Raw genomic sequence first — 71,503 nt, 5'->3', positions numbered from 1 at the left:
CCAGGCTTCACAATGTGCCCAACATCGAGCTGTGCCAAGGGGGGGCGGAAGGAAGAAGCTTTCCGTTTAAGCCTTCAGAGCATCGCTCCATCACTACGTCAATTCACAGCCACCACAGCGTGCCGATGGACATCTTTCTGTGCCAAAAGAAACAAGTGCTTTGTCCTCTTGATATCAAAGGTAGCCACCTATAGTTACGGAACCATGCACAAGACCTTAACTCTGACCAGCAGGGAAACTTAGGACAACTGAGTGCAGATCCTGCCAATTTCTACCAGTTCCAACTGTGCTTTAAGTCTCATTGTAAAGCCTCAGTTAGAAAAAGGATCACCTCGGGGTATCCAACAAGAAGAAGAGTTGTTTTCTTTTTTTTTTTCATTTTTTTTTTTTTTTTTTAATATACCATAGGACTATGCAGTTCAATCATCAATCATCTTGGAAAGCTCAAGGAGGAGGTCATCCTCATCCTTCCCTGGGTCCAAGTCGAGCTCGGCTTCCAGTATGCCGTCTGAGAGTTCCCAAAGTAGCATCTCTAAATCCTCGTCTACAGATACGGGCGCGTTGCCTGTGGAACTCAGCCGGCGTGTCCTTGCTTCTTCTAGCTGGGAAGAAGCTGAAGTCGAGCTTGAGAACTCCATTGGCTCCATGGATTCTGCCTGGCTTCCAAGATGTGCTTCAGGTCTTGGCAGAGCAAGGAAGAGAACAATCAGTATATGCCATTTCTTAACGGGAAATCCCTTTTCTGCAAACCGGCTCTTAAAACCGTAGCCAACCCCTCCTGCACTTCAATCTTACCCAGGGATTGTTATTCAATTAACCCAGGGCTACATTTAGAGCCCAATATATTAGCAGGTACATTTTTCAGTTTGGGGGTTTCTCTGTGAAGCCAGAGCACCCGGAGTCTAGCAAAGATGGGAAACCAACATGGCCTCCCGGAAGCCCAGTGTCCGAGAACTACATCTCCCGGCATGCTCTGGGAAAACAATATGGACTCCCGGAAACCCGGTGGCCAAGAACTACATTTCCCAGCACTCCCCAGAAAATTGAGCCTCGCAGCGTGCCGTAGGACGCCATTTTTTGCTCTGTTCCATTACCGGTTTCGTGTTTATGGAGGGTTTTCCCGCCGTTTTGGGGGGTTTCCCCTCAATTTCGGGTTTTCAGCTCTCCATTTCAGAGTTCTTCCCCGCAATTTTGGGGTTCCTTCCCCTAATTTGGTGCTTCGCCCCCCCCCCACTTTTGGGGTTCCCCCTCCATTTTGGGGATTCCCCCCAGTTCCAAGCCCCCCACAATTTTGGAGGCCCCCACCATCCTTTCTTGGCCTGCCACCCTAATATTAAGGTTCTTTCCCCCAATGTTGGGGTTCTCACCACATGTTTGAGGTTCCTTCCCTTAATTTGGGGCTTAGCTCCCCGGGATCTGGGGCTTTAACCCCAATTTTGGGGGTCCCCCCCAAGTTTGGGGATTCCTCCCCAGGTCTGGGGGGGGTCCACATTCAATTCTGGAATTTCACACTTCCATTTAAGTCTTCTTCCCCCCAATTTGGGGGTTCGCCCACCCAATTTTGGGGGTTCCTCCCCTAATTTGGGGGGGACACAACCGATTGTAGAGTCCCCCACCCTCCTTTTTTGGGTTCCCCCCTAATATTAAAAGTTCTTCCGCCCAATTTTGGGGGACCCCACAATTTTGACGTTCCTTCCCCTAACTTGGGGCTTCAACCCTTCAATTTTGGGGGGGGCTCCCACCCTCTTATTTTGGCCTTCCGCCCTAATATTAGGCCTAACCCCTAAGAACCTTGACCCCTAACGCTATGGCAACCACGGATCTAACCCTAACCCCTACCCCAACAAACCCTAGAAACCCTAACCCTAAAAACCCTTACAGCCCTAACCCGATAAAATTTACCACACTAGACCCCTGAAGACTGTTCTGGGGGGTCCACATTCAATTCTGGAATTTCACACTTCCATTTAAGTGTTCTGCCCCCCCAATATGGGGGTTCGCCCACCCAATTTTGGGGGTTCCTCCCCTAATTGGGGGGGACACAACCAATTTTGGGGGGGACACAACCAATTTGGGGGGGGACACAACCAATTTGGGGGGTCCCCCCAATTTTAGAGTCCCCCACCCTCCTTTTTTGGGTTTCCCCCAATATTAAGAGCTCTTCCGCCCAATTTTGGGGGACCCCACAATTTTGACGTTTCTTCCCCTAAATTGGGGCTTCGACCCTTCAATTTTGGGGGGGGCTCCCCCCTTAGTTTGGCCTTCCACCCTAATATTGGGCCTTAGCCCTAAGAACCCTGACCCCTAACACTACGGCTCCCACGGATCTAACCCTAACCCCTACCCCAAAAAACCCTAGAAACCCTAACCCTAAAAACCCTTACAGTCCTAACCCGATAAAATTTACCACACTAGACCTACGCCTAAAAGCCCTAACCCTAAAAATTAAGACCCTCTAAACCCTAACGCAAAACGTAAAGATTCTCAAAGCCCTAACGCTGGAGACCCTAACCTTAAAAAAAAAAAAAAATAAGACCTTAAAACCCTAACCCTAAATACCTGACCATAACTAAAACCCTAAGACCCTAACCCTAAAAACCCTATCAACACTAAAACCACAAAATACTTTAAAACCTTAACACACTAACCCCCAAACCCTAACCCTTATAACTCCAACCCTAACAACCTTAAAATCCTAACCCTAAACCCTGGAAACCCTAACCCTGAAACCCAACCCTAGTGCCTTAGCCCTGAAACCTTAAAACCCTAACACCTTATTAGAAACACTCTGTAACCAATACCATAGGCTCAGGCAAGTATCTCAGTGAGGTAGCATTTTTATTCACGATTGCAATGGCAGGCGTCCCACAAGCCACCTACTAGTTCCATAACACAGTTTATATAATTTTTTTTTTCCTCTCGGTGACCAGGACCCTCCCCAGTTTCCCCATTGACTGGGTAATCCAGGTTCACAATCTATCCAGTGCTTCACAGAAAATACACAGCTGCTGGCCTGTTACTAGTCAATTTTATTTTTTTCTTGACTGTTTTCCTCTTTGAGGTGGTAATGTTTCTTACACCGTGATTTCCACCCAATTGCTCTAAGGATTCTGGTTGTCTGCATTTTACAAGGTTGTCTGTTAAGCTTTCTTATCACTGCAAGCATATATCAATACCACCTTCCTTCCCTCTAAACGATGTAACTCTGTGCAAAAACATTTTTATTCCCACAACCTTGATCCCCTTACCCTAAAATCCTTATTCTCTTTAACCCTAACAACTCTAACCACAACCCTAACCCTTCATATCAACCCCCCGACGCTAATGACACTGACTAATGATCCAAACCCCAAACCCCAGGCAACCAACAAAGAAACAGACACAAAGCTGAAAACTACAAAAAAAGCAAAACCCTGGATACAGACCCCAAATCACAAACACGCTAACAAAATGCTACAGAAAAGCCCCAGACGCAGGCCCCAAGCACTACAGCTAGGCCCCAGAAGCTCTAGACACATCCCAAAGCCAAAATGCAATCCCCAAACACTACAGAAAAGCCCCCAAACACCAGACACAGGCTGCAGAAGTCTACAAGCAGGCCCCAGCCACACCCGGATGCAGACCCCAACTGTCCACAAGCAGCTCCCAACCCACCCCCCCCATGAACTGGACCCCCCCCCACCACCACCCAGATGCATGCCCCAGGCCCCAGGCCTCAGCCCCAGCCCCCACACCCCAGACTCAGGCCCCAAAGGTGTACAACCAGCTCCCAACTGCCCCCCTCAAAGGGAGGCCCCAAAGCCTGCCAGAGGACCCTAGAGCGTACAAGCAGCTCCCAACCCCCCCGGCACAGGCCCCAACCCCCCCCAGACACAGGCCCCAAAGGTGTACAAGCAACTCCCCATCCTCCCCAGAGGCACGCCGCAAAGGTGTACAAACAGCCCCAACCCCCCAAGACCCAGACCCCTACAGCGTAGAAGCAGCTCCCAACCCCATGCCCCCAAGGCACATGCCCCAACCCCTCCCCCAAGGCAGGCCCTAACAGTATACAAGCAGCTCACAACCACCCCCCCAAAGGCAGGCCCCAACCCCCTCCAGATGCAAGCCCGAAAGGTTAAAACCAGCTCCAACCCCCCAACCCCCCCCCGCCCCGCGCAGACGCAGGCCCCAAAGGTGTACAAGCAGTTCCCAACCCCTCCAAGGCAGGCCCCAAAAGTGTACAGGCAGGCCCCTACAGTGTAGAAACGCTCCAACCCCCCCCCTTCCACCTCGAGGGAGGCCCTCCCCCCCCAGTATACACGAAGCTCCCAACCCCCTCTCAGAGGAATGCCTAAAAAAGTATACAAGCAGCTCCTAACACCCCCCCACCCCCCCCCAAAAGAGGCAGTCCCCAAAGGTGTACAAGCAGGCCCTCAAATCCCTTAGGTGTACAAGCAGGCCCTCAAATCCCTTAGGTGTACAAGCAGGCCCTTCAAATCCCTTAGCCCCTGCGCCAGCTTTATTGGCGAGCAGCGAGGCTGGGGGGGGAGGGGGGCAAGACAGCCTTAAATAAAATACAAATATAAAAAGTGTTATAAATGGCTGTTATAGATCCAAATAGGATTACAATCAAAGTTTACAATTTATTAAACGAATAGAGGCAAGCAAGCAGCGCTGGGTGCGCCGGGAGTCTCTGCTCCCCCAGGACGCACACCTGTTACGTAAGGCGGCTGGTTTTGATGCTCCCAGGCTAATACATATTCATTACTACTTCGAGAAGAGGCAGGGTTATTAGAATTGGTTTCCGGAATCCGAAACCCCTCCCAGGGGCGCCTGCGTACCAGTCTCTGGTGGTCTCTCGGGGCTTGCTCGGGCTGAATGCTGGTTGTCTTCCTCCCAGGCTTTTGTCCTTCAATTGTCCTTCAGCTCCCCCTTCCTCCTCGTTTGGGAGCCTCTGCGCCGGATTTCAGAAACTCTAGCAACATCCCCTGCAGTAGTCAGCACTTTTCCCTAAAAACCCCTTTGTTCTCTTATCACCTAGACCCGGGCCTCGATGTTAACCCTTCAAATCCCTTAGTGACACGAATTGCTGGACCATTCCTTACAAAAGGAAGGATAAAATATGTAGAGGAGCAATGGCACACGCGAAAGCCCAGCGCCGCGGGCAGAGGCAGCGAAGGTTGACGGCAGAACAGTGCTCGGTTTGAACACGGAGAGGGAAAGCGAGGGGAAGGTGGCCGAAGCCGGCCGCAGTCTCTGAGCTCTCCTCCTCCTGATTGTTTTCTCTCAAAGCCATTTCTGTGTGTGTGCGGGCACCCGGAGCCGGCAGAAGTCCCCGTGAAGTCCTTCGGCAGGACGGAGGGCTGCGTGGGCTCCAGTGAGAGAGGGAGTTAGGAGAATCTTATCAAGTAGAGATAGAGCGCTGACAGCGTTAAACTAGGATGCTACTTAGCGTCTTTGCTAACTATGGTGCATTGTGCCAATTAACTAAAGCAAGAAGCCTTGGGCCCCTTACCAAGGTCAGTCTCCTCATAAGAGAGTGAGCCTGTCTTAAGAAACTGGGAGAAACTGGTCCTGCAGATGGACAAGAGCCAAGGAGCAACTGAGTCTGTGCAAAGACAAGAGGTCAACTAGCGGTGACGAGGAAGAGTCATCAATCTTCATGCCCACGACCTCCCGTGCTGCCCAGCGCTGAATAAACATACCTACTTTACAATCTCACTGATTGTGGAGTCCCTTTTCCGCCAGTCACTAGCAGCGGTTTCTTCCGCAGAGGTTTTCCCAGAGCCGCTTCAAAGCTTCCCTCGCAGAGCTGGGGCGTCGCAGGGGGTCGTCAAAGCACGCACACACACACACACACACGCACACACACACACCCAGGCGTTGTTGTCCAAACAGAAAGTATTTACAACAAATTCGACACGCGGTTTTCCTCTGCCAGCAGCAAATGCCTGAGGGCCCCTACAGCTTCACAAATCATAGCACAAAGAGCCTAAAGTTCCTCTAAAATTTAGGGAAATGATTCAAAATAGATCTGCTAGGGGAAAACGATCACTGGCGGCAGGGTACACAATACACGCGAGTCTCAGCTCTCCTCCGCAGGGTCAGTGCCCACGCCCAAGTGCGACGCTGATGGCACCCGAACATTTGCTGTAGCAGGCAGCAGAGCCAGCAGCTCAGGGGAGCAATTTTAAAAACCAGGAGGCACTTAAACCAACCCTTAATTGACCCAGTTACTGCAGGAGAGTCCCGACTACTCGCCCTGGAGTCCTACTGTGACCAGCAAAAAGCACCAACCAAAGCTTGGGGGAACTTTGGTACAGCACAAGAGAAGGGAGTGGGGGTAGCGTAGCCGTATCGCAGAGCTGCTGCTTTTCACACCATTTTATCATCCCTGATAATTGAAAGTAAGGCCGGGTGGGCTGACCCCACCACCACCACTCCTGGCAGCATGTTTGGTCCACAACGCTAGAATAATTATTCTGCTCCCTCCCGCCCCTACAGCTTCATCATCTGAAAAGATTACAGTCAAAACAATGGCATACACAAATAAAAGTCAAGAGTTGACATAGTAACTCCGGGATTTGGGTATCAACTGTCCGAGAAATCAGAACACCCAGGCTTCACAATGTGCCCAACATCGAGCTGTGCCAAGGGGGGGGGGGAAGGAAGAAGCTTTCCGTTTAAGCCTTCAGAGCATCGCTCCATCACTATGTCAATTCACAGCCACCACAGCGTGCCGATGGACATCTTTCTGTGCCAAAAGAAACAAGTGCTTTGTCCTCTTGATATCAAAGGTAGCCACCTATAGTTACGGAACCATGCACAAGACCTTAACTCTGACCAGCAGGGAAACTTAGGACAACTGAGTGCAGATCCTGCCAATTTCTACCAGTTCCAACTGTGCTTTAAGTCTCATTGCAAAGCCTCAGTTAGAAAAAGGATCACCTCGGGGTATCCAACAAGAAGAAGAGTTGTTTTCTTTTTTTTTTTTTTTTTTTTAATATACCATAGGACTATGCAGTTCAATCATCAATCATCTTGGAAAGCTCAAGGAGGAGGTCATCCTCATCCTTCCCTGGGTCCAAGTCGAGCTCGGCTTCCAGTATGCCGTCTGAGAGTTCCCAAAGTAGCATCTCTAAATCCTCGTCTACAGATACGGGCGCGTTGCCTGTGGAACTCAGCCGGCGTGTCCTTGCTTCTTCTAGCTGGGAAGAAGCTGAAGTCGAGCTTGAGAACTCCATTGGCTCCATGGATTCTGCCTGGCTTCCAAGATGTGCTTCAGGTCTTGGCAGAGCAAGGAAGAGAACAATCAGTATATGCCATTTCTTAACGGGAAATCCCTTTTCTGCAAACCGGCTCTTAAAACCGTAGCCAACCCCTCCTGCACTTCAATCTTACCCAGGGATTGTTATTCAATTAACCCAGGGCTACATTTAGAGCCCAATATATTAGCAGGTACATTTTTCAGTTTGGGGGTTTCTCTGTGAAGCCAGAGCACCCGGAGTCTAGCAAAGATGGGAAACCAACATGGCCTCCCGGAAGCCCAGTGTCCGAGAACTACATCTCCCGGCATGCTCTGGGAAAACAATATGGACTCCCGGAAACCCGGTGGCCAAGAACTACATTTCCCAGCACTCCCCAGAAAATTGAGCCTCGCAGCGTGCCGTAGGACGCCATTTTTTGCTCTGTTACATTACCGGTTTCGTGTTTATGGAGGGTTTTCCCGCCGTTTTGGGGGGTTTCCCCTCAATTTCGGGTTTTCAGCTCTCCATTTCAGAGTTCTTCCCCGCAATTTTGGGGTTCCTTCCCCTAATTTGGTGCTTCGCCCCCCCCCCCCACTTTTGGGGTTCCCCCTCCATTTTGGGGATTCCCCCCAGTTCCAAGCCCCCCACAATTTTGGAGGCCCCCACCATCCTTTCTTGGCCTGCCACCCTAATATTAAGGTTCTTTCCCCCAATGTTGGGGTTCTCACCACATGTTTGAGGTTCCTTCCCTTAATTTGGGGCTTAGCTCCCCGGGATCTGGGGCTTTAACCCCAATTTTGGGGGTCCCCCCCAAGTTTGGGGATTCCTCCCCAGGTCTGGGGGGGGTCCACATTCAATTCTGGAATTTCACACTTCCATTTAAGTCTTCTTCCCCCCAATTTGGGGGTTCGCCCACCCAATTTTGGGGGTTCCTCCCCTAATTTGGGGGGGACACAACCGATTGTAGAGTCCCCCACCCTCCTTTTTTGGGTTCCCCCCTAATATTAAAAGTTCTTCCGCCCAATTTTGGGGGACCCCACAATTTTGACGTTCCTTCCCCTAACTTGGGGCTTCAACCCTTCAATTTTGGGGGGGGCTCCCACCCTCTTATTTTGGCCTTCCGCCCTAATATTAGGCCTAACCCCTAAGAACCTTGACCCCTAACGCTATGGCAACCACGGATCTAACCCTAACCCCTACCCCAACAAACCCTAGAAACCCTAACCCTAAAAACCCTTACAGCCCTAACCCGATAAAATTTACCACACTAAACCCCTGAAGACTGTTCTGGGGGGTCCACATTCAATTCTGGAATTTCACACTTCCATTTAAGTGTTCTGCCCCCCCAATATGGGGGTTCGCCCACCCAATTTTGGGGGTTCCTCCCCTAATTGGGGGGGACACAACCAATTTTGGGGGGGACACAACCAATTTGGGGGGGGACACAACCAATTTGGGGGGTCCCCCCAATTTTAGAGTCCCCCACCCTCCTTTTTTGGGTTTCCCCCAATATTAAGAGCTCTTCCGCCCAATTTTGGGGGACCCCACAATTTTGACGTTTCTTCCCCTAAATTGGGGCTTCGACCCTTCAATTTTGGGGGGGGCTCCCCCCTTAGTTTGGCCTTCCACCCTAATATTGGGCCTTAGCCCTAAGAACCCTGACCCCTAACACTACGGCTCCCACGGATCTAACCCTAACCCCTACCCCAAAAAACCCTAGAAACCCTAACCCTAAAAACCCTTACAGTCCTAACCCGATAAAATTTACCACACTAGACCTACGCCTAAAAGCCCTAACCCTAAAAATTAAGACCCTCTAAACCCTAACGCAAAACGTAAAGATTCTCAAAGCCCTAACGCTGGAGACCCTAACCTTAAAAAAAAAAAAAATAAGACCTTAAAACCCTAACCCTAAATACCTGACCATAACTAAAACCCTAAGACCCTAACCCTAAAAACCCTATCAACACTAAAACCACAAAATACTTTAAAACCTTAACACACTAACCCCCAAACCCTAACCCTTATAACTCCAACCCTAACAACCTTAAAATCCTAACCCTAAACCCTGGAAACCCTAACCCTGAAACCCAACCCTAGTGCCTTAGCCCTGAAACCTTAACACCCTAACACCTTATTAGAAACACTCTGTAACCAATACCATAGGCTCAGGCAAGTATCTCAGTGAGGTAGCATTTTTATTCACGATTGCAATGGCAGGCGTCCCACAAGCCACCTACTAGTTCCATAACACAGTTTATATAATTTTTTTTTTCCTCTCGGTGACCAGGACCCTCCCCAGTTTCCCCATTGACTGGGTAATCCATGTTCACAATCTATCCAGTGCTTCACAGAAAATACACAGCTGCTGGCCTGTTACTAGTCAATTTTATTTTTTTCTTGACTGTTTTCCTCTTTGAGGTGGTAATGTTTCTTACACCGTGATTTCCACCCAATTGCTCTAAGGATTCTGGTTGTCTGCATTTTACAAGGTTGTCTGTTAAGCTTTCTTATCACTGCAAGCATATATCAATACCACCTTCCTTCCCTCTAAACGATGTAACTCTGTGCAAAAACATTTTTATTCCCACAACCTTGATCCCCTTACCCTAAAATCCTTATTCTCTTTAACCCTAACAACTCTAACCACAACCCTAACCCTTCATATCAACCCCCCGACACTAATGACACTGACTAATGATCCAAACCCCAAACCCCAGGCAACCAACAAAGAAACAGACACAAAGCTGAAAACTACAAAAAAAGCAAAACCCTGGATACAGACCCCAAATCACAAACACGCTAACAAAATGCTACAGAAAAGCCCCAGACGCAGGCCCCAAGCACTACAGCTAGGCCCCAGAAGCTCTAGACACATCCCAAAGCCAAAATGCAATCCCCAAACACTACAGAAAAGCCCCCAAACACCAGACACAGGCTGCAGAAGTCTACAAGCAGGCCCCAGCCACACCCGGATGCAGACCCCAACTGTCCACAAGCAGCTCCCAACCCACCCCCCCCATGAACTGGACCCCCCCCCACCACCACCCAGATGCATGCCCCAGGCCCCAGGCCTCAGCCCCAGCCCCCACACCCCAGACTCAGGCCCCAAAGGTGTACAACCAGCTCCCAACTGCCCCCCTCAAAGGGAGGCCCCAAAGCCTGCCAGAGGACCCTAGAGCGTACAAGCAGCTCCCAACCCCCCCGGCACAGGCCCCAACCCCCCCCAGACACAGGCCCCAAAGGTGTACAAGCAACTCCCCATCCTCCCCAGAGGCACGCCGCAAAGGTGTACAAACAGCCCCAACCCCCCAAGACCCAGACCCCTACAGCGTAGAAGCAGCTCCCAACCCCATGCCCCCAAGGCACATGCCCCAACCCCTCCCCCAAGGCAGGCCCTAACAGTGTACAAGCAGCTCCCACCCCCCCCCAGACGCAGGCCCCAAAGGTGTACAAGCAGGCCCCTACAGTATACAAGCAGCTCACAACCACCCCCCCAAAGGCAGGCCCCAACCCCCTCCAGATGCAAGCCCGAAAGGTTAAAACCAGCTCCAACCCCCCAACCCCCCCAGCCCCGCGCAGACGCAGGCCCCAAAGGTGTACAAGCAGTTCCCAACCCCTATAAGGCAGGCCCCAAAAGTGTACAGGCAGGCCCCTACAGTGTAGAAACGCTCCAACCCCCCCCCCTTCCACCTCGAGGGAGGCCCTCCCCCCCCAGTATACACGAAGCTCCCAACCCCCTCTCAGAGGAATGCCTAAAAAAGTACACAAGCAGCTCCTAACACCCCCCCACCCCCCCCCAAAAGAGGCAGTCCCCAAAGGTGTACAAGCAGGCCCTCAAATCCCTTAGGTGTACAAGCAGGCCCTTCAAATCCCTTAGCCCCTGCGCCAGCTTTATTGGCGAGCAGCGAGGCTGGGGGGGGAGGGGGGCAAGACAGCCTTAAATAAAATACAAATATAAAAAGTGTTATAAATGGCTGTTATAAATCCAAATAGGATTACAATCAAAGTTTACAATTTATTAAACGAATAGAGGCAAGCAAGCAGCGCTGGGTGCGCCGGGAGTCTCTGCTCCCCCAGGACGCACACCTGTTACGTAAGGCGGCTGGTTTTGATGCTCCCAGGCTAATACATATTCATTACTACTTCGAGAAGAGGCAGGGTTATTAGAATTGGTTTCCGGAATCCGAAACCCCTCCCAGGGGCGCCTGCGTACCAGTCTCTGGTGGTCTCTCGGGGCTTGCTCGGGCTGAATGCTGGTTGTCTTCCTCCCAGGCTTTTGTCCTTCAATTGTCCTTCAGCTCCCCCTTCCTCCTCGTTTGGGAGCCTCTGCGCCGGATTTCAGAAACTCTAGCAACATCCCCTGCAGTAGTCAGCACTTTTCCCTAAAAACCCCTTTGTTCTCTTATCACCTAGACCCGGGCCTCGATGTTAACCCTTCAAATCCCTTAGTGACACGAATTGCTGGACCATTCCTTACAAAAGGAAGGATAAAATATGTAGAGGAGCAATGGCACACGCGAAAGCCCAGCGCCGCGGGCAGAGGCAGCGAAGGTTGACGGCAGAACAGTGCTCGGTTTGAACACGGAGAGGGAAAGCGAGGGGAAGGTGGCCGAAGCCGGCCGCAGTCTCTGAGCTCTCCTCCTCCTGATTGTTTTCTCTCAAAGCCATTTCTGTCTGTGTGCGGGCACCCGGAGCCGGCAGAAGTCCCCGTGAAGTCCTTCGGCAGGACGGAGGGCTGCGTGGGCTCCAGTGAGAGAGGGAGTTAGGAGAATCTTATCAAGTAGAGATAGAGCGCTGACAGCGTTAAACTAGGATGCTACTTAGCGTCTTTGCTAACTATGGTGCATTGTGCCAATTAACTAAAGCAAGAAGCCTTGGGCCCCTTACCAAGGTCAGTCTCCTCATAAGAGAGTGAGCCTGTCTTAAGAAACTGGGAGAAACTGGTCCTGCAGATGGACAAGAGCCAAGGAGCAACTGAGTCTGTGCAAAGACAAGAGGTCAACTAGCGGTGACGAGGAAGAGTCATCAATCTTCATGCCCACGACCTCCCGTGCTGCCCAGCGCTGAATAAACATACCTACTTTACAATCTCACTGATTGTGGAGTCCCTTTTCCGCAAGTCACTAGCAGCGGTTTCTTCCGCAGAGGTTTTCCCAGAGCCGCTTCAAAGCTTCCCTCGCAGAGCTGGGGCGTCGCAGGGGGTCGTCAAAGCACGCACACACACACACACACACGCACACACACACACCCAGGCGTTGTTGTCCAAACAGAAAGTATTTACAACAAATTCGACACGCGGTTTTCCTCTGCCAGCAGCAAATGCCTGAGGGCCCCTACAGCTTCACAAATCATAGCACAAAGAGCCTAAAGTTCCTCTAAAATTTAGGGAAATGATTCAAAATAGATCTGCTAGGGGAAAACGATCACTGGCGGCAGGGTACACAATACACGCGAGTCTCAGCTCTCCTCCGCAGGGTCAGTGCCCACGCCCAAGTGCGACGCTGATGGCACCCGAACATTTGCTGTAGCAGGCAGCAGAGCCAGCAGCTCAGGGGAGCAATTTTAAAAACCAGGAGGCACTTAAACCAACCCTTAATTGACCCAGTTACTGCAGGAGAGTCCCGACTACTCGCCCTGGAGTCCTACTGTCACCAGCAAAAAGCACCAACCAAAGCTTGGGGGAACTTTGGTACAGCACAAGAGAAGGGAGTGGGGGTAGCGTAGCCGTATCGCAGAGCTGCTGCTTTTCACACCATTTTATCATCCCTGATAATTGAAAGTAAGGCCGGGTGGGCTGACCCCACCACCACCACTCCTGGCAGCATGTTTGGTCCACAACGCTAGAATAATTATTCTGCTCCCTCCCGCCCCTACAGCTTCATCATCTGAAAAGATTACAGTCAAAACAATGGCATACACAAATAAAAGTCAAGAGTTGACATAGTAACTCCGGGATTTGGGTATCAACTGTCCGAGAAATCAGAACACCCAGGCTTCACAATGTGCCCAACATCGAGCTGTGCCAAGGGGGGGGGGGAAGGAAGAAGCTTTCCGTTTAAGCCTTCAGAGCATCGCTCCATCACTACGTCAATTCACAGCCACCACAGCGTGCCGATGGACATCTTTCTGTGCCAAAAGAAACAAGTGCTTTGTCCTCTTGATATCAAAGGTAGCCACCTATAGTTACGGAACCATGCACAAGACCTTAACTCTGACCAGCAGGGAAACTTAGGACAACTGAGTGCAGATCCTGCCAATTTCTACCAGTTCCAACTGTGCTTTAAGTCTCATTGCAAAGCCTCAGTTAGAAAAAGGATCACCTCGGGGTATCCAACAAGAAGAAGAGTTGTTTTCTTTTTTTTTTTTTTTTTTTTTTTTTTTTAATATACCATAGGACTATGCAGTTCAATCATCAATCATCTTGGAAAGCTCAAGGAGGAGGTCATCCTCATCCTTCCCTGGGTCCAAGTCGAGCTCGGCTTCCAGTATGCCGTCTGAGAGTTCCCAAAGTAGCATCTCTAAATCCTCGTCTACAGATACGGGCGCGTTGCCTGTGGAACTCAGCCGGCGTGTCCTTGCTTCTTCTAGCTGGGAAGAAGCTGAAGTCGAGCTTGAGAACTCCATTGGCTCCACGGATTCTGCCTGGCTTCCAAGATGTGCTTCAGGTCTTGGCAGAGCAAGGAAGAGAACAATCAGTATATGCCATTTCTTAACGGGAAATCCCTTTTCTGCAAACCGGCTCTTAAAACCGTAGCCAACCCCTCCTGCACTTCAATCTTACCCAGGGATTGTTATTCAATTAACCCAGGGCTACATTTAGAGCCCAATATATTAGCAGGTACATTTTTCAGTTTGGGGGTTTCTCTGTGAAGCCAGAGCACCCGGAGTCTAGCAAAGATGGGAAACCAACATGGCCTCCCGGAAGCCCAGTGTCCGAGAACTACATCTCCCGGCATGCTCTGGGAAAACAATATGGACTCCCGGAAACCCGGTGGCCAAGAACTACATTTCCCAGCACTCCCCAGAAAATTGAGCCTCGCAGCGTGCCGTAGGACGCCATTTTTTGCTCTGTTACATTACCGGTTTCGTGTTTATGGAGGGTTTTCCCGCCGTTTTGGGGGGTTTCCCCTCAATTTCGGGTTTTCAGCTCTCCATTTCAGAGTTCTTCCCCGCAATTTTGGGGTTCCTTCCCCTAATTTGGTGCTTCGCCCCCCCCCCCACTTTTGGGGTTCCCCCTCCATTTTGGGGATTCCCCCCAGTTCCAAGCCCCCCACAATTTTGGAGGCCCCCACCATCCTTTCTTGGCCTGCCACCCTAATATTAAGGTTCTTTCCCCCAATGTTGGGGTTCTCACCACATGTTTGAGGTTCCTTCCCTTAATTTGGGGCTTAGCTCCCCGGGATCTGGGGCTTTAACCCCAATTTTGGGGGTCCCCCCCAAGTTTGGGGATTCCTCCCCAGGTCTGGGGGGGGTCCACATTCAATTCTGGAATTTCACACTTCCATTTAAGTCTTCTTCCCCCCAATTTGGGGGTTCGCCCACCCAATTTTGGGGGTTCCTCCCCTAATTTGGGGGGGACACAACCGATTGTAGAGTCCCCCACCCTCCTTTTTTGGGTTCCCCCCTAATATTAAAAGTTCTTCCGCCCAATTTTGGGGGACCCCACAATTTTGACGTTCCTTCCCCTAACTTGGGGCTTCAACCCTTCAATTTTGGGGGGGGCTCCCACCCTCTTATTTTGGCCTTCCGCCCTAATATTAGGCCTAACCCCTAAGAACCTTGACCCCTAACGCTATGGCAACCACGGATCTAACCCTAACCCCTACCCCAACAAACCCTAGAAACCCTAACCCTAAAAACCCTTACAGCCCTAACCCGATAAAATTTACCACACTAAACCCCTGAAGACTGTTCTGGGGGGTCCACATTCAATTCTGGAATTTCACACTTCCATTTAAGTGTTCTGCCCCCCCAATATGGGGGTTCGCCCACCCAATTTTGGGGGTTCCTCCCCTAATTGGGGGGGACACAACCAATTTTGGGGGGGACACAACCAATTTGGGGGGGGACACAACCAATTTGGGGGGTCCCCCCAATTTTAGAGTCCCCCACCCTCCTTTTTTGGGTTTCCCCCAATATTAAGAGCTCTTCCGCCCAATTTTGGGGGACCCCACAATTTTGACGTTTCTTCCCCTAAATTGGGGCTTCGACCCTTCAATTTTGGGGGGGGCTCCCCCCTTAGTTTGGCCTTCCACCCTAATATTGGGCCTTAGCCCTAAGAACCCTGACCCCTAACACTACAGCTCCCACGGATCTAACCCTAACCCCTACCCCAAAAAACCCTAGAAACCCTAACCCTAAAAACCCTTACAGTCCTAACCCGATAAAATTTACCACACTAGACCTACGCCTAAAAGCCCTAACCCTAAAAATTAAGACCCTCTAAACCCTAACGCAAAACGTAAAGATTCTCAAAGCCCTAACGCTGGAGACCCTAACCTTAAAAAAAAAAAAAATAAGACCTTAAAACCCTAACCCTAAATACCTGACCATAACTAAAACCCTAAGACCCTAACCCTAAAAACCCTATCAACACTAAAACCACAAAATACTTTAAAACCTTAACACACTAACCCCCAAACCCTAACCCTTATAACTCCAACCCTAACAACCTTAAAATCCTAACCCTAAACCCTGGAAACCCTAACCCTGAAACCCAACCCTAGTGCCTTAGCCCTGAAACCTTAACACCCTAACACCTTATTAGAAACACTCTGTAACCAATACCATAGGCTCAGGCAAGTATCTCAGTGAGGTAGCATTTTTATTCACGATTGCAATGGCAGGCGTCCCACAAGCCACCTACTAGTTCCATAACACAGTTTATATAATTTTTTTTTTCCTCTCGGTGACCAGGACCCTCCCCAGTTTCCCCATTGACTGGGTAATCCATGTTCACAATCTATCCAGTGCTTCACAGAAAATACACAGCTGCTGGCCTGTTACTAGTCAATTTTATTTTTTTCTTGACTGTTTTCCTCTTTGAGGTGGTAATGTTTCTTACACCGTGATTTCCACCCAATTGCTCTAAGGATTCTGGTTGTCTGCATTTTACAAGGTTGTCTGTTAAGCTTTCTTATCACTGCAAGCATATATCAATACCACCTTCCTTCCCTCTAAACGATGTAACTCTGTGCAAAAACATTTTTATTCCCACAACCTTGATCCCCTTACCCTAAAATCCTTATTCTCTTTAACCCTAACAACTCTAACCACAACCCTAACCCTTCATATCAACCCCCCGACGCTAATGACACTGACTAATGATCCAAACCCCAAACCCCAGGCAACCAACAAAGAAACAGACACAAAGCTGAAAACTACAAAAAAAGCAAAACCCTGGATACAGACCCCAAATCACAAACACGCTAACAAAATGCTACAGAAAAGCCCCAGACGCAGGCCCCAAGCACTACAGCTAGGCCCCAGAAGCTCTAGACACATCCCAAAGCCAAAATGCAATCCCCAAACACTACAGAAAAGCCCCCAAACACCAGACACAGGCTGCAGAAGTCTACAAGCAGGCCCCAGCCACACCCGGATGCAGACCCCAACTGTCCACAAGCAGCTCCCAACCCACCCCCCCCATGAACTGGACCCCCCCCCACCACCACCCAGATGCATGCCCCAGGCCCCAGGCCTCAGCCCCAGCCCCCACACCCCAGACTCAGGCCCCAAAGGTGTACAACCAGCTCCCAACTGCCCCCCTCAAAGGGAGGCCCCAAAGCCTGCCAGAGGACCCTAGAGCGTACAAGCAGCTCCCAACCCCCCCGGCACAGGCCCCAACCCCCCCCAGACACAGGCCCCAAAGGTGTACAAGCAACTCCCCATCCTCCCCAGAGGCACGCCGCAAAGGTGTACAAACAGCCCCAACCCCCCAAGACCCAGACCCCTACAGCGTAGAAGCAGCTCCCAACCCCATGCCCCCAAGGCACATGCCCCAAGCCCTCCCCCAAGGCAGGCCCTAACAGTATACAAGCAGCTCACAACCACCCCCCCAAAGGCAGGCCCCAACCCCCTCCAGATGCAAGCCCGAAAGGTTAAAACCAGCTCCAACCCCCCAACCCCCCCAGCCCCGCGCAGACGCAGGCCCCAAAGGTGTACAAGCAGTTCCCAACCCCTATAAGGCAGGCCCCAAAAGTGTACAGGCAGGCCCCTACAGTGTAGAAACGCTCCAACCCCCCCCCCTTCCACCTCGAGGGAGGCCCTCCCCCCCCAGTATACACGAAGCTCCCAACCCCCTCTCAGAGGAATGCCTAAAAAAGTACACAAGCAGCTCCTAACACCCCCCCACCCCCCCCCAAAAGAGGCAGTCCCCAAAGGTGTACAAGCAGGCCCTCAAATCCCTTAGGTGTACAAGCAGGCCCTTCAAATCCCTTAGCCCCTGCGCCAGCTTTATTGGCGAGCAGCGAGGCTGGGGGGGGAGGGGGGCAAGACAGCCTTAAATAAAATACAAATATAAAAAGTGTTATAAATGGCTGTTATAAATCCAAATAGGATTACAATCAAAGTTTACAATTTATTAAACGAATAGAGGCAAGCAAGCAGCGCTGGGTGCGCCGGGAGTCTCTGCTCCCCCAGGACGCACACCTGTTACGTAAGGCGGCTGGTTTTGATGCTCCCAGGCTAATACATATTCATTACTACTTCGAGAAGAGGCAGGGTTATTAGAATTGGTTTCCGGAATCCGAAACCCCTCCCAGGGGCGCCTGCGTACCAGTCTCTGGTGGTCTCTCGGGGCTTGCTCGGGCTGAATGCTGGTTGTCTTCCTCCCAGGCTTTTGTCCTTCAATTGTCCTTCAGCTCCCCCTTCCTCCTCGTTTGGGAGCCTCTGCGCCGGATTTCAGAAACTCTAGCAACATCCCCTGCAGTAGTCAGCACTTTTCCCTAAAAACCCCTTTGTTCTCTTATCACCTAGACCCGGGCCTCGATGTTAACCCTTCAAATCCCTTAGTGACACGAATTGCTGGACCATTCCTTACAAAAGGAAGGATAAAATATGTAGAGGAGCAATGGCACACGCGAAAGCCCAGCGCCGCGGGCAGAGGCAGCGAAGGTTGACGGCAGAACAGTGCTCGGTTTGAACACGGAGAGGGAAAGCGAGGGGAAGGTGGCCGAAGCCGGCCGCAGTCTCTGAGCTCTCCTCCTCCTGATTGTTTTCTCTCAAAGCCATTTCTGTCTGTGTGCGGGCACCCGGAGCCGGCAGAAGTCCCCGTGAAGTCCTTCGGCAGGACGGAGGGCTGCGTGGGCTCCAGTGAGAGAGGGAGTTAGGAGAATCTTATCAAGTAGAGATAGAGCGCTGACAGCGTTAAACTAGGATGCTACTTAGCGTCTTTGCTAACTATGGTGCATTGTGCCAATTAACTAAAGCAAGAAGCCTTGGGCCCCTTACCAAGGTCAGTCTCCTCATAAGAGAGTGAGCCTGTCTTAAGAAACTGGGAGAAACTGGTCCTGCAGATGGACAAGAGCCAAGGAGCAACTGAGTCTGTGCAAAGACAAGAGGTCAACTAGCGGTGACGAGGAAGAGTCATCAATCTTCATGCCCACGACCTCCCGTGCTGCCCAGCGCTGAATAAACATACCTACTTTACAATCTCACTGATTGTGGAGTCCCTTTTCCGCAAGTCACTAGCAGCGGTTTCTTCCGCAGAGGTTTTCCCAGAGCCGCTTCAAAGCTTCCCTCGCGGAGCTGGGGCGTCGCAGGGGGTCGTCAAAGCACGCACACACACACACACACACACACACACACACACACACAGGCGTTGTTGTCCAAACAGAAAGTATTTACAACAAATTCGACACGCGGTTTTCCTCTGCCAGCAGCAAATGCCTGAGGGCCCCTACAGCTTCACAAATCATAGCACAAAGAGCCTAAAGTTCCTCTAAAATTTAGGGAAATGATTCAAAATAGATCTGCTAGGGGAAAACGATCACTGGCGGCAGGGTACACAATACACGCGAGTCTCAGCTCTCCTCCGCAGGGTCAGTGCCCACGCCCAAGTGCGACGCTGATGGCACCCGAACATTTGCTGTAGCAGGCAGCAGAGCCAGCAGCTCAGGGGAGCAATTTTAAAAACCAGGAGGCACTTAAACCAACCCTTAATTGACCCAGTTACTGCAGGAGAGTCCCGACTACTCGCCCTGGAGTCCTACTGTCACCAGCAAAAAGCACCAACCAAAGCTTGGGGGAACTTTGGTACAGCACAAGAGAAGGGAGTGGGGGTAGCGTAGCCGTATCGCAGAGCTGCTGCTTTTCACACCATTTTATCATCCCTGATAATTGAAAGTAAGGCCGGGTGGGCTGACCCCACCACCACCACTCCTGGCAGCATGTTTGGTCCACAACGCTAGAATAATTATTCTGCTCCCTCCCGCCCCTACAGCTTCATCATCTGAAAAGATTACAGTCAAAACAATGGCATACACAAATAAAAGTCAAGAGTTGACATAGTAACTCCGGGATTTGGGTATCAACTGTCCGAGAAATCAGAACACCCAGGCTTCACAATGTGCCCAACATCGAGCTGTGCCAAGGGGGGGGGGGAAGGAAGAAGCTTTCCGTTTAAGCCTTCAGAGCATCGCTCCATCACTATGTCAATTCACAGCCACCACAGCGTGCCGATGGACATCTTTCTGTGCCAAAAGAAACAAGTGCTTTGTCCTCTTGATATCAAAGGTAGCCACCTATAGTTACGGAACCATGCACAAGACCTTAACTCTGACCAGCAGGGAAACTTAGGACAACTGAGTGCAGATCCTGCCAATTTCTACCAGTTCCAACTGTGCTTTAAGTCTCATTGCAAAGCCTCAGTTAGAAAAAGGATCACCTCGGGGTATCCAACAAGAAGAAGAGTTGTTTTCTTTTTTTTTCTTTTTTTTTTTCATTTTTTTTTTTTTTTTTAATATACCATAGGACTATGCAGTTCAATCATCAATCATCTTGGAAAGCTCAAGGAGGAGGTCATCCTCATCCTTCCCTGGGTCCAAGTCGAGCTCGGCTTCCAGTATGCCGTCTGAGAGTTCCCAAAGTAGCATCTCTAAATCCTCGTCTACAGATACGGGCGCGTTGCCTGTGGAACTCAGCCGGCGTGTCCTTGCTTCTTCTAGCTGGGAAGAAGCTGAAGTCGAGCTTGAGAACTCCATTGGCTCCACGGATTCTGCCTGGCTTCCAAGATGTGCTTCAGGTCTTGGCAGAGCAAGGAAGAGAACAATCAGTATATGCCATTTCTTAACGGGAAATCCCTTTTCTGCAAACCGGCTCTTAAAACCGTAGCCAACCCCTCCTGCACTTCAATCTTACCCAGGGATTGTTATTCAATTAACCCAGGGCTACATTTAGAGCCCAATATATTAGCAGGTACATTTTTCAGTTTGGGGGTTTCTCTGTGAAGCCAGAGCACCCGGAGTCTAGCAAAGATGGGAAACCAACATGGCCTCCCGGAAGCCCAGTGTCCGAGAACTACATCTCCCGGCATGCTCTGGGAAAACAATATGGACTCCCGGAAACCCGGTGGCCAAGAACTACATTTCCCAGCACTCCCCAGAAAATTGAGCCTCGCAGCGTGCCGTAGGACGCCATTTTTTGCTCTGTTACATTACCGGTTTCGTGTTTATGGAGGGTTTTCCCGCCGTTTTGGGGGGTTTCCCCTCAATTTCGGGTTTTCAGTTCTCCATTTCAGAGTTCTTCCCCGCAATTTTGGGGTTCCTTCCCCTAATTTGGTGCTTCGCCCCCCGCCCCACTTTTGGGGTTCCCCCTCCATTTTGGGGATTCCCCCCAGTTCCAAGCCCCCCACAATTTTGGAGGCCCCCACCATCCTTTCTTGGCCTGCCACCCTAATATTAAGGTTCTTTCCCCCAATGTTGGGGTTCTCACCACATGTTTGAGGTTCCTTCCCTTAATTTGGGGCTTAGCTCCCCGGGATCTGGGGCTTTAACCCCAATTTTGGGGGTCCCCCCCAAGTTTGGGGATTCCTCCCCAGGTCTGGGGGGGGTCCACATTCAATTCTGGAATTTCACACTTCCATTTAAGTCTTCTTCCCCCCAATTTGGGGGTTCGCCCACCCAATTTTGGGGGTTCCTCCCCTAATTTGGGGGGGACACAACCGATTGTAGAGTCCCCCACCCTCCTTTTTTGGGTTCCCCCCTAATATTAAAAGTTCTTCCGCCCAATTTTGGGGGACCCCACAATTTTGACGTTCCTTCCCCTAACTTGGGGCTTCAACCCTTCAATTTTGGGGGGGGCTCCCACCCTCTTATTTTGGCCTTCCGCCCTAATATTAGGCCTAACCCCTAAGAACCTTGACCCCTAACGCTATGGCAACCACGGATCTAACCCTAACCCCTACCCCAACAAACCCTAGAAACCCTAACCCTAAAAACCCTTACAGCCCTAACCCGATAAAATTTACCACACTAAACCCCTGAAGACTGTTCTGGGGGGTCCACATTCAATTCTGGAATTTCACACTTCCATTTAAGTGTTCTGCCCCCCCAATATGGGGGTTCGCCCACCCAATTTTGGGGGTTCCTCCCCTAATTGGGGGGGACACAACCAATTTTGGGGGGGACACAACCAATTTGGGGGGGGACACAACCAATTTGGGGGGTCCCCCCAATTTTAGAGTCCCCCACCCTCCTTTTTTGGGTTTCCCCCAATATTAAGAGCTCTTCCGCTCAATTTTGGGGGACCCCACAATTTTGACGTTTCTTCCCCTAAATTGGGGCTTCGACCCTTCAATTTTGGGGGGGGCTCCCCCCTTAGTTTGGCCTTCCACCCTAATATTGGGCCTTAGCCCTAAGAACCCTGACCCCTAACACTACGGCTCCCACGGATCTAACCCTAACCCCTACCCCAAAAAACCCTAGAAACCCTAACCCTAAAAACCCTTACAGTCCTAACCCGATAAAATTTACCACACTAGACCTACGCCTAAAAGCCCTAACCCTAAAAATTAAGACCCTCTAAACCCTAACGCAAAACGTAAAGATTCTGAAAGCCCTAACGCTGGAGACCCTAACCTTAAAAAAAAAAAAAATAAGACCTTAAAACCCTAACCCTAAATACCTGACCATAACTAAAACCCTAAGACCCTAACCCTAAAAACCCTATCAACACTAAAACCACAAAATACTTTAAAACCTTAACACACTAACCCCCAAACCCTAACCCTTATAACTCCAACCCTAACAACCTTAAAATCCTAACCCTAAACCCTGGAAACCCTAACCCTGAAACCCAACCCTAGTGCCTTAGCCCTGAAACCTTAACACCCTAACACCTTATTAGAAACACTCTGTAACCAATACCATAGGCTCAGGCAAGTATCTCAGTGAGGTAGCATTTTTATTCACGATTGCAATGGCAGGCGTCCCACAAGCCACCTACTAGTTCCATAACACAGTTTATATAATTTTTTTTTTCCTCTCGGTGACCAGGACCCTCCCCAGTTTCCCCATTGACTGGGTAATCCATGTTCACAATCTATCCAGTGCTTCACAGAAAATACACAGCTGCTGGCCTGTTACTAGTCAATTTTATTTTTTTCTTGACTGTTTTCCTCTTTGAGGTGGTAATGTTTCTTACACCGTGATTTCCACCCAATTGCTCTAAGGATTCTGGTTGTCTGCATTTTACAAGGTTGTCTGTTAAGCTTTCTTATCACTGCAAGCATATATCAATACCACCTTCCTTCCCTCTAAACGATGTAACTCTGTGCAAAAACATTTTTATTCCCACAACCTTGATCCCCTTACCCTAAAATCCTTATTCTCTTTAACCCTAACAACTCTAACCACAACCCTAACCCTTCATATCAACCCCCCGACGCTAATGACACTGACTAATGATCCAAACCCCAAACCCCAGGCAACCAACAAAGAAACAGACACAAAGCTGAAAACTACAAAAAAAGCAAAACCCTGGATACAGACCCCAAATCACAAACACGCTAACAAAATGCTACAGAAAAGCCCCAGACGCAGGCCCCAAGCACTACAGCTAGGCCCCAGAAGCTCTAGACACATCCCAAAGCCAAAATGCAATCCCCAAACACTACAGAAAAGCCCCCAAACACCAGACACAGGCTGCAGAAGTCTACAAGCAGGCCCCAGCCACACCCGGATGCAGACCCCAACTGTCCACAAGCAGCTCCCAACCCACCCCCCCCATGAACTGGACCCCCCCCCACCACCACCCAGATGCATGCCCCAGGCCCCAGGCCTCAGCCCCAGCCCCCACACCCCAGACTCAGGCCCCAAAGGTGTACAACCAGCTCCCAACTGCCCCCCTCAAAGGGAGGCCCCAAAGCCTGCCAGAGGACCCTAGAGCGTACAAGCAGCTCCCAACCCCCCCGGCACAGGCCCCAACCCCCCCCAGACACAGGCCCCAAAGGTGTACAAGCAACTCCCCATCCTCCCCAGAGGCACGCCGCAAAGGTGTACAAACAGCCCCAACCCCCCAAGACCCAGACCCCTACAGCGTAGAAGCAGCTCCCAACCCCATGCCCCCAAGGCACATGCCCCAACCCCTCCCCCAAGGCAGGCCCTAACAGTATACAAGCAGCTCACAACCACCCCCCCAAAGGCAGGCCCCAACCCCCTCCAGATGCAAGCCCGAAAGGTTAAAACCAGCTCCAACCCCCCAACCCCCCCCGCCCCGCGCAGACGCAGGCCCCAAAGGTGTACAAGCAGTTCCCAACCCCTCCAAGGCAGGCCCCAAAAGTGTACAGGCAGGCCCCTACAGTGTAGAAACGCTCCAACCCCCCCCCCTTCCACCTCGAGGGAGGCCCTCCCCCCCCAGTATACACGAAGCTCCCAACCCCCTCTCAGAGGAATGCCTAAAAAAGTACACAAGCAGCTCCTAACACCCCCCCCCCCCCCCCCAAAAGAGGCAGTCCCCAAAGGTGTACAAGCAGGCCCTCAAATCCCTTAGGTGTACAAGCAGGCCCTTCAAATCCCTTAGCCCCTGCGCCAGCTTTATTGGCGAGCAGCGAGGCTGGGGGGGGAGGGGGGCAAGACAGCCTTAAATAAAATACAAATATAAAAAGTGTTATAAATGGCTGTTATAAATCCAAATAGGATTACAATCAAAGTTTACAATTTATTAAACGAATAGAGGCAAGCAAGCAGCGCTGGGTGCGCCGGGAGTCTCTGCTCCCCCAGGACGCACGCCTGTTACGTAAGGCGGCTGGTTTTGATGCTCCCAGGCTAATACATATTCATTACTACTTCGAGAAGAGGCAGGGTTATTAGAATTGGTTTCCGGAATCCGAAACCCCTCCCAGGGGCGCCTGCGTACCAGTCTCTGGTGGTCTCTCGGGGCTTGCTCGGGCTGAATGCTGGTTGTCTTCCTCCCAGGCTTTTGTCCTTCAATTGTCCTTCAGCTCCCCCTTCCTCCTCGTTTGGGAGCCTCTGCGCCGGATTTCAGAAACTCTAGCAACATCCCCTGCAGTAGTCAGCACTTTTCCCTAAAAACCCCTTTGTTCTCTTATCACCTAGACCCGGGCCTCGATGTTAACCCTTCAAATCCCTTAGTGACACGAATTGCTGGACCATTCCTTACAAAAGGAAGGATAAAATATGTAGAGGAGCAATGGCACACGCGAAAGCCCAGCGCCGCGGGCAGAGGCAGCGAAGGTTGACGGCAGAACAGTGCTCGGTTTGAACACGGAGAGGGAAAGCGAGGGGAAGGTGGCCGAAGCCGGCCGCAGTCTCTGAGCTCTCCTCCTCCTGATTGTTTTCTCTCAAAGCCATTTCTGTCTGTGTGCGGGCACCCGGAGCCGGCAGAAGTCCCCGTGAAGTCCTTCGGCAGGACGGAGGGCTGCGTGGGCTCCAGTGAGAGAGGGAGTTAGGAGAATCTTATCAAGTAGAGATAGAGCGCTGACGGCGTTAAACTAGGATGCTACTTAGCGTCTTTGCTAACTATGGTGCATTGTGCCAATTAACTAAAGCAAGAAGCCTTGGGCCCCTTACCAAGGTCAGTCTCCTCATAAGAGAGTGAGCCTGTCTTAAGAAACTGGGAGAAACTGGTCCTGCAGATGGACAAGAGCCAAGGAGCAACTGAGTCTGTGCAAAGACAAGAGGTCAACTAGCGGTGACGAGGAAGAGTCATCAATCTTCATGCCCACGACCTCCCGTGCTGCCCAGCGCTGAATAAACATACCTACTTTACAATCTCACTGATTGTGGAGTCCCTTTTCCGCAAGTCACTAGCAGCGGTTTCTTCCGCAGAGGTTTTCCCAGAGCCGCTTCAAAGCTTCCCTCGCGGAGCTGGGGCGTCGCAGGGGGTCGTCAAAGCACGCACACACACACACACACACACACACACACACACAGGCGTTGTTGTCCAAACAGAAAGTATTTACAACAAATTCGACACGCGGTTTTCCTCTGCCAGCAGCAAATGCCTGAGGGCCCCTACAGCTTCACAAATCATAGCACAAAGAGCCTAAAGTTCCTCTAAAATTTAGGGAAATGATTCAAAATAGATCTGCTAGGGGAAAACGATCACTGGCGGCAGGGTACACAATACACGCGAGTCTCAGCTCTCCTCCGCAGGGTCAGTGCCCACGCCCAAGTGCGACGCTGATGGCACCCGAACATTTGCTGTAGCAGGCAGCAGAGCCAGCAGCTCAGGGGAGCAATTTTAAAAACCAGGAGGCACTTAAACCAACCCTTAATTGACCCAGCTACTGCAGGAGAGTCCCGACTACTCGCCCTGGAGTCCTACTGTCACCAGCAAAAAGCACCAACCAAAGCTTGGGGGAACTTTGGTACAGCACAAGAGAAGGGAGTGGGGGTAGCGTAGCCGTATCGCAGAGCTGCTGCTTTTCACACCATTTTATCATCCCTGATAATTGAAAGTAAGGCCGGGTGGGCTGACCCCACCACCACCACTCCTGGCAGCATGTTTGGTCCACAACGCTAGAATAATTATTTTGCTCCCTCCCGCCCCTACAGCTTCATCATCTGAAAAGATTACAGTCAAAACAATGGCATACACAAATAAAAGTCAAGAGTTGACATAGTAACTCCGGGATTTGGGTATCAACTGTCCGAGAAATCAGAACACCCAGGCTTCACAATGTGCCCAACATCGAGCTGTGCCAAGGGGGGGCGGAAGGAAGAAGCTTTCCGTTTAAGCCTTCAGAGCATCGCTCCATCACTACGTCAATTCACAGCCACCACAGCGTGCTGATGGACATCTTTCTGTGCCAAAAGAAACAAGTGCTTTGTCCTCTTGATATCAAAGGTAGCCACCTATAGTTACGGAACCATGCACAAGACCTTAACTCTGACCAGCAGGGAAACTTAGGACAACTGAGTGCAGATCCTGCCAATTTCTACCAGTTCCAACTGTGCTTTAAGTCTCATTGCAAAGCCTCAGTTAGAAAAAGGATCACCTCGGGGTATCCAACAAGAAGAAGAGTTGTTTTCTTTTTTTTTTTTCTTTTTTTTTTTTTTTTTTTAATATACCATAGGACTATGCAGTTCAATCATCAATCATCTTGGAAAGCTCAAGGAGGAGGTCATCCTCATCCTTCCCTGGGTCCAAGTCGAGCTCGGCTTCCAGTATGCCGTCTGAGAGTTCCCAAAGTAGCATCTCTAAATCCTCGTCTACAGATACGGGCGCGTTGCCTGTGGAACTCAGCCGGCGTGTCCTTGCTTCTTCTAGCTGGGAAGAAGCTGAAGTCGAGCTTGAGAACTCCATTGGCTCCACGGATTCTGCCTGGCTTCCAAGATGTTCTTCAGGTCTTGGCAGAGCAAGGAAGAGAACAATCAGTATATGCCATTTCTTAACGGGAAATCCCTTTTCTGCAAACCGGCTCTTAAAACCGTAGCCAACCCCTCCTGCACTTCAATCTTACCCAGGGATTGTTATTCAATTAACCCAGGGCTACATTTAGAGCCCAATATATTAGCAGGTACATTTTTCAGTTTGGGGGTTTCTCTGTGAAGCCAGAGCACCCGGAGTCTAGCAAAGATGGGAAACCAACATGGCCTCCCGGAAGCCCAGTGTCCGAGAACTACATCTCCCGGCATGCTCTGGGAAAACAATATGGACTCCCGGAAACCCGGTGGCCAAGAACTACATTTCCCAGCACTCCCCAGAAAATTGAGCCTCGCACCGTGCCGTAGGACGCCATTTTTTGCTCTGTTACATTACCGGTTTCGTGTTTATGGAGGGTTTTCCCGCCGTTTTGGGGGGTTTCCCCTCAATTTCGGGTTTTCAGCTCTCCATTTCAGAGTTCTTCCCCGCAATTTTGGGGTTCCTTCCCCTAATTTGGTGCTTCGCCCCCCCCCCCACTTTTGGGGTTCCCCCTCCATTTTGGGGATTCCCCCCAGTTCCAAGCCCCCCACAATTTTGGAGGCCCCCACCATCCTTTCTTGGCCTGCCACCCTAATATTAAGGTTCTTTCCCCCAATGTTGGGGTTCTCACCACATGTTTGAGGTTCCTTCCCTTAATTTGGGGCTTAGCTCCCCGGGATCTGGGGCTTTAACCCCAATTTTGGGGGTCCCCCCCAAGTTTGGGGATTCCTCCCCAGGTCTGGGGGGGGTCCACATTCAATTCTGGAATTTCACACTTCCATTTAAGTCTTCTTCCCCCCAATTTGGGGGTTCGCCCACCCAATTTTGGGGGTTCCTCCCCTAATTTGGGGGGGACACAACCGATTGTAGAGTCCCCCACCCTCCTTTTTTGGGTTCCCCCCTAATATTAAAAGTTCTTCCGCCCAATTTTGGGGGACCCCACAATTTTGACGTTCCTTCCCCTAACTTGGGGCTTCAACCCTTCAATTTTGGGGGGGGCTCCCACCCTCTTATTTTGGCCTTCCGCCCTAATATTAGGCCTAACCCCTAAGAACCTTGACCCCTAACGCTATGGCAACCACGGATCTAACCCTAACCCCTACCCCAACAAACCCTAGAAACCCTAACCCTAAAAACCCTTACAGCCCTAACCCGATAAAATTTACCACACTAAACCCCTGAAGACTGTTCTGGGGGGTCCACATTCAATTCTGGAATTTCACACTTCCATTTAAGTGTTCTGCCCCCCCAATATGGGGGTTCGCCCACCCAATTTTGGGGGTTCCTCCCCTAACTGGGGGGGACACAACCAATTTTGGGGGGGACACAACCAATTTGGGGGGGGACACAACCAATTTGGGGGGTCCCCCCAATTTTAGAGTCCCCCACCCTCCTTTTTTGGGTTTCCCCCAATATTAAGAGCTCTTCCGCCCAATTTTGGGGGACCCCACAATTTTGACGTTTCTTCCCCTAAATTGGGGCTTCGACCCTTCAATTTTGGGGGGGGCTCCCCCCTTAGTTTGGCCTTCCACCCTAATATTGGGCCTTAGCCCTAAGAACCCTGACCCCTAACACTACGGCTCCCACGGATCTAACCCTAACCCCTACCCCAAAAAACCCTAGAAACCCTAACCCTAAAAACCCTTACAGTCCTAACCCGATAAAATTTACCACACTAGACCTACGCCTAAAAGCCCTAACCCTAAAAATTAAGACCCTCTAAACCCTAACGCAAAACGTAAAGATTCTCAAAGCCCTAACGCTGGAGACCCTAACCTTAAAAAAAAAAAAAATAAGACCTTAAAACCCTAACCCTAAATACCTGACCATAACTAAAACCCTAAGACCCTAACCCTAAAAACCCTATCAACACTAAAACCACAAAATACTTTAAAACCTTAACACACTAACCCCCAAACCCTAACCCTTATAACTCCAACCCTAACAACCTTAAAATCCTAACCCTAAACCCTGGAAACCCTAACCCTGAAACCCAACCCTAGTGCCTTAGCCCTGAAACCTTAACACCCTAACACCTTATTAGAAACACTCTGTAACCAATACCATAGGCTCAGGCAAGTATCTCAGTGAGGTAGCATTTTTATTCACGATTGCAATGGCAGGCGTCCCACAAGCCACCTACTAGTTCCATAACACAGTTTATATAATTTTTTTTTTCCTCTCGGTGACCAGGACCCTCCCCAGTTTCCCCATTGACTGGGTAATCCATGTTCACAATCTATCCAGTGCTTCACAGAAAATACACAGCTGCTGGCCTGTTACTAGTCAATTTTATTTTTTTCTTGACTGTTTTCCTCTTTGAGGTGGTAATGTTTCTTACACCGTGATTTCCACCCAATTGCTCTAAGGATTCTGGTTGTCTGCATTTTACAAGGTTGTCTGTTAAGCTTTCTTATCACTGCAAGCATATATCAATACCACCTTCCTTCCCTCTAAACGATGTAACTCTGTGCAAAAACATTTTTATTCCCACAACCTTGATCCCCTTACCCTAAAATCCTTATTCTCTTTAACCCTAACAACTCTAACCACAACCCTAACCCTTCATATCAACCCCCCGACGCTAATGACACTGACTAATGATCCAAACCCCAAACCCCAGGCAACCAACAAAGAAACAGACACAAAGCTGAAAACTACAAAAAAGGCAAAACCCTGGATACAGACCCCAAATCACAAACACGCTACCAAAATGCTACAGAAAAGCCCCAGACGCAGGCCCCAAGCACTACAGCTAGGCCCCAGAAGCTCTAGACACATCCCAAAGCCAAAATGCAATCCCCAAACACTACAGAAAAGCCCCCAAACACCAGACACAGGCTGCAGAAGTCTACAAGCAGGCCCCAGCCACACCCGGATGCAGACCCCAACTGTCCACAAGCAGCTCCCAACCCACCCCCCCCATGAACTGGACCCCCCCCCACCACCACCCAGATGCATGCCCCAGGCCCCAGGCCTCAGCCCCAGCCCCCACACCCCAGACTCAGGCCCCAAAGGTGTACAACCAGCTCCCAACTGCCCCCCTCAAAGGGAGGCCCCAAAGCCTGCCAGAGGACCCTAGAGCGTACAAGCAGCTCCCAACCCCCCCGGCACAGGCCCCAACCCCCCCCAGACACAGGCCCCAAAGGTGTACAAGCAACTCCCCATCCTCCCCAGAGGCACGCCGCAAAGGTGTACAAACAGCCCCAACCCCCCAAGACCCAGACCCCTACAGCGTAGAAGCAGCTCCCAACCCCATGCCCCCAAGGCACATGCCCCAACCCCTCCCCCAAGGCAGGCCCTAACAGTATACAAGCAGCTCACAACCACCCCCCCAAAGGCAGGCCCCAACCCCCTCCAGATGCAAGCCCGAAAGGTTAAAAGCAGCTCCAACCCCCCAACCCCCCCCGCCCCGCGCAGACGCAGGCCCCAAAGGTGTACAAGCAGTTCCCAACCCCTCCAAGGCAGGCCCCAAAAGTGTACAGGCAGGCCCCTACAGTGTAGAAACGCTCCAACCCCCCCCCTTCCACCTCGAGGGAGGCCCTCCCCCCCCAGTATACACGAAGCTCCCAACCCCCTCTCAGAGGAATGCCTAAAAAAGTACACAAGCAGCTCCTAACACCCCCCCCCCCCCCCCAAAAGAGGCAGTCCCCAAAGGTGTACAAGCAGGCCCTCAAATCCCTTAGGTGTACAAGCAGGCCCTTCAAATCCCTTAGCCCCTGCGCCAGCTTTATTGGCGAGCAGCGAGGCTGGGGGGGGAGGGGGGCAAGACAGCCTTAAATAAAATACAAATATAAAAAGTGTTATAAATGGCTGTTATAAATCCAAATAGGATTACAATCAAAGTTTACAATTTATTAAACGAATAGAGGCAAGCAAGCAGCGCTGGGTGCGCCGGGAGTCTCTGCTCCCCCAGGACGCACACCTGTTACGTAAGGCGGCTGGTTTTGATGCTCCCAGGCTAATACATATTCATTACTACTTCGAGAAGAGGCAGGGTTATTAGAATTGGTTTCCGGAATCCGAAACCCCTCCCAGGGGCGCCTGCGTACCAGTCTCTGGTGGTCTCTCGGGGCTTGCTCGGGCTGAATGCTGGTTGTCTTCCTCCCAGGCTTTTGTCCTTCAATTGTCCTTCAGCTCCCCCTTCCTCCTCGTTTGGGAGCCTCTGCGCCGGATTTCAGAAACTCTAGCAACATCCCCTGCAGTAGTCAGCACTTTTCCCTAAAAACCCCTTTGTTCTCTTATCACCTAGACCCGGGCCTCGATGTTAACCCTTCAAATCCCTTAGTGACACGAATTGCTGGACCATTCCTTACAAAAGGAAGGATAAAATATGTAGAGGAGCAATGGCACACGCGAAAGCCCAGCGCCGCGGGCAGAGGCAGCGAAGGTTGACGGCAGAACAGTGCTCGGTTTGAACACGGAGAGGGAAAGCGAGGGGAAGGTGGCCGAAGCCGGCCGCAGTCTCTGAGCTCTCCTCCTCCTGATTGTTTTCTCTCAAAGCCATTTCTGTCTGTGTGCGGGCACCCGGAGCCGGCAGAAGTCCCCGTGAAGTCCTTCGGCAGGACGGAGGGCTGCGTGGGCTCCAGTGAGAGAGGGAGTTAGGAGAATCTTATCAAGTAGAGATAGAGCGCTGACAGCGTTAAACTAGGATGCTACTTAGCGTCTTTGCTAACTATGGTGCATTGTGCCAATTAACTAAAGCAAGAAGCCTTGGGCCCCTTACCAAGGTCAGTCTCCTCATAAGAGAGTGAGCCTGTCTTAAGAAACTGGGAGAAACTGGTCCTGCAGATGGACAAGAGCCAAGGAGCAACTGAGTCTGTGCAAAGACAAGAGGTCAACTAGCGGTGACGAGGAAGAGTCATCAATCTTCATGCCCACGACCTCCCGTGCTGCCCAGCGCTGAATAAACATACCTACTTTACAATCTCACTGATTGTGGAGTCCCTTTTCCGCAAGTCACTAGCAGCGGTTTCTTCCGCAGAGGTTTTCCCAGAGCCGCTTCAAAGCTTCCCTCGCGGAGCTGGGGCGTCGCAGGGGGTCGTCAAAGCACGCACACACACACACACACACACACACACACACACACACAGGCGTTGTTGTCCAAACAGAAAGTATTTACAACAAATTCGACACGCGGTTTTCCTCTGCCAGCAGCAAATGCCTGAGGGCCCCTACAGCTTCACAAATCATAGCACAAAGAGCCTAAAGTTCCTCTAAAATTTAGGGAAATGATTCAAAATAGATCTGCTAGGGGAAAACGATCACTGGCGGCAGGGTACACAATACACGCGAGTCTCAGCTCTCCTCCGCAGGGTCAGTGCCCACGCCCAAGTGCGACGCTGATGGCACCCGAACATTTGCTGTAGCAGGCAGCAGAGCCAGCAGCTCAGGGGAGCAATTTTAAAAACCAGGAGGCACTTAAACCAACCCTTAATTGACCCAGTTACTGCAGGAGAGTCCCGACTACTCGCCCTGGAGTCCTACTGTCACCAGCAAAAAGCACCAACCAAAGCTTGGGGGAACTTTGGTACAGCACAAGAGAAGGGAGTGGGGGTAGCGTAGCCGTATCGCAGAGCTGCTGCTTTTCACACCATTTTATCATCCCTGATAATTGAAAGTAAGGCCGGGTGGGCTGACCCCACCACCACCACTCCTGGCAGCATGTTTGGTCCACAACGCTAGAATAATTATTTTGCTCCCTCCCGCCCCTACAGCTTCATCATCTGAAAAGATTACAGTCAAAACAATGGCATACACAAATAAAAGTCAAGAGTTGACATAGTAACTCCGGGATTTGGGTATCAACTGTCCGAGAAATCAGAACACCCAGGCTTCACAATGTGCCCAACATCGAGCTGTGCCAAGGGGGGGGCGGAAGGAAGAAGCTTTCCGTTTAAGCCTTCAGAGCATCGCTCCATCACTACGTCAATTCACAGCCACCACAGCGTGCCGATGGACATCTTTCTGTGCCAAAAGAAACAAGTGCTTTGTCCTCTTGATATCAAAGGTAGCCACCTATAGTTACGGAACCATGCACAAGACCTTAACTCTGACCAGCAGGGAAACTTAGGACAACTGAGTGCAGATCCTGCCAATTTCTACCAGTTCCAACTGTGCTTTAAGTCTCATTGCAAAGCCTCAGTTAGAAAAAGGATCACCTCAGGGTATCCAACAAGAAGAAGAGTTGTTTTCTTTTTTTTTTTTCTTTTTTTTCTTTTTTTTTTTTTAATATACCATAGGACTATGCAGTTCAATCATCAATCATCTTGGAAAGCTCAAGGAGGAGGTCATCCTCATCCTTCCCTGGGTCCAAGTCGAGCTCGGCTTCCAGTATGCCGTCTGAGAGTTCCCAAAGTAGCATCTCTAAATCCTCGTCTACAGATACGGGCGCGTTGCCTGTGGAACTCAGCCGGCGTGTCCTTGCTTCTTCTAGCTGGGAAGAAGCTGAAGTCGAGCTTGAGAACTCCATTGGCTCCACGGATTCTGCCTGGCTTCCAAGATGTGCTTCAGATCTTGGCAGAGCAAGGAAGAGAACAATCAGTATATGCCATTTCTTAACGGGAAATCCCTTTTCTGCAAACCGGCTCTTAAAACCGTAGCCAACCCCTCCTGCACTTCAATCTTACCCAGGGATTGTTATTCAATTAACCCAGGGCTACATTTAGAGCCCAATATATTAGCAGGTACATTTTTCAGTTTGGGGGTTTCTCTGTGAAGCCAGAGCACCTGGAGTCTAGCAAAGATGGTTCAATTTTTGTAGCAAGAGGCACTTTGCCACCTTGCTTAATTTTCCTGTAAAAATGTTAAGAAGTCTCCATCTGCAAATATCTGTTTACTAAGTTAGTCATTTTTCCCACGGCACACTCAGCAGAGTTTGCTCCCCACTACAGGAAGCTGATCTGCAGCCATCACTTCCCTCTGCTCTCCCTGCACTCTTGTCACCTTGTATGTTTGTTCGGGTGGCATTCTTGAGGACCAAAAGGCAGAGGACACTACTCATCATTTATCACCTCACGAGGAAGTAGGAGAACTTCACCTCATCCTCATTTAGGTATTCAGACAGAGCAAGAAGTCACTGGAAAGCTGTACCGACTTGCAGCATTTAAAGAAAGTAAGTCTAATTAAGCATTCCTGCTAGCTGCTAGAAAGTCATTTCACGTGACTTATTCCTCTGATGGATTTGGGCTTTAATTATCTCAGAACCCTCCTTTTTTCCCCACCTGTGACAGAACTTATGTTTCACTGGGGATATACACCGATTGAGAAGAAGAACAAGTTGTGGTCATCACCTGTTTTGGGGATTTTCTTCAAGTCTGGTGGCTGGGACGTGCTCCAGCGTGGCTGGAACAGCCTAGAAAGCAGGAAAACAGTATTTAGGACTCATGGGTAAAAGATTCCTTACTAGCTTTTTCCTCCATGCTGCTTCTCCTCTGGCATTGCGGAGCCTTAGCCAAAATACAAAACCAAGGTGCTCCTGAAGAAAGTTAATATTCACTTGGAGGTTACTAATGATCTTGTGTCTTTTAAGAACACAGCATTAATGGACAAAATCCTCCACACCAGAGAAATCACAGAATCACAGAGGACTAAGTAAATAGTGCCATTAATCTAATAAATATGGAAGGGTACTACAAGAATTCTGTAGGCAGCTACTGGATTTAAAAGGAAACAGAAAGCCTGTAGAACTTTTGAGTTTTCCATCTTTTCTCCTAGAGGAGGGTGTAAATTTTACAAGGGATCCATTTCTGCATTAGCCCCTGTCCTTACCATAGCTGCTTTTTTGGCTGGAGGTCCCATTGTGTCAGCGTCAGAGGCAGTCCGTGGCTTCACAGCTGCTACAGCAGAGGGAAAACTGCCAGGTGCCTTACGTTTCAGTGCCTTCTTCTTGGGGGAAGCGACTTTCCCATCCCAAGGCTTCGCAAACATGTTAAAGTTGGCTAGAGTAAAAGGAAGAGAGAACTGATACAGTCTTGCTCTGCCTCATGAAAAATCCACGTTCTCTTCCTCATTTCCACGGCCCGTCTACACAGTTAACTGTATTTGGCCAGCAGAATTACACTGCCATTGCCTGGATTCTCAGCAATATCTTCCACATAGTAAACTCCGTCTACCAACAATCCATACAAAGGAACAAAGGAACTGAATAGCTACAGTAAATCATAATCCAGGACGAGGGAAACTCAGACACAGAGCGATCCCAAGTGCAAGCAATACTCTAAGACGTTGTATGAAGTCTAGTAAGATTCACAAATGTTGACAGCTTTTGTATTTAAAGTCTTGCTCCCTCTAGGAAAGGAAAAGCAGCAGGTATAGTAAGACAAGAGAGTGTATGCAACTGTTGTACCAGCTTCCTCTCCCCTGCAGTGATGTCCCACAAAATCTATTAAGTTGTTCTACAAAATCCAAATTTGTAGAGTCATATTCTAGTCTCCCATTCCTGACCTAACATCTGGCTGGCAGGAGAAGAAACGAAAGAAAGCTGGGTACTTGTTTTCTTTGTGTGTTTATTTCCTCGTGTCCCATGAGACAGAGAGAAAGGCTACAATGTGCAGTGCATGCAGCCTTTAAGCCCTCCTTATCTCCCTCACACAATCTCATTTTACAAAGTTGATATAATCTTAACAACGAGGCCTTTGATCCTCTGTCATTTTTGACAGAAACTGGCCCCCCACATTAAGACGCTGATGCATGCTTTACAAACACATACACGTGTCAAGTTAAGCAACACATGCCAAAGAGGAAGGTGAACTTGAACTCAACGCAGGGAGGACTTCATACCATAAACAGATGGCAGAAAAAAACAGAATACCAAAATTAGACTAAAAAGCCCCTCAATGTGTTAATTTTCTAGTGGGAAATACAGAATACCATCACGTAATTAATGAAAACAGACATGGTTGCATGTTCTGGCCCTTCTTTGCCTTTGAACTTTGTAGCCTTAAACTCTTTTATCCTCTGCATTGAAGGAAAAAGCAAAGCAGATCCTGAGCAAACGGAACTTGCTCAATATGGGAAGCACCTCACCGGGGCAGGTATTAAAGCATCTTATTACCTGATAGCTTTGTGTTCCATAACGATTTCTGCCCGGCTGGGGCAGGTCCAGGTTGTGCTGGGGGAGCTGGCACATTTCCTCCACTCTGCTGCATCCGCAGAGCTTTCTCGCGCTTTATTTCTTCCAGGGTTTTAACATGCACTTCTCCTTCTGGCTTGGCTTTACCTGCTGGCTCCTTCGACTGCACTTTGCTGGGCCCGGAAAGAGTGAGCACGCTATGCTTCTTGGGCTCACCCTGAATTTTTGCCCCTGCGCTGGGATCTTTGGTTTTACCATGCCATTCAGCCTGGGCTTTGGCTTGACATTCTCGTCTCTGAAGAGCTCTCTCACGACGGATTTCCTCCAGTGTTTTCACATGGATCTCTCCCTTTGGCTTAGCAGCCTTCCCTGTCATCATCAAGAAATGAGAAGCACCAACATTTAAAGAGAGTCCAACAATAGTTTAAGTCTCCAAAATTTGTCACAGTACTAAGGAAAACTAAGCCTGAGCGTTCCCAATAACGCATCTTAGGACAATAGCCTAACATTCTCCTCCTCCTCTGAGCCACTTGTATTTTGAAGACCAGCCCTATCCAGAGAGAGTTGCTACACAGAAATGCTAGTTTACTTGATTACTTTTTCAGACTGCATTTCAAATTCCTGCTCCCGGCAGTGGCTCTATTCTAATTGTATATGATGGTTCACAGAAGCAGCTTAAAACCTTGACAAGGCACAAGCGGAAAATAAACACACACCTAGAGGCAGATTTCTGATAGTGGCTGTCAGAAGAGCTTCAGCACTCGAGCAGGAGGAACCAGTTCTTTGTTTTCATTTGAATTCCTTTTTAGGGCTGTATGAAAACGGTCTAAGTTCACGGAAAGGAAGAAGGAGAAAGTATATTTAATAGCCAGTTGTTACCTTTCGCAGTACTAGTCCGTTGAGAAGGTAATCCTAGCCTCTCCTTCACAGACTTGGGAACTTGAACTGCAAAACAGAAAAAGACCAAATTAGGGAGGCTGCATAAACGTCAACTTTGTGTTCACATTCAAAAACAAGGCAGGAAAGGTAACTTTGAATCCCGGTGATTAAGACCTCAGCCAACATGCAAAAAGAAACATCGCAGGAAAAGGACAAACAGAAAGCCTAAATACAAAACCCGTGAATCACATCCAGATGCCTGTTTAGTAGCTGTACCTCTCTTTGGTGCTTTGTCAGCATTTCCCGGAACCTCCACCTTCTTTCCCAGCCTTTCAGCAAGGCTGCGCTTCACCGGAAGGGCGCTTACATCAGCTTCAGACAGAGAAAACAAGGAATATTTTAAGAACATTTCTTTGCAGGAAGATTTGAGAACAGTCAACCACAAGCTTCTATTTTTCAAGCATATTTTCATAAAATTGCCTTTCAGCTGCTAAATGGTTTTTTTGCCATTTCTGCAGTCAACACAGATCTCCACTGCAATGCATTTTCCTCTCATACGTCAAAAATACTCTTCAATGCAGTCATATAGAGAAGGCGGCACCTAAATAACAGCTCATAAAAAGTTCTTACCCACGGAGGCTTTCCGTTTTCCTTGTTTCTCAGCAAGATCTAGTCGAACCACAGGTTCCTCCCCTAAAACAAAAGTAAAATTTTTCTATTTCATAGAAACCAGTAGCCAATAGAAATAGTATACTGTTAGCCCATGTCCAAAAAAAAACCCAGCAAGGCACTGTTTTGACAGCTAAACCACACAAACTCATATTTCAACTATAATTAACTTAGAAAAAGTATCCATAGTCTCAGTGTTTGCCTCAAATTCCAGCTGAATGTAGTCGAGAATGAATCTGAGTCTGCTTGACAGCTATACTTTGTGCAGAACAGAGCTGCATAAGCAAGCAGAATATTATTAGGTACAAATGCTGAGAAATATTCCTTTCTAAGGTGAATGTCTATGAGTAGAAGTACTTCTTCACTTCTTTCCCTTTCAAAGGAATTTGCACAACTCTAAACAATATAATTTATACACAGACTCCTATCGCACTACTGTCCACACGTGCCACTGTCAGCCTCTTTAAAGCTTCAGAAATTGCTTCTTACATAGCACTGTCCTCTAGAGCTCTTTCTTCTCGTTACTCTCCTGTTTTTCAGTTATCCCCCTATTTGCATACTGACACATTTTTTTCTTTCTCCTGCTACTGCACTTAACCTGAGCACCAAAGCTTTCCAGTACAACCAGGGACTTTCAGCATAAAAGCATGTTTTGAACAGAAGGCGGCAGCACCAGGAGGCTAACAGGGGTGAATTGCCTTCCTTCTTGCTTAACCTTCCAGTTTAGGAGTAATGAAATCAAAACAAAAGCATGAATTATTACCTTCCTCTGTAGACAGTGTCACAGTTCTCACCACTGTCCGGACATTTTCCTTTTCCGGAGCAGGAAAAATCATAGAATCGACGGGAGGAAGAGAAGATCTTGAAGGACCTTCTGCTCAGAGCAAGCAAAACATAAGGAAGTTTACCAAACAGAAAAAACTATCACGAAGAACAAAAAACTTTAATTATTCATTACTGTCAAACATACAGTGACCAGAGCATGCAAATAAGAGAGGTGACTAATTTGCCTCTGGTTGCCCTTGGAATTCCCATCTAGAATACCAGCTGGCTGAGAATCAGGTTGCTCGATGCCCCCAGCTAAACATGGAAGTCTATCCCTCAAGCAGCTCCCAGCCACCACCACCTGCCATTCTGAAGCCAATCAAATTTCACTTCTTTGGCAAAATAGTTGGATTCACCAAAGCATAGCCAGCTACCCGGTATTACTGGAAGAGTTTTTTTTTGAAAGAAAAATCATCACACAGGATGAAGGTGAACAGGGTAAGGAAGCAGGGAATATTAACTCACCACCGTGTCTCTTAGTTTTTTCCTTCATTTTCTGCAATTTGATTTCTTCAAGTGTTTTTATTCCAAAATTCAGACCGTCCTCTGAAAACAGAAAACAGTTAATGAGACTAAGGCTTAGAGGCACTCACTGAGGACCACAGATCCTCAGGCTTCTTAGTGCTCAGGAACTTTCAGAAGTATTTAGAATAAAGCCTGTCAACACTCCTCACAAGTGAAACAACCATAGAATCAATGGCATTTTGCCCCTCCTTTCACCCTTCAGGGTAAAAACTGTAGTTTTAATTTTAATCCATTTACGTGATATTAGATCCCTCTATCGTTAGATATGGCTTTCAACAGTGGTTGCCAGGCTGCACGTGCAGCCATTTAAACTCCATGCTGTGACCCTGTTTTGTTCTCCAAAAGGAAAGAAAAGGAGTTCAACTTTCTGACCCAATGGGCACATGATGGTATCAGGGAGAAATGAGATCATGGAAATAACCGAGTCCATTCAGCACCCCTACATTCTGTTGTGTTTTTACGCCACATTGCTTTTGAGTTAATTGTCAAGTTCTCCTTCCGATTTATCCTACTACAGGTGCTGGAATACCTTGTTTAGCAGTAGTAGCACTGGCTTTCCGAGTGGAAATCATCCGTAATCCATTTTGGCCTTCCTCAGCTGGTTGCTGGACGGGAGTTTTAGTTTCTTCTCCTTCCGCAGAAAGCTGGTCTGAAGGGGAAGAATCTATTCAGTTATGCATAGGCCAGATTGTTCGTGATTATGTAGCTCATGCAATGACACTTCAGTCCATGGTTCCTATAAAAAAGTTGTTTTTTTTTTTTTTTTTTTTTTTTTTTTTTTTTTAATACAGCTACACTGACCTGATGAACTCGTAAGTAGACTACCCTAGGACAAAACATCTAGGACTCTAGATTCTCTCTGCAGCTTTAACTACTACACAACATATTACTCTTCAGACAAAAAAAAAGGAATTTCCTTCCTAGTTTCACATAGAGCTTTACACAACAGACCAGCTAAAGCCAAGAGTGGTTCTAAGCTTTCCTCCAACATTTCAGGTTCTGTCCACTGACTGCCAGACAAAGCCACCAGTGACCTGAGTGGACTGCCTGCCCTATCGCTAGTCAGACCTCAGGTCATCTGTGATTTATACATTCATTTACAGCACAAATTCCTTCCAAGAACCAAACCATGCTCACCATCATCATCTTCATCATCATCTGCAGCATTGATTACAACTGGAGGGTGTGTAGGGCTTGGGACATTTTCCGAGTTTTCCACTTTCATCACCCGCCTTAGCTATGGAGAGGGATTGGACTGGACAGAAAGTTTGTTTTGCTGCAGTGACATCTGAGCCACTTTCAAATCATCGTCCGCGGACTCAGGCGGACTTGGCAGTGTAGCTAGAGGAAGAGGAGGATCATCAGTAATATGGCAGTTTAAAACTTTGACCACAATGCACGAAGATGGTAGCTAAGGCAGATAACCTGCACAGGCAATGAATGCAGCATCTCCTTTTGCCCATCCCGCCACTGTTTACACCGTGAACAATGACTTGCCTTCAAACAACAACACATCTCCCTACCACCCAGCAGAAGACGAAACAACAGAAAGCAAACTGCAAGGCAAATATCACACAAAGCAGAGAGAAGCTGAGCATGAAAGCAGAAAACAAATACCAGCAGTACAGCAGCAGTACACTCGGTTTAGCTGACCACCTAGGACTGCAGACCTTTTCCTGCACTCACAAATGAACGGTTACCTGATGTCTCCTACACTATTGGCACCCACTAAGTAATATGCAAAATTAATTCTTCAATACTTAAAGAAAAAGGACCTAAACTCACTCTTGCTTGGTGGTAAGAAGACGCCATCGATGTAACGTCCCTTTGCGTGATGAAAAGCACAGTTGGCTTTCTGACAGCCTACTGGCTGCTTCTCCCAGTAGCAGGGAATCTCAGCGCGCTTTTTCTGAAGTCAGAAAGAAAGACAAGCTCGTGATAACATGCACCTAAGGTTTGCAAAGAGATGCACAGTTCCAGGTCACGACAGCGATAGGGCTGTCACAATACAGTGCTGAAACATCATTCCAAAGGTCAGTTTATCACGGAAGTATAGTATTTCCGGGCATATTCACAAAGTTTGCAGAAGCTGTAACCACTATGCACGTTTAGCCTTGTCATCATTCAGTTTGAGAAGACAGGCACTCTCAGACATCAGTTTAGGGTGGGTTAAACTAATACACCTAGGATTATACTAGGATTATTCAGAGGGAAAAAGAACATCTTAAATTGCCTACGTTAACTCTATCCAGAACTACTTCTCGGAGACTTCGTTCTTCTGCACCTTTAACTTTCCCCACTGCTTCCTAGCCCAGGCAGCTAGAACAGCATTATCTGAAGGACTCCGGGACACAAGAGACCTGATAGATCATTATCAAGCCTGCTCTCAGGAGGCTAGTACAGCCTGTTTATTACCCCCCTGCTCCAGCAGGTTTTAGCAGTCTAGTTAGCGGTTATTCTGCATCTGTTGAGACAATACTGTCGGCGTCTAATAAAAGAAAATCTTGCTAAGACATACCTAAGGCATTGATTTTATTTCCCTCTCCTTCCTCCCACCCCCTCCCCTTCTAACAGAAACCAGTGTAATTCCAAAGCAAAGGACTCTGTCCTGCAAAAGCACAATCAGCACACCTACAGCACTGAAAAATGCTTTTGTTGATTTATTTTGAGAACACATCTTTAGGCACTCACATCGATTTCCATGTGTCTGAATCGGCAGACATTCCTGAAACAACGACCCTCCTGCCACAGCGTGCAGACTGTCTCGTTCCCCAGAGCAGCTTCACAGTGGCGGAAGGAACAGTTGTCTCCCTGTAACCAAAAGGAAACCAACAAGGAAAATATAGTACAGCCTCAAAAATGTCCATGCTACTGCTTCAGGTTGCTACAATTGAATTCAGAATCTATCTGGTTATCACGTTAACCAAAGACCAGTGTGCCTCCTCCTCCTACTCTACCCCTTCCTGAAAAAAATGAAAAAAAAACAAAAAAAAAACCAAAAAAAAAACAAAGCAAAGCAAAGCAAAAGAAACCCAGCCATACCTTGGTACAGGTAGAATAGAAATAGAAGTAGCAATCGTCTCCTTGTTTAGACATGCCGACAAGTTCTGATAACAAGCTCGGGTTCTCTCCACAGGGACTTCCTCTGCTCTTGGAGAGAGCTGTCTTCACCCTTGCTTGGGCTGAAAGTCTTCCACTGGCTTGTGATCAGTGAAATCTTCTTTTTAAAAGTAACCCTAAAGAAAGTACCAACAAGTGAAAAATAATGAGTAACAAGCATTTTTCCAGCTTTCTTCTGTTCATCAAATTAGTCTCTTGAGGAGAGCAATGCCTTGAAATCAGCTGTTACGGGAACTAACACAATATTAAACTAAAGTTCTGTAAAGCTGCCAGGAGCTTTGTCAGCAAGTGTTCTCTTCCACGTCCTCAATAATATGCCTTGGAGCACATCCGGAAGCCTGAAAATGGAGTCACTTCTTCAAAAACCACCTGATCATACATGCAAGGCAATGATCAACTATGGCTACGAGTAACTTCTACAGAACGCAGTATGACGCATTAAATAGCACGTTCCAGTCACTGTGGGTCTTCGAGTTCACCTACCTGGACAACCTCAGCAAAGTTATCGATCTTCAAAGACTTCCAGTTAACTTCTCCTGGAGGCCGAACCAACATTGAATCCGTGAATTAATGATAAAGGGGTAGGAAGAATTTGCCTCCTCACTTTGCCAAGGGAGCCTCTCATCCACAATTCAAACATAGGATGTGCTTTTAAACAGCTTATAACTAATGGAGGAAGCAAGTCCATCTGAACACTCTCTCAGACTGGAGACAGCCAGGGTTAGTTAGCTCTTCAAAAAATAAAAACCAAAAAAAAAAAAACCACAAAACAAAACAAAAACAAAAAAAACCAGTGCATTTAGAGATGAACTCGTGATTCAAAGTGGCTGCAAAAATGAGGCTCCATCTTCCACAGCCAGAAAATTTGACTTTTTTTTTTTTTTTTAATTCAAAATTCAGTATGTTCCAATCTCTGGTCTTCAAGATTTCTTCACCTATTAAGAAAACACTAAAACCTTTCCCCGTCTTTATTACCTGTACAGCAAAAAACACACCAGTGCACAGAAATACACAAATGTGCATACGCATACACACATATGTGTTTAGACACACACACACGAGGAGTGAGTGATAGAAAGTTAGCGAGAGCGACAGTGGAAATCGGAAGTTTTGTCTTTTTGACACAGAGAGCGCGTAAAAACTCTCTCATTTTGAGGGAACTAGAAAAAAATGGAGGATCTACCAAATATTTTGATGAGTATGCCTTCGAGGCCAATGCTTTATACCATGAGTGATCTGGGGGCCAGCACACAAATATGCATACATATGTATCACACAGTATCACGGATTTCTAGGTTGGAAGAGACCTCAAGATCATCGAGTCCAACCTCCGACTTAACACTAAGTACTCCACTAGACCATATCGCTAAGCTCTACATCTAAATGTCTTTTAAAGACCTCCAGGGATGGTGACTCCACCACCTCCCTGGGCAGCCCGTTCCAATGCTTAATAACCCTTTCGGTAAAGAAGTACTTCCTAACAGCCAACCTAAAACTCCCCTGTCGCAACTTTCGCCCATTCCCCCTCGTCCTGTCACCAGGCACGTAGGAGAACAGACCAACCCCCACCTCTTTACAGCCTCCTTTAAGGTAACTGTAGAGAGCGATAAGGTCGCCCCTGAGCCTCCTCTTCTCCAGGCTGAACAAGCCCAGCTCCCTCAGCCGCTCCTCGTAAGACTTGTTCTCCAGACCCCTCACCAGCTTGGTCGCCCTTCTCTGGACTCGCTCGAGCACGTCCATGTCCTTCCTGTAGCGAGGGGCCCAAAACTGAACACAGTACTCAAGGTGCGGCCTCACCAGAGCCGAGTACAGGGGCACAATCACTTCCCTAGACCTGCTGGCCACACTGCTTCTTATACAGGCCAGGATGCTGTTGGCCTTCTTGGCCACCTGGGCACACTGCTGGCTCATATTCAGCCGACTGTCAACCAACACTCCCAGGTCCTTCTCGGCCAGGCAGCTTTCCAGCCACTCATCTCCCAGCCTGTAGCTCTGCTTGGGGTTGTTGCGCCCCAGGTGCAGGACCCGGCACTTGGCCTTGTTGATCTTCATACAGTTGACCTCAGCCCATCGCTCCAGCCTATCCAGATCAAATATGTACATGCATACAGGATAAACATATCTATACACACAAGCGTGCACAGTATATGTCGTATGGTATCCATATCGAGAACAACTCGTAGCCCTGATCAGACACGTAGAGTTGCAATCAATTAACAGCAGGAAGACAGCAGATCAAGGATACAGCAAGCTTTGAGAGGCAGGGCAATGCTCACTTTGCCAGTGGCATGGCTGCATGATACCAAGAATTTTGAATTAGTTTGATTTTTTGGAAGCAATTTGTTTTCTTTCTGCGCTGTAGCAAATACCACAGGTTTGCCATCACGTGCTGTTCCCTAATCCATATATCCATCATCATCCATTGCTGCAAGATCATGAAAGGTTAGAAAAGATGACTTAGGTCCAATTTAACAGCCAATGATTTTTCAATGACCAGAGCTGCAACAGATTTTATTTAGCCACAAGCAGGTTTTTTTTTTCTGATGTGAAGTCAGATATTTTGATTTTTTTTTTAAGACACTAAATGTCATAAAACCTGCAACCAGACCAGATAAAGTTCAAATTAGAGTGATTCTGAAGCCTTTCATTAAAATGCTGCACATTTCTGTGCAAATTATTTCTGACTCTTCTGGACAAAAGCGGATGAAATAGTTCTTACAAATTAATAATAAAAGGTTGGAACCTTTTACTCACACAAACACTAGTGAATTTTCCAGGAAGTATTATTTTGGCAGGGAATTTTCCCAAATCTAAAGTAAAGAGGGGAAAAGTTGGGTTCCCGTATTAGTTGTTGGTTTTGACTGCTTGACAAAGGGAATAAAAACAGTAGTTAAGTGCAAGGTTTCCTTCTCTTCTTTAGTATTGAGAGGAATCGTCACTTCTGACCTTTAGCACCTTCAGAAACACACTTAGTGCCATGCAGATTCCTCTGCATCTACTTCTAAAAATTACTGGTGCTCCTTAGCATGGAAGTTGGACTTGAAATCTTTTCCAGACTGAGCTCTTTTGAATGCCCAAGGAGCTCATCATTTTGCTTGTTGCCTTCCATTTTCCTGAACAGACCCAGAACGCTGTTCAGGATATGAATGGATCTGGTCTAAGGAATGGGAAGAAAGCAAAAACCAAGGATACCTCACAGCCCTAAATGCCATAAAAAGCAGTCTCATTTTAAAAAAGATCTCCAAAGCTTTTTTTTTTTTTTTTAAACTGACATCTGCCAATATGGCGATCCAAGTGCTGAACAGAAACCAACTGAACTAGCCCCTGAAAGCCTGAATAAAAATGAGTAACTCTGGTGCACTCAGCAGGTCTGTAATAGAAGTTGGCAAGATTTTTAGATTTCTTTTTTCTCCAGGGTGCTAGTAAAGTTTTTGCGTTACGAGATTTTGAACTCTTTTTGTACAAAAGAATTACAGATGCACTACAGTCACGGTAGCTGGGGGTCTGGAAATACATGCCAACAAGTGTCATAAACTTTGCCTTTGCTGAAGGAAGATAACTAGTCCAAAGAAAACCTGCCTAGTTTGTTTTACAGGCTTGTCTTTCTCAGTATGGAACAAACTGACCTCCCTGGTCTAACTTTCCAGTTGGCTATTCTGCCTTTGTCCTGGAGAGAAGAACAAGAAGGGAACAAAATATTTTTGCACTCCAAAAAATGCATTAGGGAAGGATTATCACACCTACCTAAGGGTAATTTCTTGTTTGTTTATAAAGCACAAAGTCTTTCTCTTGGACAGTCTCTGTTGCTGGCCTGTTTTGTGCCTTCCATTTATAATAAAGGTATTAAAGATGCTTACCCCGTTTTGGTGGTTTTTTATTTTAAGAACAGTGTAAGCGGACAGTCGGATGACAAGCAAGAAAGAACAGCATAAATCCTTGTTGTGACCCTGCTTTTTAATCACCCAGCATCAGCCTTGCTGCAAAACAGTCTCCGCTGATTTACCTGCTTGTTAAAGCACCCCACAGGCTGCAAGTGTTGTGTGCTAGGTGTCAAACTATATTTAACGGTGCATAGGTAAACCATTCATCTTCCCATGGTCAAAGCACAGAACAGCCTCCTGCTAACACAGCTCATTCTTGCTGTAACTGCTTTTAAACCTATTTGTTGGTAAGAAAAGAGCTCAGTACACCACCTTCACAGGGCAAAAATTCACATGGAAGAGCAGAAAAACCCAGAAGTGCTTCCTGAACTTCACGTTACCAACAGCACCATCGGATTTAGATCCTTGCCTGGCATCCAGGATGCACGGCCTGCAAGCACTGCTGCAATGTGGAAGTGCCAAGGCAGGTTTTTGGCCTGCCCTAAAACACTTTTTTTTTTTTTTCTTTTACAAACAATACAAAGAGTGTGCCAGGTATGCTGTAATGCCCGTGTGCCAGGTCAATAGAGGATATCCAAACAACAGAGGCGCTTCTCCTAATTTCTGGCGTGAAAACACTTTCACAGCGTTCTTTTCACGAAGAAACCCCTCTCTATCTTCTCCAATGCTCCAGGACCTGCTGCAGCTGCAGCAGCTGCGCTGGTACCAGCCGCATCTTTGACAAATCTTTTCAACGGTTCTGCTTTACCTCGGCACAGTTGAGGTCACTCCTCTTCCTCTTCCAGCTGAGGAAGCAGCTTGCGGGCTCTGCCACACGGTCGGTGCAGAAGCGAAAGCTGGGAACACAGCAGTCAAACCCTCACTGCTAATGAAGCCACCAGGGCAGAGGGCTGACACAGACCCGCCAGAGGCGAACCGTACCCGCTCTCCCTCCCGGCTGCGAGGCTCGCCACAGCAGCCCCGACCCGAAGCGCTCACAATGCTTTGCTTGGTGATGTCACCGATGAGTCAGAGTCCCCAGATGAGCATCTGCCTTGCCACTCTTTAATGTTGGTGTTGTTTTTTGGTTGGTTGCTTGCTTGCTTTTGAAACTTATGTAGGTTATGGTAAACCTTCAGGTAAACCACAGATCAATGGGGAAGAAGTCCCACACGAGGGAAGGCCGTGCATTTCTTCCAGGCAATGGCGCATTCTTTAACATGCTGCATTCGACAAAGAAGCTCTCTCCATTTTGCGCAATGGTAACAGGCACGACTGCAACACACGCACGTGTAGGCAGCACCTGCAGGTCCCAAACCGTTAACCAATTTTTAGATAGCACCAATTTTTTATGTAGTTGCTTTCCCTTCATCCATAACCCCTTTTTTCCTTTCTTTATATCGGGTGGCTCTCCTCCATTGTTCTGTCATTTTACTCCCCAGTGTCTGAGCAGGCACTGGGAATCGTTTCCAGAGGAAGGGTACTGCTGAAGCTACAACATTTACTCTCAGGGAAAAGAGAGTATGTGAAAGAATACATACTTCCTTTCTTTTTCCTGTTTTTTTTTTTTTTTTAAATCTCTGAAATCAACGCTGCGGCCTGGCAGCAAATAACTATGGGAGTAATGATGATTCCTCATCCTCACTGTAACGTTGTAGTTAATGTCATAAAGAAGCAATTTCCCCAGGCAGTGGCCATTTGAGATGGGAAGGGGCAGTAAGAGGAAGTTTTCCTTAGACTAGCTCTTCCCCCAGAACACCTCGCCATCCAGCAACAAATTCAATTCACCTGCTCCGCCTGATCAGTCAAACGCGCGTCCGACTCCAGCACACGTCACAGCGGTGGTTCTGACGTGGTTTGAGAATCACCTATCCGCAGAATATCTCGGGTTTGTACACTCAAATAACGCAGTCTTTTCCAAATAAGGCCCAGAGCTCACACTCCGAGTGCAGCCTAACAGCACCAGAGGGCCGGTAGGCTAAACATTCCCATCCTGGCAACAGGACTGACCCGGGCAACAGTAAGCATCCCTTCTGCACTTTCGTCGTGAACATCAACATAAGGAAACAGAGACCTCCTCGATCCAAGTTTGAAGAAACAAACACAAAGGTCACCCAAGCGGGTTGTTTTCAGCAAACTAACGGAGAAATTAAGGTGACAACCGCGTGCATCCAGAGTTAGTCAGATCCCGAAGGCAGTTCCTTTGGGAAACGCAGGAGCAGCGCGCCAGATGACGGCTACCTTACAGCGCACCCCTCAGAGGCACTGCTACGAAAGGAAGGCAGAAGGTTGGAACTCAAAATAACTCGCAAGGCGCCCGTTAAGGGGGAAGCTTTAATTTCCTGAGCAGAACCTCCCCCCTGAAGGCAGCCCAGGGACTCTTTGCTTCCCTAGGGAGACGGCAGGGACGGGGCAGGGCGGTGGGATGGAGGGACACAGGGCCAGATGGACGGCCAGACGGCCGGATGGATGGACAGACGGATGGCCAGACGGCCCAAAAGGCCTGAGCAAGGGCTGAGGAGCGGGAGGGAAGGGCAGGGCGAGGGGAAGGGGAAGGGCGGCCCTGGGCCTGACAGGGCACCTTGGGCCTAACCCCGGGCAGCAGCTCCCCATCTCACAGGGCCCGCGGGGGGCTGCCTGTAACAGGAGATGCGGGCAGGTAAATTTTACAAGCACTGCATCACAAATACCCTGCAACACCTGAACTATTCACTGGGACAGCCTCCTTCCTCACCTCCTGAAAGCTCCAGCTGGCAAACCAAGGACAAAATGAAAGGCAGATGTGGAGGACCTCGTAAGATACTGTTTTGTTCCCTACGTGCCCACTGCTGGTGACACGTAATGCCTCCTGTTCCCAAACGACATCGGCACGTTACATCTTTACTACATGCTGAAAGGAACTCAGCAACTTGAACACAACTTAGAATTACCCATCCCGGCAGCAGGCTGTCCAGCTGAAGCTGCTTTAGCCAATCAAGTGTGTCATGCTGCCCCTCAAAGGTTTCTTCCTGGGAACGTCTGCTGTGACACTCCTGACGTATTACTTCTCGGAATGGCAGAACTGCGCTGGGTAGGCCCCACAGCAAGACTCGTATTTCTGTCCTTCCCTTTCAGGAAAGGATCTCCCACCTTGAATTTATTAATTTTCATGATGATGATACACAAATTGAAGTTTTGAAAAACTGAATGCTGATTAACAGATTTCTAGCACAGCCTGTGCATCAAAATTCATTTCTCTCCATTTAGGTAATCTTAGTTTCTGAGTTACAGTTACAGTCAAAATTTTTCTTCTTCGATTTTTTTCTTTTTCTTTTTTTTTTTCTTTTTTTTTTGTGATCAGAAAAACGAGGGGACTGGCTGTCCCAAGTCAGCCGGGGAACTTCTCTTTGGTCGATGCATCAAGCAACTCAGCTCTCTTGGGGAAACTTAAATAGAAAAGACAGATCTCCAAACGGATAAAAAAAAATAAATCAAATGATAAAAACCCAACCGACACATCTGATACCCCAGCTTATTGAACAGCACAAGGGTTTAATCTACAGGCTCTGTCCAAAGCAGCAAGAAGTGACAGATTTAATCCAAACCAGTTGCCCGCTCACACTCTCTGATCTGGAGACGTTATTGGACAAGCATGCATAACAGTAACACTTGTAAACACTGGGTTACTGCACCACAGCCCCAAATCCCTCACGGGCCCACTAAGATACTTTTACTGACTGATCCACAATAAACACTCCCAAAAAGATTCTCAACAAGCTAAACCCTGTTTAGAAAGAATCTGAGGAACCTGTCACTGCAGCAACAAAGGGCTGCAATTGTATGCAAAATCTCCAACACCCTCCTTAGCACCCTGCTAGCTCAAGGACTGTGTGGGGCTTCCGTGCCCTGAACGAGTCCACCCTGGCCACATAATGCAGATGTAATGGTCAAGAAAGCACATAGCGTTATCGAAACTTATCAGATCCACAGCAAAAAGAAAAGCCCACGCTTCTATATTTCTCCTCCTTCTCCATTCACAGAAGGAAGAGACTGAAAACAAGCAGATTTGTGGTTTACATTTACAGTTAATGTGAAAAATGGTTATTTGTGAAATACATCACGTATTGTTTCAAGCTACAAACAACTCGCTCCCACAAAGGAAAGACTTTTGACCTCAGCATGCAACCCCAGTTACAAATAACTTCCTATCTACCAGCGGGCCGCGTTCCCCTGGCACTCAGTCACTCCGCAGCACGGCAGCCACCTTTGTTCTAAGGATGGCAAATTCTACTTAGAAACGCTCTGTAGAAGAGTGATGTTGTCCCCTTTTAACACGATCCGGCCTGCAGCACAGAGAAGGGAAAGAGGGGATTAGAGAGAGCCCAGAACCTGAGAATAATCTCGTGTTTTCAGAAAGTGTTTCGTGTGGTTGAGCAGGGTTTTGCCCATCACGCAGAGTGCAGGCCGCCTGGTATTACACGTTTCAAAGACCAGAACTGGTCTCAGGCAGGGACAGATTCTCCTTCATTCAGCAAAATCAGCAGCTCAAAAATCATCAGGGACAGAGATGTAGCCAGGAATTGCTCACTGAACTTCAACAGCAAGGCTCGTCACACGGTTGGTACGTCTCAGTGCTGCTACCTAGAAGGCTTACCCGGGCAGGTTTCAGACCACGCGTCACTCGGGTTGCACAGACGCACGACACACCCAGCTGTTTCCTTGATTTTGTCTAGGAGTGAATCTCCTCTGCGTCGTCCAGCGCCAAATTCACGTACTCGTCAAAGCCCTAGAAATCGGCAACAGTGGCAAGTAGTTCAGCAACAACACGAACCATCGTCAGCTTTGCTGACCCAGGCTGGACAACGAAGACTAATTGTTAGAGAAGCACGATTTCTTTTTTCCCTTGGGCTAGTTTTTCTTGACAAGAAAAAATAGGATTGTGAATGAGGGAAAACAAACTAACGATGTAACGTGGGGTCGTGCTGACACTCACGATGATGCAGCCTTCTATCCGCACGTTCACTTGCTCAGCCACACCTGGATCCTCGAGCTCTGCAGAACAAAGGAGGAGAGTAAATTGGAACACAAACACCGCGAGCAGTTTTGTTCTCTCTCGTGTGTTCAGAAATACCCGCTAACCATAGCCGCTAGAGCTCCCAAACACTCCAAGGAGCAACTCTCAGGGGCAGTTTCAATTAACAGTCTGACATTTTAGAGTCTTATATGACTGGGTGAATACTACACGTTTGCTGAAGGACACATTTCCAGTCACAAGGGAACACTCCTGCACGCCTGGCTGCACGATCCCACTCCCGTTAACACGAGGGGGAAACGCCGGGCTGCGCAGCAGCTCCTTGTACCCACCAGCACGCCGCACAGCTCTCCATTCCCCACAAACCTGCCCCGAGCAACGGGTGGGAGCTGAAAACTCAGCGAGGGAGATCCCCGGACCCTCCCTGCTCCCCCCACCCCCCCCAAATCCCCATCCCCATCCCCTCCCCGTCCTCTCCCCGCGCTACTCACGCTCTGCAGGTAGCGGAAGATGAGGTTCTGGGGCACTGCGTGAAGGGCTCAGCACAGGGACAAGAGCTCCAGGCCCGGGACAAGGCCTCAAGACAAGGCCTCAAACCCTGCAACGAGGCCCCAGGGCCCCGGGACAAGGCCTCAAGGCCCGGGCCGAGACCCCTGAGGCCCGGGCCGCCCCCCACCCACTCCCCCGTCGCTCCCCGGCCGCAGGAAGGCTACGATGGGCTGCACCATCACCGTCTGCACCTTCTGGTCCTGCCCGCGGTACGCCATGGCTGCCGCCGCCTCGCTGCTCCCGCCGCCCCTGCTGGGCCGCCTCCGGAAGCCCCTGAGGCCGGGCGGTAGCGCGCAAGGGACGCTGGGATACTGGAGGAGCGTGGCGGGCCGCTCTAGCAGGCCGGGAGGACCGCGTCTCTATGGTCGCAGGCAGGAGCCCCTGCGATTTTACAAGGTTGTCTGTTAAGCTTTCTTATCACTGCAAGCATATATCAATACCACCTTCCTTCCCTCTAAACGATGTAACTCTGTGCAAAAACATTTTTATTCCCACAACCTTGATCCCCTTACCCTAAAATCCTTATTCTCTTTAACCCTAACAACTCTAACCACAACCCTAACCCTTCATATCAACCCCCCGACGCTAATGACACTGACTAATGATCCAAACCCCAAACCCCAGGCAACCAACAAAGAAACAGACACAAAGCTGAAAACTACAAAAAAGGCAAAACCCTGGATACAGACCCCAAATCACAAACACGCTACCAAAATGCTACAGAAAAGCCCCAGACGCAGGCCCCAAGCACTACAGCTAGGCCCCAGAAGCTCTAGACACATCCCAAAGCCAAAATGCAATCCCCAAACACTACAGAAAAGCCCCCAAACACCAGACACAGGCTGCAGAAGTCTACAAGCAGGCCCCAGCCACACCCGGATGCAGACCCCAACTGTCCACAAGCAGCTCCCAACCCACCCCCCCCATGAACTGGACCCCCCACCACCACCACCCAGATGCATGCCCCAGGCCCCAGGCCTCAGCCCCAGCCCCCACACCCCAGACTCAGGCCCCAAAGGTGTACAACCAGCTCCCAACTGCCCCCCTCAAAGGGAGGCCCCAAAGCCTGCCAGAGGACCCTAGAGCGTACAAGCAGCTCCCAACCCCCCCGGCACAGGCCCCAACCCCCCCCCCAGACACAGGCCCCAAAGGTGTACAAGCAACTCCCCATCCTCCCCAGAGGCACGCCCCAAAGGTGTACAAACAGCCCCAACCCCCCAAGACCCAGACCCCTACAGCGTAGAAGCAGCTCCCAACCCCATGCCCCCAAGGCACATGCCCCAACCCCTCCCCCAAGGCAGGCCCTAACAGTGTACAAGCAGCTCCCACCCCCCCCCAGACGCAGGCCCCAAAGGTGTACAAGCAGGCCCCTACAGTATACAAGCAGCTCACAACCACCCCCCCAAAGGCAGGCCCCAACCCCCTCCAGATGCAAGCCCGAAAGGTTAAAACCAGCTCCAACCCCCCAACCCCCCCCGCCCCGCGCAGACGCAGGCCCCAAAGGTGTACAAGCAGTTCCCAACCCCTCCAAGGCAGGCCCCAAAAGTGTACAGGCAGGCCCCTACAGTGTAGAAACGCTCCAACCCCCCCCGCTTCCACCTCGAGGGAGGCCCTCCCCCCCCAGTATACACGAAGCTCCCAACCCCCTCTCAGAGGAATGCCTAAAAAAGTATACAAGCAGCTCCTAACACCCCCCCCCCCCCCCCCCCCCAAAAAGAGGCAGTCCCCAAAGGTGTACAAGCAGGCCCTCAAATCCCTTAGGTGTACAAGCAGGCCCTTCAAATCCCTTAGCCCCTGCGCCAGCTTTATTGGCGAGCAGCGAGGCTGGGGGGGGAGGGGGGCAAGACAGCCTTAAATAAAATACAAATATAAAAAGTGTTATAAATGGCTGTTATAAATCCAAATAGGATTACAATCAAAGTTTACAATTTATTAAACGAATAGAGGCAAGCAAGCAGCGCTGGGTGCGCCGGGAGTCTCTGCTCCCCCAGGACGCACGCCTGTTACGTAAGGCGGCTGGTTTTGATGCTCCCAGGCTAATACATATTCATTACTACTTCGAGAAGAGGCAGGGTTATTAGAATCGGTTTCCGGAATCCGAAACCCCTCCCAGGGGCGCCTGCGTACCAGTCTCTGGTGGTCTCTCGGGGCTTGCTCGGGCTGAATGCTGGTTGTCTTCCTCTCAGGCTTTTGTCCTTCAATTGTCCTTCAGCTCCCCCTTCCTCCTCGTTTGGGAGCCTCTGCGCCGGATTTCAGAAACTCTAGCAACATCCCCTGCAGTAGTCAGCACTTTTCCCTAAAAACCCCTTTGTTCTCTTATCACCTAGACCCGGGCCTCGATGTTAACCCTTCAAATCCCTTAGTGACACGAATTGCTGGACCATTCCTTACAAAAGGAAGGATAAAATATGTAGAGGAGCAATGGCACACGCGAAAGCCCAGCGCCGCGGGCAGAGGCAGCGAAGGTTGACGGCAGAACAGTGCTCGGTTTGAACACGGAGAGGGAAAGCGAGGGGAAGGTGGCCGAAGCCGGCCGCAGTCTCTGAGCTCTCCTCCTCCTGATTGTTTTCTCTCAAAGCCATTTCTGTCTGTGTGCGGGCACCCGGAGCCGGCAGAAGTCCCCGTGAAGTCCTTCGGCAGGACGGAGGGCTGCGTGGGCTCCAGTGAGAGAGGGAGTTAGGAGAATCTTATCAAGTAGAGATAGAGCGCTGACAGCGTTAAACTAGGATGCTACTTAGCGTCTTTGCTAACTATGGTGCATTGTGCCAATTAACTAAAGCAAGAAGCCTTGGGCCCCTTACCAAGGTCAGTCTCCTAATAAGAGAGTGAGCCTGTCTTAAGAAACTGGGAGAAACTGGTCCTGCAGATGGACAAGAGCCAAGGAGCAACTGAGTCTGTGCAAAGACAAGAGGTCAACTAGCGGTGACGAGGAAGAGTCATCAATCTTCATGCCCACGACCTCCCGTGCTGCCCAGCGCTGAATAAACATACCTACTTTACAATCTCACTGATTGTGGAGTCCCTTTTCCGCAAGTCACTAGCAGCGGTTTCTTCCGCAGAGGTTTTCCCAGAGCCGCTTCAAAGCTTCCCTCGCGGAGCTGGGGCGTCGCAGGGGGTCGTCAAAGCACGCACACACACACACACACACACACACACACACACACACACACACAGGCGTTGTTGTCCAAACAGAAAGTATTTACAACAAATTCGACAAGCGGTTTTCCTCTGCCAGCAGCAAATGCCTGAGGGCCCCTACAGCTTCACAAATCATAGCACAAAGAGCCTAAAGTTCCTCTAAAATTTAGGGAAATGATTCAAAATAGATCTGCTAGGGGAAAACGATCACTGGCGGCAGGGTACACAATACACGCGAGTCTCAGCTCTCCTCCGCAGGGTCAGTGCCCACGCCCAAGTGCGACGCTGATGGCACCCGAACATTTGCTGTAGCAGGCAGCAGAGCCAGCAGCTCAGGGGAGCAATTTTAAAAACCAGGAGGCACTTAAACCAACCCTTAATTGACCCAGTTACTGCAGGAGAGTCCCGACTACTCGCCCTGGAGTCCTACTGTCACCAGCAAAAAGCACCAACCAAAGCTTGGGGGAACTTTGGTACAGCACAAGAGAAGGGAGTGGGGGTAGCGTAGCCGTATCGCAGAGCTGCTGCTTTTCACACCATTTTATCATCCCTGATAATTGAAAGTAAGGCCGGGTGGGCTGACCCCACCACCACCACTCCTGGCAGCATGTTTGGTCCACAACGCTAGAATAATTATTTTGCTCCCTCCCGCCCTTACAGCTTCATCATCTGAAAAGATTACAGTCAAAACAATGGCATACACAAATAAAAGTCAAGAGTTGACATAGTAACTCCGGGATTTGGGTATCAACTGTCCGAGAAATCAGAACACCCAGGCTTCACAATGTGCCCAACATCGAGCTGTGCCAAGGGGGGGCGGAAGGAAGAAGCTTTCCGTTTAAGCCTTCAGAGCATCGCTCCATCACTACGTCAATTCACAGCCACCACAGCGTGCCGATGGACATCTTTCTGTGCCAAAAGAAACAAGTGTTTTGTCCTCTTGATATCAAAGGTAGCCACCTCTACTTACGGAACCATGCACAAGACCTTAACTCTGACCAGCAGGGAAACTTAGGACAACTGAGTGCAAATCCTGCCAATTTCTACCAGTTCCAACTGTGCTTTAAGTCTCATTGCAAAGCCTCAGTTAGAAAAAGGATCACCTCAGGGTATCCAACAAGAAGAAGAGTTGGGTTTTTTTTTGGTTTTTTTTTTTTTTTTTTTTTTTTTTAATATACCATAGGACTATGCAGTTCAATCATCAATCATCTTGGAAAGCTCAAGGAGGAGGTCATCCTCATCCTTCCCTGGGTCCAAGTCGAGCTCGGCTTCCAGTATGCCGTCTGAGAGTTCCCAAAGTAGCATCTCTAAATCCTCGTCTACAGATACGGGCGCGTTGCCTGTGGAACTCAGCCGGCGTGTCCTTGCTTCTTCTAGCTGGGAAGAAGCTGAAGTCGAGCTTGAGAACTCCATTGGCTCCACGGATTCTGCCTGGCTTCCAAGATGTGCTTCAGGTCTTGGCAGAGCAAGGAAGAGAACAATCAGTATATGCCATTTCTTAACGGGAAATCCCTTTTCTGCAAACCGGCTCTTAAAACCGTAGCCAACCCCTCCTGCACTTCAATCTTACCCAGGGATTGTTATTCAATTAACCCAGGGCTACATTTAGAGCCCAATATATTAGCAGGTACATTTTTCAGTTTGGGGGTTTCTCTGTGAAGCCAGAGCACCCGGAGTCTAGCAAAGATGGGAAACCAACATGGCCTCCCGGAAGCCCAGTGTCCGAGAACTACATCTCCCGGCATGCTCTGGGAAAACAATATGGACTCCCGGAAACCCGGTGGCCAAGAACTACATTTCCCAGCACTCCCCAGAAAATTGAGCCTCGCAGCGTGCCGTAGGACGCCATTTTTTGCTCTGTTACATTACCGGTTTCGTGTTTATGGAGGGTTTTCCCGCCGTTTTGGGGGGTTTCCCCTCAATTTCGGGTTTTCAGCTCTCCATTTCAGAGTTCTTCCCCGCAATTTTGGGGTTCCTTCCCCTAATTTGGTGCTTCGCCCCCCCCCACACTTTTGGGGTTCCCCCTCCATTTTGGGGATTCCCCCCAATTCGAAGCCCCCCACAATTTTGGAGGCCCCCACCATCCTTTCTTGGCCTGCCACCCTAATATTAAGGTTCTTTCCCCCAATGTTGGGGTTCTCACCACATGTTTGAGGTTCCTTCCCTTAATTTGGGGCTTAGCTCCCCGGGATCTGGGGCTTTAACCCCAAATTTGGGGGTCCCCCCCAAGTTTGGGGATTCCTCCCCAGGTCTGGGGGGGGTCCACATTCAATTCTGGAATTTCACACTTCCATTTAAGTCTTCTTCCCCCCAATTTGGGGGTTCACCCACCCAATTTTGGGGGTTCCTCCCCTAATTTGGGGGGACCCGACCAATTTTGGGGGTCCCCCCCAATTGTAGAGTCCCCCACCCTCCTTTTTTGGGTTCCCCCCTAATATTAAAAGTTCTTCCGCCCAATTTTGGGGGACCCCACAATTTTGACGTTCCTTCCCCTAACTTGGGGCTTCAACCCTTCAATTTCGGGGGGGGCTCCCACCCTCTTATTTTGGCCTTCCGCCCTAATATTAGGCCTAACCCCTAAGAACCTTGACCCCTAAGCCTATGGCAACCACGGATCTAACCCTAACCCCTACCCCAACAAACCCTAGAAACCCTAACCCTAAAAACCCTTGCAGCCCTAACCCGATAAAATTTACCACACTAAACCCCTGAAGACTGTTCTGTGGGGTCCACATTCAATTCTGGAATTTCACACTTCCATTTAAGTGTTCTGCCCCCCCAATATGGGGGTTCGCCCACCCAATTTTGGGGGTTCCTCCCCTAATTGGGGGGGACACAACCAATTTTGGGGGGGACACAACCAATTTTGGGGGGGACACAACCAATTTTAGAGTCCCCCACCCTCCTTTTTGGGGTTTCCCCCAATATTAAGAGCTCTTCCGCTCAATTTTGGGGGACCCCACAATTTTGACGTTCCTTCCCCTAACTTTGGGCTTCAACCCTTCAATTTTGGGTGGGCTCCTCCCCTCTTATTTTGGCCTTCCGCCCTAATATTAGGCCTAACCCCTAAGAACCTTGACCCCTAAGCCTATGGCAACCACGGATCTAACCCTAACCCCTACCCCAACAAACCCTAGAAACCCTAACCCTAAAAACCCTTACAGCCCTAACCCGATAAAATTTACCACACTAAACCCCTGAAGACTGTTCTGGGGGGGTCCACATCCAATTCTGGAATTTCACACTTCCATTTAAGTCTTCTTCCCCCCAATTTGGGGGTTCGCCCACCCAATTTTGGGGGTTCCTCCCCTAATTTGGGGGGGACACAACCGATTTTAGAGTCCCCCACCCTCCTTTTTTGGGTTCCCCCCTAATATTAAAAGTTCTTCCGCCCAATTTTGGGGGACCCCACAATTTTGACGTTCCTTCCCCTAACTTGGGGCTTCAACCCTTCAATTTTGGGGGGGGCTCCCACCCTCTTATTTTGGCCTTCCGCCCTAATATTAGGCCTAACCCCTAAGAACCTTGACCCCTAACGCTATGGCAACCACGGATCTAACCCTAACCCCTACCCCAACAAACCCTAGAAACCCTAACCCTAAAAACCCTTACAGCCCTAACCCGATAAAATTTACCACACTAAACCCCTGAAGACTGTTCTGGGGGGTCCACATTCAATTCTGGAATTTCACACTTCCATTTAAGTGTTCTGCCCCCCCAATATGGGGGTTCGCCCACCCAATTTTGGGGGTTCCTCCCCTAATTGGGGGGGACACAACCAATTTTGGGGGGGACACAACCAATTTGGGGGGGGACACAACCAATTTTAGAGTCCCCCACCCTCCTTTTTTGGGTTTCCCCCAATATTAAGAGCTCTTCCGCTCAATTTTGGGGGACCCCACAATTTTGACGTTCCTTCCCCTAACTTTGGGCTTCAACCCTTCAATTTTGGGTGGGCTCCTCCCCTCTTATTTTGGCCTTCCGCCCTAATATTAGGCCTAACCCCTAAGAACCTTGACCCCTAAGCCTATGGCAACCACGGATCTAACCCTAACCCCTACCCCAACAAACCCTAGAAACCCTAACCCTAAAAACCCTTACAGCCCTAACCCGATAAAATTTACCACACTAAACCCCTGAAGACTGTTCTGGGGGGGTCCACATCCAATTCTGGAATTTCACACTTCCATTTAAGTCTTCTTCCCCCCAATTTGGGGGTTCGCCCACCCAATTTTGGGGGTTCCTCCCCTAATTTGGGGGGGACACAACCGATTTTAGAGTCCCCCACCCTCCTTTTTTGGGTTCCCCCCTAATATTAAAAGTTCTTCCGCCCAATTTTGGGGGACCCCACAATTTTGACGTTCCTTCCCCTAACTTGGGGCTTCAACCCTTCAATTTTGGGGGGGGCTCCCACCCTCTTATTTTGGCCTTCCGCCCTAATATTAGGCCTAACCCCTAAGAACCTTGACCCCTAACGCTATGGCAACCACGGATCTAACCCTAACCCCTACCCCAACAAACCCTAGAAACCCTAACCCTAAAAACCCTTACAGCCCTAACCCGATAAAATTTACCACACTAAACCCCTGAAGACTGTTCTGGGGGGGTCCACATTCAATTCTGGAATTTCACACTTCCATTTAAGTGTTCTGCCCCCCCAATCTGGGGGTTCGCCCACCCAATTTTGGGGGTTCCTCCCCTAATTGGGGGGGACACAACCAATTTTGGGGGGGACACAACCAATTTGGGGGGGGACACAACCAATTTGGGGGGGTCCCCCCAATTTTAGAGTCCCCCACCCTCCTTTTTTGGGTTTCCCCCAATATTAAGAGCTCTTCCGCCCAATTTTGGGGGACCCCACAATTTTGACGTTTCTTCCCCTAGATTGGGGCTTCGACCCTTCAATTTTGGGGGGGGCTCCCCCCTTAGTTTGGCCTTCCACCCTAATATTGGGCCTTACCCCTAAGAACCCTGACCCCTAACACTACGGCTCCCACGGATCTAACCCTAACCCCTACCCCAAAAAACCCTAGAAACCCTAACCCTAAAAACCCTTACAGTCCTAACCCGATAAAATTTACCACACTAGACCTACGCCTAAAAGCCCTAACCCTAAAAATTAAGACCCTCTAAACCCTAACCCAAAACGTAAAGATTCTCAAAGCCCTAACGCTGGAGACCCTAACCTTAAAAAAAAAAAATAAGACCTTAAAACCCTAACCCTAAATACCTGACCATAACTAAAACCCTAAGACCCTAACCCTAAAAACCCTATCAACACTAAAACCACAAAATACTTTAAAACCTTAACACACTAACCCCCAAACCCTAACCCTTATAACTCCAACCCTAACAACCTTAAAATCCTAACCCTAAACCCTGGAAACCCTAACCCTGAAACCCAACCCTAGTGCCTTAGCCCTGAAACCTTAACACCCTAACACCTTATTAGAAACACTCTGTAACCAATACCATAGGCTCAGGCAAGTATCTCAGTGAGGTAGCATTTTTATTCACGATTGCAATGGCAGGCGTCCCACAAGCCACCTACTAGTTCCATAACACAGTTTATATAATTTTTTTTTTCCTCTCGGTGACCAGGACCCTCCCCAGTTTCCCCATTGACTGGGTAATCCATGTTCACAATCTATCCAGTGCTTCACAGAAAATACACAGCTGCTGGCCTGTTACTAGTCAATTTTATTTTTTTCTTGACTGTTTTCCTCTTTGAGGTGGTAATGTTTCTTACACCGTGATTTCCACCCAATTGCTCTAAGGATTCTGGTTGTCTGCATTTTACAAGGTTGTCTGTTAAGCTTTCTTATCACTGCAAGCATATATCAATACCACCTTCCTTCCCTCTAAACGATGTAACTCTGTGCAAAAACATTTTTATTCCCACAACCTTGATCCCCTTACCCTAAAATCCTTATTCTCTTTAACCCTAACAACTCTAACCACAACCCTAACCCTTCATATCAACCCCCCGACGCTAATGACACTGACTAATGATCCAAACCCCAAACCCCAGGCAACCAACAAAGAAACAGACACAAAGCTGAAAACTACAAAAAAAGCAAAACCCTGGATACAGACCCCAAATCACAAACACGCTACCAAAATGCTACAGAAAAGCCCCAGACGCAGGCCCCAAGCACTACAGCTAGGCCCCAGAAGCTCTAGACACATCCCAAAGCCAAAATGCAATCCCCAAACACTACAGAAAAGCCCCCAAACACCAGACACAGGCTGCAGAAGTCTACAAGCAGGCCCCAGCCACACCCGGATGCAGACCCCAACTGTCCACAAGCAGCTCCCAACCCACCCCCCCCATGAACTGGACCCCCCCCCACCACCACCCAGATGCATGCCCCAGGCCCCAGGCCTCAGCCCCAGCCCCCACACCCCAGACTCAGGCCCCAAAGGTGTACAACCAGCTCCCAACTGCCCCCCTCAAAGGGAGGCCCCAAAGCCTGCCAGAGGACCCTAGAGCGTACAAGCAGCTCCCAACCCCCCCGGCACAGGCCCCAACCCCCCCCCAGACACAGGCCCCAAAGGTGTACAAGCAACTCCCCATCCTACCCAGAGGCACGCCCCAAAGGTGTACAAACAGCCCCAACCCCCCAAGACCCAGACCCCTACAGCGTAGAAGCAGCTCCCAACCCCATGCCCCCAAGGCACATGCCCCAACCCCTCCCCCAAGGCAGGCCCTAACAGTGTACAAGCAGCTCCCACCCCCCCCCAGACGCAGGCCCCAAAGGTGTACAAGCAGGCCCCTACAGTATACAAGCAGCTCACAACCACCCCCCCAAAGGCAGGCCCCAACCCCCTCCAGATGCAAGCCCGAAAGGTTAAAAGCAGCTCCAACCCCCCAACCCCCCCCGCCCCGCGCAGACGCAGGCCCCAAAGGTGTACAAGCAGTTCCCAACCCCTCCAAGGCAGGCCCCAAAAGTGTACAGGCAGGCCCCTACAGTGTAGAAACGCTCCAACCCCCCCCGCTTCCACCTCGAGGGAGGCCCTCCCCCCCCAGTATACACGAAGCTCCCAACCCCCTCTCAGAGGAATGCCTAAAAAAGTATACAAGCAGCTCCTAACACCCCCCCACCCCCCCCCAAAAGAGGCAGTCCCCAAAGGTGTACAAGCAGGCCCTCAAATCCCTTAGGTGTACAAGCAGGCCCTTCAAATCCCTTAGCCCCTGCGCCAGCTTTATTGGCGAGCAGCGAGGCTGGGGGGGGAGGGGGGCAAGACAGCCTTAAATAAAATACAAATATAAAAAGTGTTATAAATGGCTGTTATAAATCCAAATAGGATTACAATCAAAGTTTACAATTTATTAAACGAATAGAGGCAAGCAAGCAGCGCTGGGTGCGCCGGGAGTCTCTGCTCCCCCAGGACGCACACCTGTTACGTAAGGCGGCTGGTTTTGATGCTCCCAGGCTAATACATATTCATTACTACTTCGAGAAGAGGCAGGGTTATTAGAATTGGTTTCCGGAATCCGAAACCCCTCCCAGGGGCGCCTGCGTACCAGTCTCTGGTGGTCTCTCGGGGCTTGCTCGGGCTGAATGCTGGTTGTCTTCCTCCCAGGCTTTTGTCCTTCAATTGTCCTTCAGCTCCCCCTTCCTCCTCGTTTGGGAGCCTCTGCGCCGGATTTCAGAAACTCTAGCAACATCCCCTGCAGTAGTCAGCACTTTTCCCTAAAAACCCCTTTGTTCTCTTATCACCTAGACCCGGGCCTCGATGTTAACCCTTCAAATCCCTTAGTGACACGAATTGCTGGACCATTCCTTACAAAAGGAAGGATAAAATACGTAGAGGAGCAATGGCACACGCGAAAGCCCAGCGCCGCGGGCAGAGGCAGCGAAGGTTGACGGCAGAACAGTGCTCGGTTTGAACACGGAGAGGGAAAGCGAGGGGAAGGTGGCCGAAGCCGGCCGCAGTCTCTGAGCTCTCCTCCTCCTGATTGTTTTCTCTCAAAGCCATTTCTGTCTGTGTGCGGGCACCCGGAGCCGGCAGAAGTCCCCGTGAAGTCCTTCGGCAGGACGGAGGGCTGCGTGGGCTCCAGTGAGAGAGGGAGTTAGGAGAATCTTATCAAGTAGAGATAGAGCGCTGACAGCGTTAAACTAGGATGCTACTTAGCGTCTTTGCTAACTATGGTGCATTGTGCCAATTAACTAAAGCAAGAAGCCTTGGGCCCCTTACCAAGGTCAGTCTCCTGATAAGAGAGTGAGCCTGTCTTAAGAAACTGGGAGAAACTGGTCCTGCAGATGGACAAGAGCCAAGGAGCAACTGAGTCTGTGCAAAGACAAGAGGTCAACTAGCGGTGACGAGGAAGAGTCATCAATCTTCATGCCCACTACCTCCCGTGCTGCCCAGCGCTGAATAAACATACCTACTTTACAATCTCACTGATTGTGGAGTCCCTTTTCCGCAAGTCACTAGCAGCGGTTTCTTCCGCAGAGGTTTTCCCAGAGCCGCTTCAAAGCTTCCCTCGCGGAGCTGGGGCGTCACAGGGGGTCGTCAAAGCACGCGCACACACACACACACACACACACACACACACACACACAGGCGTTGTTGTCCAAACAGAAAGTATTTACAACAAATTCGACACGCGGTTTTCCTCTGCCAGCAGCAAATGCCTGAGGGCCCCTACAGCTTCACAAATCATAGCACAAAGAGCCTAAAGTTCCTCTAAAATTTAGGGAAATGATTCAAAATAGATCTGCTAGGGGAAAACGATCACTGGCGGCAGGGTACACAATACACGCGAGTCTCAGCTCTCCTCCGCAGGGTCAGTGCCCACGCCCAAGTGCGACGCTGATGGCACCCGAACATTTGCTGTAGCAGGCAGCAGAGCCAGCAGCTCAGGGGAGCAATTTTAAAAACCAGGAGGCACTTAAACCAACCCTTAATTGACCCAGTTACTGCAGGAGAGTCCCGACTACTCGCCCTGGAGTCCTACTGTCACCAGCAAAAAGCACCAACCAAAGCTTGGGGGAACTTTGGTACAGCACAAGAGAAGGGAGTGGGGGTAGCGTAGCCGTATCGCAGAGCTGCTGCTTTTCACACCATTTTATCATCCCTGATAATTGAAAGTAAGGCCGGGTGGGCTGACCCCACCACCACCACTCCTGGCAGCATGTTTGGTCCACAACGCTAGAATAATTATTTTGCTCCCTCCCGCCCCTACAGCTTCATCATCTGAAAAGATTACAGTCAAAACAATGGCATACACAAATAAAAGTCAAGAGTTGACATAGTAACTCCGGGATTTGGGTATCAACTGTCCGAGAAATCAGAACACCCAGGCTTCACAATGTGCCCAACATCGAGCTGTGCCAAGGGGGGGGCGGAAGGAAGAAGCTTTCCGTTTAAGCCTTCAGAGCATCGCTCCATCACTACGTCAATTCACAGCCACCACAGCGTGCCGATGGACATCTTTCTGTGCCAAAAGAAACAAGTGCTTTGTCCTCTTGATATCAAAGGTAGCCACCTATAGTTACGGAACCATGCACAAGACCTTAACTCTGACCAGCAGGGAAACTTAGGACAACTGAGTGCAGATCCTGCCAATTTCTACCAGTTCCAACTGTGCTTTAAGTCTCATTGCAAAGCCTCAGTTAGAAAAAGGATCACCTCAGGGTATCCAACAAGAAGAAGAGTTGGGTTTTTTTTTGGTTTTTTTTTTTTTTTTTTTTTTTTTAATATACCATAGGACTATGCAGTTCAATCATCAATCATCTTGGAAAGCTCAAGGAGGAGGTCATCCTCATCCTTCCCTGGGTCCAAGTCGAGCTCGGCTTCCAGTATGCCGTCTGAGAGTTCCCAAAGTAGCATCTCTAAATCCTCGTCTACAGATACGGGCGCGTTGCCTGTGGAACTCAGCCGGCGTGTCCTTGCTTCTTCTAGCTGGGAAGAAGCTGAAGTCGAGCTTGAGAACTCCATTGGCTCCATGGATTCTGCCTGGCTTCCAAGATGTGCTTCAGGTCTTGGCAGAGCAAGGAAGAGAACAATCAGTATATGCCATTTCTTAACGGGAAATCCCTTTTCTGCAAACCGGCTCTTAAAACCGTAGCCAACCCCTCCTGCACTTCAATCTTACCCAGGGATTGTTATTCAATTAACCCAGGGCTACATTTAGAGCCCAATATATTAGCAGGTACATTTTTCAGTTTGGGGGTTTCTCTGTGAAGCCAGAGCACCTGGAGTCTAGCAAAGATGGTTCAATTTTTGTAGCAAGAGGCACTTTGCCACCTTGCTTAATTTTCCTGTAAAAATGTTAAGAAGTCTCCATCTGCAAATATCTGTTTACTAAGTTAGTCATTTTTCCCACGGCACACTCAGCAGAGTTTGCTCCCCACTACAGGAAGCTGATCTGCAGCCATCACTTCCCTCTGCTCTCCCTGCACTCTTGTCACCTTGTATGTTTGTTCGGGTGGCATTCTTGAGGACCAAAAGGCAGAGGACACTACTCATCATTTATCACCTCACGAGGAAGTAGGAGAACTTCACCTCATCCTCATTTAGGTATTCAGACAGAGCAAGAAGTCACTGGAAAGCTGTACCGACTTGCAGCATTTAAAGAAAGTAAGTCTAATTAAGCATTCCTGCTAGCTGCTAGAAAGTCATTTCACGTGACTTATTCCTCTGATGGATTTGGGCTTTAATTATCTCAGAACCCTCCTTTTTTCCCCACCTGTGACAGAACTTATGTTTCACTGGGGATATACACCGATTGAGAAGAAGAACAAGTTGTGGTCATCACCTGTTTTGGGGATTTTCTTCAAGTCTGGTGGCTGGGACGTGCTCCAGCGTGGCTGGAACAGCCTAGAAAGCAGGAAAACAGTATTTAGGACTCATGGGTAAAAGATTCCTTACTAGCTTTTTCCTCCATGCTGCTTCTCCTCTGGCATTGCGGAGCCTTAGCCAAAATACAAAACCAAGGTGCTCCTGAAGAAAGTTAATATTCACTTGGAGGTTACTAATGATCTTGTGTCTTTTAAGAACACAGCATTAATGGACAAAATCCTCCACACCAGAGAAATCACAGAATCACAGAGGACTAAGTAAATAGTGCCATTAATCTAATAAATATGGAAGGGTACTACAAGAATTCTGTAGGCAGCTACTGGATTTAAAAGGAAACAGAAAGCCTGTAGAACTTTTGAGTTTTCCATCTTTTCTCCTAGAGGAGGGTGTAAATTTTACAAGGGATCCATTTCTGCATTAGCCCCTGTCCTTACCATAGCTGCTTTTTTGGCTGGAGGTCCCATTGTGTCAGCGTCAGAGGCAGTCCGTGGCTTCACAGCTGCTACAGCAGAGGGAAAACTGCCAGGTGCCTTACGTTTCAGTGCCTTCTTCTTGGGGGAAGCGACTTTCCCATCCCAAGGCTTCGCAAACATGTTAAAGTTGGCTAGAGTAAAAGGAAGAGAGAACTGATACAGTCTTGCTCTGCCTCATGAAAAATCCACGTTCTCTTCCTCATTTCCACGGCCCGTCTACACAGTTAACTGTATTTGGCCAGCAGAATTACACTGCCATTGCCTGGATTCTCAGCAATATCTTCCACATAGTAAACTCCGTCTACCAACAATCCATACAAAGGAACAAAGGAACTGAATAGCTACAGTAAATCATAATCCAGGACGAGGGAAACTCAGACACAGAGCGATCCCAAGTGCAAGCAATACTCTAAGACGTTGTATGAAGTCTAGTAAGATTCACAAATGTTGACAGCTTTTGTATTTAAAGTCTTGCTCCCTCTAGGAAAGGAAAAGCAGCAGGTATAGTAAGACAAGAGAGTGTATGCAACTGTTGTACCAGCTTCCTCTCCCCTGCAGTGATGTCCCACAAAATCTATTAAGTTGTTCTACAAAATCCAAATTTGTAGAGTCATATTCTAGTCTCCCATTCCTGACCTAACATCTGGCTGGCAGGAGAAGAAACGAAAGAAAGCTGGGTACTTGTTTTCTTTGTGTGTTTATTTCCTCGTGTCCCATGAGACAGAGAGAAAGGCTACAATGTGCAGTGCATGCAGCCTTTAAGCCCTCCTTATCTCCCTCACACAATCTCATTTTACAAAGTTGATATAATCTTAACAACGAGGCCTTTGATCCTCTGTCATTTTTGACAGAAACTGGCCCCCCACATTAAGACGCTGATGCATGCTTTACAAACACATACACGTGTCAAGTTAAGCAACACATGCCAAAGAGGAAGGTGAACTTGAACTCAACGCAGGGAGGACTTCATACCATAAACAGATGGCAGAAAAAAACAGAATACCAAAATTAGACTAAAAAGCCCCTCAATGTGTTAATTTTCTAGTGGGAAATACAGAATACCATCACGTAATTAATGAAAACAGACATGGTTGCATGTTCTGGCCCTTCTTTGCCTTTGAACTTTGTAGCCTTAAACTCTTTTATCCTCTGCATTGAAGGAAAAAGCAAAGCAGATCCTGAGCAAACGGAACTTGCTCAATATGGGAAGCACCTCACCGGGGCAGGTATTAAAGCATCTTATTACCTGATAGCTTTGTGTTCCATAACGATTTCTGCCCGGCTGGGGCAGGTCCAGGTTGTGCTGGGGGAGCTGGCACATTTCCTCCACTCTGCTGCATCCGCAGAGCTTTCTCGCGCTTTATTTCTTCCAGGGTTTTAACATGCACTTCTCCTTCTGGCTTGGCTTTACCTGCTGGCTCCTTCGACTGCACTTTGCTGGGCCCGGAAAGAGTGAGCACGCTATGCTTCTTGGGCTCACCCTGAATTTTTGCCCCTGCGCTGGGATCTTTGGTTTTACCATGCCATTCAGCCTGGGCTTTGGCTTGACATTCTCGTCTCTGAAGAGCTCTCTCACGACGGATTTCCTCCAGTGTTTTCACATGGATCTCTCCCTTTGGCTTAGCAGCCTTCCCTGTCATCATCAAGAAATGAGAAGCACCAACATTTAAAGAGAGTCCAACAATAGTTTAAGTCTCCAAAATTTGTCACAGTACTAAGGAAAACTAAGCCTGAGCGTTCCCAATAACGCATCTTAGGACAATAGCCTAACATTCTCCTCCTCCTCTGAGCCACTTGTATTTTGAAGACCAGCCCTATCCAGAGAGAGTTGCTACACAGAAATGCTAGTTTACTTGATTACTTTTTCAGACTGCATTTCAAATTCCTGCTCCCGGCAGTGGCTCTATTCTAATTGTATATGATGGTTCACAGAAGCAGCTTAAAACCTTGACAAGGCACAAGCGGAAAATAAACACACACCTAGAGGCAGATTTCTGATAGTGGCTGTCAGAAGAGCTTCAGCACTCGAGCAGGAGGAACCAGTTCTTTGTTTTCATTTGAATTCCTTTTTAGGGCTGTATGAAAACGGTCTAAGTTCACGGAAAGGAAGAAGGAGAAAGTATATTTAATAGCCAGTTGTTACCTTTCGCAGTACTAGTCCGTTGAGAAGGTAATCCTAGCCTCTCCTTCACAGACTTGGGAACTTGAACTGCAAAACAGAAAAAGACCAAATTAGGGAGGCTGCATAAACGTCAACTTTGTGTTCACATTCAAAAACAAGGCAGGAAAGGTAACTTTGAATCCCGGTGATTAAGACCTCAGCCAACATGCAAAAAGAAACATCGCAGGAAAAGGACAAACAGAAAGCCTAAATACAAAACCCGTGAATCACATCCAGATGCCTGTTTAGTAGCTGTACCTCTCTTTGGTGCTTTGTCAGCATTTCCCGGAACCTCCACCTTCTTCCCCAGCCTTTCAGCAAGGCTGCGCTTCACCGGAAGGGCGCTTACATCAGCTTCAGACAGAGAAAACAAGGAATATTTTAAGAACATTTCTTTGCAGGAAGATTTGAGAACAGTCAACCACAAGCTTCTATTTTTCAAGCATATTTTCATAAAATTGCCTTTCAGCTGCTAAATGGTTTTTTTGCCATTTCTGCAGTCAACACAGATCTCCACTGCAATGCATTTTCCTCTCATACGTCAAAAATACTCTTCAATGCAGTCATATAGAGAAGGCGGCACCTAAATAACAGCTCATAAAAAGTTCTTACCCACGGAGGCTTTCCGTTTTCCTTGTTTCTCAGCAAGATCTAGTCGAACCACAGGTTCCTCCCCTAAAACAAAAGTAAAATTTTTCTATTTCATAGAAACCAGTAGCCAATAGAAATAGTATACTGTTAGCCCATGTCCAAAAAAAAACCCAGCAAGGCACTGTTTTGACAGCTAAACCACACAAACTCATATTTCAACTATAATTAACTTAGAAAAAGTATCCATAGTCTCAGTGTTTGCCTCAAATTCCAGCTGAATGTAGTCGAGAATGAATCTGAGTCTGCTTGACAGCTATACTTTGTGCAGAACAGAGCTGCATAAGCAAGCAGAATATTATTAGGTACAAATGCTGAGAAATATTCCTTTCTAAGGTGAATGTCTATGAGTAGAAGTACTTCTTCACTTCTTTCCCTTTCAAAGGAATTTGCACAACTCTAAACAATATAATTTATACACAGACTCCTATCGCACTACTGTCCACACGTGCCACTGTCAGCCTCTTTAAAGCTTCAGAAATTGCTTCTTACATAGCACTGTCCTCTAGAGCTCTTTCTTCTCGTTACTCTCCTGTTTTTCAGTTATCCCCCTATTTGCATACTGACACATTTTTTTCTTTCTCCTGCTACTGCACTTAACCTGAGCACCAAAGCTTTCCAGTACAACCAGGGACTTTCAGCATAAAAGCATGTTTTGAACAGAAGGCGGCAGCACCAGGAGGCTAACAGGGGTGAATTGCCTTCCTTCTTGCTTAACCTTCCAGTTTAGGAGTAATGAAATCAAAACAAAAGCATGAATTATTACCTTCCTCTGTAGACAGTGTCACAGTTCTCACCACTGTCCGGACATTTTCCTTTTCCGGAGCAGGAAAAATCATAGAATCGACGGGAGGAAGAGAAGATCTTGAAGGACCTTCTGCTCAGAGCAAGCAAAACATAAGGAAGTTTACCAAACAGAAAAAACTATCACGAAGAACAAAAAACTTTAATTATTCATTACTGTCAAACATACAGTGACCAGAGCATGCAAATAAGAGAGGTGACTAATTTGCCTCTGGTTGCCCTTGGAATTCCCATCTAGAATACCAGCTGGCTGAGAATCAGGTTGCTCGATGCCCCCAGCTAAACATGGAAGTCTATCCCTCAAGCAGCTCCCAGCCACCACCACCTGCCATTCTGAAGCCAATCAAATTTCACTTCTTTGGCAAAATAGTTGGATTCACCAAAGCATAGCCAGCTACCCGGTATTACTGGAAGAGTTTTTTTTTGAAAGAAAAATCATCACACAGGATGAAGGTGAACAGGGTAAGGAAGCAGGGAATATTAACTCACCACCGTGTCTCTTAGTTTTTTCCTTCATTTTCTGCAATTTGATTTCTTCAAGTGTTTTTATTCCAAAATTCAGACCGTCCTCTGAAAACAGAAAACAGTTAATGAGACTAAGGCTTAGAGGCACTCACTGAGGACCACAGATCCTCAGGCTTCTTAGTGCTCAGGAACTTTCAGAAGTATTTAGAATAAAGCCTGTCAACACTCCTCACAAGTGAAACAACCATAGAATCAATGGCATTTTGCCCCTCCTTTCACCCTTCAGGGTAAAAACTGTAGTTTTAATTTTAATCCATTTACGTGATATTAGATCCCTCTATCGTTAGATATGGCTTTCAACAGTGGTTGCCAGGCTGCACGTGCAGCCATTTAAACTCCATGCTGTGACCCTGTTTTGTTCTCCAAAAGGAAAGAAAAGGAGTTCAACTTTCTGACCCAATGGGCACATGATGGTATCAGGGAGAAATGAGATCATGGAAATAACCGAGTCCATTCAGCACCCCTACATTCTGTTGTGTTTTTACGCCACATTGCTTTTGAGTTAATTGTCAAGTTCTCCTTCCGATTTATCCTACTACAGGTGCTGGAATACCTTGTTTAGCAGTAGTAGCACTGGCTTTCCGAGTGGAAATCATCCGTAATCCATTTTGGCCTTCCTCAGCTGGTTGCTGGACGGGAGTTTTAGTTTCTTCTCCTTCCGCAGAAAGCTGGTCTGAAGGGGAAGAATCTATTCAGTTATGCATAGGCCAGATTGTTCGTGATTATGTAGCTCATGCAATGACACTTCAGTCCATGGTTCCTATAAAAAAGTTGTTTTTTTTTTTTTTTTTTTTTTTTTTTTTTTTTTTTAATACAGCTACACTGACCTGATGAACTCGTAAGTAGACTACCCTAGGACAAAACATCTAGGACTCTAGATTCTCTCTGCAGCTTTAACTACTACACAACATATTACTCTTCAGACAAAAAAAAAGGAATTTCCTTCCTAGTTTCACATAGAGCTTTACACAACAGACCAGCTAAAGCCAAGAGTGGTTCTAAGCTTTCCTCCAACATTTCAGGTTCTGTCCACTGACTGCCAGACAAAGCCACCAGTGACCTGAGTGGACTGCCTGCCCTATCGCTAGTCAGACCTCAGGTCATCTGTGATTTATACATTCATTTACAGCACAAATTCCTTCCAAGAACCAAACCATGCTCACCATCATCATCTTCATCATCATCTGCAGCATTGATTACAACTGGAGGGTGTGTAGGGCTTGGGACATTTTCCGAGTTTTCCACTTTCATCACCCGCCTTAGCTATGGAGAGGGATTGGACTGGACAGAAAGTTTGTTTTGCTGCAGTGACATCTGAGCCACTTTCAAATCATCG

The 71,503-nt window shown here is 48.7% G+C and overlaps 1 protein-coding gene and 1 long non-coding RNA gene across 4 annotated transcripts; both read right to left on the bottom strand.

The window, feature by feature from the left end:
• Positions 1 to 31,350: 31,350 nt before the first annotated feature.
• Positions 31,351 to 37,189, bottom strand: LOC310882337 (zinc finger CCCH domain-containing protein 11A-like). Its single transcript, XM_083800956.1, has 4 exons — positions 36,151 to 37,189; positions 34,866 to 35,035; positions 34,388 to 34,449; positions 31,351 to 33,610 (listed from the first exon to the last, which is right to left on the bottom strand). The coding sequence occupies exons 1-4, from the start codon at positions 36,545 to 36,547 to the stop codon at positions 33,349 to 33,351; spliced, it is 891 nt and encodes a 296-aa protein (XP_083657082.1). The 5' UTR covers positions 36,548 to 37,189; the 3' UTR covers positions 31,351 to 33,348.
• A 13,162-nt stretch (positions 37,190 to 50,351) lies between these two features.
• Positions 50,352 to 51,856, bottom strand: LOC310881877. 3 transcript variants are annotated; one of them, XR_014572649.1, is made up of 3 exons: positions 51,798 to 51,856; positions 51,019 to 51,077; positions 50,352 to 50,811 (listed from the first exon to the last, which is right to left on the bottom strand). It is a non-coding gene; the product is annotated as an uncharacterized lncRNA (long non-coding RNA). The 3 variants fall into 3 exon arrangements; XR_014572650.1 differs by lacking the exon at positions 51,798 to 51,856 and adding an exon at positions 51,549 to 51,742 and having other exon boundaries at positions 50,989 to 51,077; XR_014572651.1 differs by lacking the exon at positions 51,798 to 51,856 and adding an exon at positions 51,549 to 51,742.
• Positions 51,857 to 71,503: the final 19,647 nt, after the last annotated feature.

This window comes from Anser anser (genome assembly GCF_964211835.1).
Source record: "Anser anser genome assembly, chromosome: 15".
Taxonomy (NCBI): domain Eukaryota; kingdom Metazoa; phylum Chordata; class Aves; order Anseriformes; family Anatidae; genus Anser; species Anser anser.
The sequence above is the reverse complement of the archived record's forward strand: the minus strand, read 5'-3'. Positions and strand labels throughout refer to the sequence as shown.

Excerpts from the sequence above, each read along its gene's own strand:
- LOC310882337 (XM_083800956.1), bottom strand. The coding sequence starts at position 36,547 with ATGATGACAGGGAAGGCTGCTAAGCCAAAGGGAGAGATCCATGTGAAA. Across the intron at positions 35,036-36,150 it reads ATGGAACACAAAGCTATCAG|CCAACTTTAACATGTTTGCG; the intron begins GTAATAAGATGC and ends CTTTTACTCTAG. Across the intron at positions 34,450-34,865 it reads CAGCCAAAAAAGCAGCTATG|GCTGTTCCAGCCACGCTGGA; the intron begins GTAAGGACAGGG and ends CCTGCTTTCTAG.